This window comes from Lynx canadensis, chromosome B2 (genome assembly GCF_007474595.2).
Source record: "Lynx canadensis isolate LIC74 chromosome B2, mLynCan4.pri.v2, whole genome shotgun sequence".
Classification (NCBI taxonomy): Eukaryota; Metazoa; Chordata; class Mammalia; order Carnivora; family Felidae; genus Lynx; species Lynx canadensis.
In genome coordinates, this window is record NC_044307.1 from 56,737,440 (window position 1) to 56,809,528 (window position 72,089).

A 72,089-nucleotide genomic window follows, 5' to 3' on the forward strand; every position below is an offset into this window, starting at 1 on the left:
AAAGACAATTTATAGAATGAGAGGAAATATTTACAAATAATATCTAATAAAGGCCTTGTATCCAGAATATATAAAGAACTCTCACAACTCATCAACAAAAAGACAACCCAATTTAGAATATTGGCAAAGGACTTGAATAAACATTTCTCCAAAGAAGATACGCAAATGGCCAACAAGCATATGAAAAGATGCTCAACTGCATTGATCATCAGAAAAATGAAAATCAAAATTACAGTAAGTACAACATCATACCCACTACAATGATTACTATTTCAAAAAAAAAGGAAAATAATGTTTTTGCAATGATATGAAGAAACTGGAATTCTCATACATTGCTGATGGGAGCATAAAATGGTGCAGTAGTTTGATAACTTCTCAAAATTTAAGTGTAAAATTATCATATAACCCAACAATTCCACTCCTAAGGGTATATGCAAAGGAATAGAAAACTGGTACTCCAACAAATACATATACTCATACATTTATTGAAGCATCATTCACAAAAGTCATAAGATGGAAACAGCCCAAATTCATCATTCATTGGATGGATTAACAAAATGTGATATATTCATACAATGGAATACAATTCAGCCACAAGAGAAATGAGGTACTGATATGTGTTACAATGCAGACAAACTGTGAAAATGTTACACTAAATAAAGATAGATGCAAAAATTCATATATTATATGAATCCATTTACTTGAAATAGCCAGAACAAATAAATCCATAGATTCAGAATGCAGACTGAAAGAGATGTCAGTATTTGAGGGGAGGTGGAAATGGGAGTGACTGCTTAATGGGAATGGGTTTCCTTTTGGAATGAGAAAAATGTTTTTCAACTGGATGGAAGTGGTGTTTACAACACATTGTGAATCTACTAAATGTCACTGAATTGTTCACTTTAAAACAGTTAATTTTGTTATGTGAATTTCAGCTAAACAAAATAAAAATATAGAATATTTTTTAAATTTTTTTTAACATTTATTTATTTGGGGGGGAGGGGCCAAGAGAGAGGGAGACAGAAGAGCCAAAGCACTCCAAGCTGACAGCAGAGAGCCTGACATAGGGCTTGAACCCACAAACTGCAAGATTATGACCTGAGCCGATGTCAGAAGCTTAACTGACTAAGCCACCCAAGCACCCCTGGAATAAATTTGTAAAAATAAGTATAGAAGCAGAAAATGCTGCTGTAAGACCTCAAGTTTGGAAATATGTAGAATGCATCTTTATTTCACTTACTGATGGAGATTCCAGGGCTAATAAATCCCCCACGTTGTTCACTTTTTTTCTGGTTAAACACTGTTCTCTTTCATTCAATTCTTTTCTCAAAGTCACTACATAATGATATAGCAGAATTGGAGGTTTACTTAGTTGAAAGGAATTTATGCTTGTGTGTGTACATGTATAAAGAATAAAGAACTTAACTTCATTCATGACATCAAGCTACGCTTGCTAATTACATGAGAGGACTTGGAAAGTTTCAGGTATTTCTTAAAAAATATAATAGGAATGCAAATAGGACGGCAGCATAATCTGGTCAAATTGACCAGGGAGTTGAAATTTTAAAGGAGTGAAATCAATCTTGTGTTCATTGGGCACCAAATAACTTGAGACTTTTAGGAGCAAGCAGCATTATGGAAATGAAAAATAAATAAAATAAACAAGTCTATCAGTACTTTCCAATTTAATCCTAATTTGCTCTAAACCAAGAATAGACAAATACTTTAGGCCCATAATATTTATTAAATATTGGTTCCTTAGAAACCTAGCTCATCAAAAGCTACTTACACAGCAAATCAACCACGAAGAATTTTTTAAATAGATTTCACCTCAATTAGACATTCGGTAAATTTCGTTTGGATCTAAACTTGTTCTCCTATTTAATTAAAAGATTCTCAAAAATTTTTTGCCCTGAGTACCAATTAAGTAATCCAATTCTTCAACAAAATGTTGAAGCCTTACCGCATTCACTCACTATACACATGCGCGCATGTGTACAGACGCACACTTTATCCTTCTCGCTTGTTAATTGTAAGTTTCTTCATGCGGCTTTCTGTTGGCCTCATCTGTCCACTTTCTGGCGAGCTAAACCAAAACAAGCATAATCTAACTCTGCAGGCAGAGGTCTGGGACTAGGAGTGTGATCCTGACACTTCTAAGAAGCAGACAGGAGCAGAGCCCTAAGGAAATACCAGAGACATTAACGAGCAGGAAGGCTCACCATTCTAGAGTAACTTCATTTGACTATCCATCTCTCCTGATTTGGGGAATTCCCTTAAGAACAGGTAGATGAGATAAGACACATATATATTAATTTGCCCTTAAGAGAAGTATATCAATCGGGCACCTGGGTGTCTCAGTTGGTTAATCGGCCAACTTCGGTTCAGGTCATGATCTCATGGTTCATGAATTCAAGCCCCGGGTCAGGCTCTGTGCTGACAGCTCAGAGCCTGGAGCCTGCTTTGGATTCTGTGTCTCCCTCTCTCTCTGCCCCTCCCCTACTCGCACTCTGTGTTTCTCGAAAATAAGTAAACGTTTAAAAAAGAGAACTATATCAATACCAGTCATTTATGTAATTCTTACTATAAGCCAGACTTATATCAGTTTTTATATTACTTATCTACTATGCAATGAGTCAAGAATTTAGCGACTTATACGAATAAACATTGGTTATATTACACAATTTATGAGGTTCAGGAATCTGGGGTTAATTTAACTCGGTGGTTCTGGCTTAAGATCTAATGAGGGTGCAATCAAAATTTTGCCTAATGCTGGAGTCATCTGAAGGCGTGGCTAAGATACGGCACTCATCCAACATAGCTGTTGGCCAATGGCCTCATATTACCACAGATTTAGTATCTTAAGACAACAAAAAGTCATTATCTTATAGTTTTGTAGTTCAGAAGCTTCACATGGGTCTCACTGGGTTAAAATGTATGTATGCCATCAATGCTGTCTTTATACCATTTTTATGGGAGGTCTGTCTTTTCCATATTCTTTCTTTATCTTTAAAGACAGCAACAGCAGACTGCATCCTTCTCACATTGCATTACTCTGACCTCTCTACTTCCCTCTCTACTTTTGAGGACCCTGATAATTTCATTGAGCCTACTTATATTATCTAGAATGATCTCCCTATTTTAAGGTCAGTTGATTAACAATCTTAATTCCATCTGCAGTTGTGGGAGGCTGTATAACGCCCCCCTCAAATGCCCATGTCCTCATTCCCAGAGCTTGTGACTATGTTACCTTACATGGAAAAGGAAACTTTGCAAATGTAATTAAGTGAAGGACCTTGAAATGACAAGATTATTCTGGATTATACAGATGGGGACCTGGCATCATCACAAAATGGAGGCATGGGAGTCTGAGAAAAAAAGAGAAAGGGAGAGACAGAGACAGAGAGACAGACATGGAGAAAGATAGGAGGAGAGGGAAGGAAATTAATAGAGAGGGAGATAAAGGAAGGAAGAAAAAGAAGAGAAAGAGATAATGAGGAGAGCAAGAGAGAAATGTGAAGCTGTTTTTCTGAAAATGGAAGAAGCCACCAGCCAAAGAATGTGGCCTCTAGAAGACTAAAAAAGACAAGGAAACAGATTTTGTTCTAGAGCCTTCAGAAACAATGCAGCCCCACAGACCCATTTTATACCTCTGACCTCCAAAACTATAAAATAATAAAGTTGTATTGTTTTGAGCTACTAAATTTGTGGTATATTGTTACAATATACTAATTCAGTGCAATCCTGACATATTCACAGGGTCATGGGATTAGGTTGTAGACATAGATGGGAGGCCATTATTCTGCCTACCACAGCATCCATATTTTTAGGCACATGAATTTCTAAGTATACATTCCTGTAATTATAGTGGTCAATGAAGAATTGTCTTCTATTTAAATGAAAATAATTTTCATGCATGATTATGTCCATTATTTCAAAACTGTATTGACTTGCTGGTGGCAGGGTAATGGTTTTCAAAAGCTTTTTCCTTTCTTAAAATTCGCTGATAAATTCCCCATAAAAAGAAAAAAATTATTTCTACAAAGCAGCCAAATGGAAATGTGACTGAGCTCAAAATATATAATATTCTCCCATGAATACTAATACATCCTTTCATTAAAAATAAAATACAGCTCAGCTAAAAGTATTGGCAGTGCACTGTTTCACCAATGTTTATGGAGTGTTCTTTGGCATAAGTTAAAAAAAATGTACTAAAGTCTCAAAGATGGCTTGTAGAAAGTAAAATGAGAGGAAATTTTAATTTCCTACAAGGGAAACCAAAATAACAAGTAAAACCAGATCAATGATGAAAAAAAATAGAGAAAATCCAAATGGTACACCCACATCATGTGACAGAAAATCTTTAAATAAAACTAATCAAAGTACAGACTAGAATAGCTAAGAGCACTGAGAATAATCTAATGTTATTCAAGATAAACATTGATTTCAATTAGTTTTCTATATTCAACACTGAAGGCAAAAGTGTCATTCAGGGAAAGGCAAAACAAGATATTGCTATTGACAATTAAACACAAACCAAGTTTAAGAGATGTTTAGGATTGACAAACTTTCATAAGGTATTCAGGGACACTTAATCCAACTAGATTGATTTCTAGGGAAAATATGTGATTTTATATTCAGTAGAATCATATACATTATTGTACAGGCAAAAGGCTTTTAATGTATTTTTACATCCTTACAAACAATTACAGCAGCAGACAGGGCACTTTATAAGGCCTTCATGAATTTAATCCCTATATTTTTGTGCCTGGACTTGCAGAGAGGTCTTAAAGTCTTTATTCACCAACGTGATTGCAAAAGCTATTCAGACTATTTTCTTGGAAGGCAATGTCTAAACATGAATTAAAACTTTTGGATTCAACCTTTTTCATTTTCACCTGGAAAGTTGAATCTGATGAAGATAGATTTTAAAACATTATTTCAAATCAGAGCATTTTAAGAACAATTCTGATTGTTTGCATATTTGAGATAAAGTCTAGCTCAATGGGTATTTGTTGAACTGAATGTATTTCTTCTGAACTGTAACTGAGACAAGAAAAATGGAAAAATGACTAATAGAAAGATGAATGCCAAACCACCAATCATTCCATAAAAATATTGGCATCCCTGGGTATTCAAAAGAATTTATATTTCCATCTCCTTTCCTTAATCCTTCCCTTCTTTCCTTCTTTTTTTTCCCTTTCTAATGCTGATTGAGTGTCTACTATGTCCAGGCATTGTACACTGAGGTAAAAGAAATATGGTCCTCACTTTCATAAGACTTTCAGACTCGTGGATAAAGTAAGCAGATAGAAATCAAACAAGAAAAAATAGATAAATGTCATTGGTAGTTAGTGTTATGAAGGGAAAATCTGAGTCTTCTGAGAAAGAACAGGGGGTTGACGGAAGGAGGCAGATTTGTTTGGATTATCAGGAAGATGTATCAAAAAAAGTGATATTAGGGGCACTTGGGTGGTTCAGTCAGTTGAGTGTCAGACTGCAAAGCTCATTTCATGATCTCGCAGTTCGTGGGTTTGAGCCCTGCATCGGGCTCTGTGCTGACAGGAGCCGGCTTCCAATTCTGTGTCTCCCTCTCTCTCTCTTCCCCTACCCCATTCACACTCTGTCTATCTCTCTCCCTCAAAAATAAATAATTTTAAGTGATATTAAAGAAAATCTGAAAGATAAGGAGTTATCCAGGGGAGGAATGGAGTTAGGACCCTCTAGGCAGAGAACATGGTATGTGCTAAGACCAGGCAGTGGGAGAAAGTTTAGTGTAACCTTAGATAACTGAAGGCATACCAGAAGTATACTGCAATGTTACAGAGAGAGGCAGACAAGAACCAGATAAAAATTTTAGCTGGTCACACTGATTCAAAGATATTTTACAGGACCTCTTGTAAGTAGTAGGCCATGGGATTAATTTCTTCCCAAAGTTATACAAACTTATGTATCACATGCAATTTTTTCCCTCTTTCCTTTAAACAGAAGAAACATCCTTCTCCCTTCTTTACTCCATGTGCTCCTTGTGATGACTGGAGCTCTAGCAGTCATCATGGACCATGAGCTTGAGAATCATACCAAATGGTGAGTGGGAAGGACTTAGGTTCTCTAACAGCTTCATAGAAACATCACACCATCTCTGGATTACTTAATTCTACATTTCTTTTATTTTAGGAAAGGCACACAACAAACTTTTTGAAGCAATGATTTTTGGTCGGATTTCTGTTATTGCAGCCAATACCTAATGCAGGAGACTGATGTAATCAAATAAGAGATAGCAATAGCCTGTACTATCACGATAGTGGATATGGAGAGAAAAGGACATGTTCAAGATGTATTTTGAAGGTCAAGAACAAAGGAGTTAACAATAGACTGGATATGGCAGGGTGAGGGAAATAGAAATGTCAAAAATTAATCCAAGATAAGTGACCTGAACCACCACGAACAACCATTTGATAGATGGTGTCATCATTACTGAATGGGGACAAACTGAAGAGCAAGACTTGAGAAGAAATAAAGACTTCACTTTGGATGTATTTCAGAAATATGAAGTCCTTCCATCATATTTGTTTTAAATCTGTGCTAAATCTATGAAGCAATGTATATATACCTTCAGAAATGAAGGTATTCACTAAATTCATCATAACATTCATAATTAATCATAATTTCACCAGAAGATCTATAACCATGAGTTTAGGGATTTTCACTGAACCTGAGCTGTTTCTTTTTTTTATTTTTTTCCTTTATCTTACTCATAAGTAGATTAAGTTGCAGTGCAAACATGCCATTTCCTTTTGGTTGTTATGTATTCTAGAGGAAAAAAGAGAACACCCAAACAGGACCTATATTTAAACCAGAAGCTTCTCTCATTTTTCTCTAAAGGGAATACTAATGTTTTTGAAAGCTAGTGATTTACAATGTTATCTAATTCAAACCTTAGTCATAGGGCTTGTCATCATCATTTTCCAGATGGGTAACTTAGAGAAGTTAAGAAATGTCACCAAGGTTACAAAGCTGGAATAAAGCAGAACAAAAATTCAAAGCTAATCTGCCACATCCCGAGGTCTGTGTTCCTACTGCTAAAAATTGCTTCTCTCTTGCATGTTCATCCTATAAATAAAGCCAAACAGATTCCAAGATACTGTCTTCATGCTAATTAATTATAATAATGAAACTTCCTTTTGCAAATATATTTACATATTTATCCATACATATTTATGTATGTACACTCTGAACATTTTCTAATAAAGAACAATATATAAAGAGTTCAACCAGAGTAGAGCTTCTCATGAGAAACCCTATATCTCTTGGTCGCCCCTGGCATTGATTAAATTGAAGTTAAAAAAATTATAATTTAGTTCCATCTTCAGACAGTCCATTATCAAAGCATAATGCCTTTTAAATGAGTTGAAAGAAAAGCCCATAGGCAGTAAAAAGTAGTAAAATCAGGAATGATAGTCTAGTGTGTGATATTTAAATGAGAAGTAAGAGGAGTAAATAAAAGGGCACTGCCAATTCGAGCCAGGAGAAATTACAATACATCCACCGGGGAAAAGGGTGGAATACATTTTTATAGAAAAAATAATAATTTAGTGATATGGGCAATTCTTTCCCCTAGAAAATACCCTTCTTTTCCCTTAGGAAATGTCCTTCATTTTAAAATAAAATAAATAAAATTATAATAATTTTCTTTATCATAACAATTATTCAGTATCCAGGAGTTTAGTTATTTTACTATCCACATAGTGTAAACCATCATGCAAATTGTTTGTCCTAAGTATTAGAATCAAAGGGAAAGGGGTTATATAAAAACACAAACTATATAATGTTTACAGTCATTGGAAACTCATTATATGAAAGAATTTGCACTTGACTGATAAGTAGATACAAAAGAGAAATTAATAGTGTCTTACCTCAAGGAGTTATCTTCTCAGTGAAAGTAATATATATATATATATAAATGGGGGTGTATGTATATGTACATGTATATGCATATATATATGTGTGTATATATATATATATATATATATAAAATAGTATTTAAGTAAAGGCTCTCATTATAGGTATGCTATATTTATTTTTTTTAATTTTCTTAATGTTTATTTATTTTTGAGAGAGACAAAGCATGAGCAGCGGAAGGGCAGAGAGACAGGGAGATACAGAATCTGAAGCAGGCTCCAGGCTCTGAGCTGTCAGCACAGAGTCAGATGTGGGGCTTGAATTCATGAACCGTGAGATCCTGACCTGAGCTGAAGTCAGTTGCTTAGATGACTGAGCCACCCAGGCACCCCACGTATGCTGTATTTCTAAATCAGGAAGACAAGCTTCACTGCTTACGAACTTACTTGGTATATAGTTCACTACTAATGGTTTGTGAGAGGAATAAACAAATATTTAATATACATATAAATTATATTTCGTTATAAGTGGTCTTCAATTTGCACTCATTTGGCATGTTTGAACATAGTATATTGACTACCCAATCATTTTAAGCTTTAAATGAAGACTTTACAGCTGACTACTGAACAATTAGAGCAACACTTTACCCCCTGTCCTCATTCGGTACTTTTCCTTCTCAGTGATGTTTCCTAACTTATTTTCGGCTTCATCAGGCCACCCTCCTCCTAGTCTATGCCCCTTTTTAATCAGGAAACTGTACACTTTCAGGGACAGGCGATTTTTCTCTGGAGTCTTCTTTCTTTGCTGTCTCCAAATCACTTGGGCAAGTTCCTGTCTTGGTTCCCTCAGGTGTTGGAATAGATAAGACTGGACAATGGCTTGCCACCTGGGGGTTCCCAAGTTACCTGCTTGAACAAAGGTTAGTATCCCCAGCCCTCTTCCAAATTTAACCCCTGGTTTGTCCAATCTTGCCCCAAAACTTCCAGATAGGCACTTTTTTTTTTTGGTATATTAGAAGTTACATTACTATTTGATGTCAATTTTACATTTAAAACGTATAGTCCTCGTAATATCTTTTTCTTAATAAAGACTTTTCTCCAACTTTCCACTTTTTCTATTAATTTATCTTATTAATAACTTTTTTTTTCAACAGAAAGCATTTCTTTCTTAGTTCTGGAGGCCAGAAGTCTAAGATGAAGGTGCCGACAGATCTGGTATCTGATGAGATATACGTTTTTCCTAAAATAACTGTATCTTACAGAATATTATTTTGATCAAAACAGAAATTGCAATATTTTTTCAAATAAATAGTTAGAGCTTACTGCTATTTTAAGTGTATTTTAATGCATTGGGAAAAGAAATAAACTTTAAAAGACTTCTGTAAAAGTGAAATTAGTGTACATAAACACTACTTTTAAGTATGGTGGCAATTTAAGGCCAATAGCTATTTAAAAAATTTTTTGTACTTGTCTGGCATTTGGACATATTTTTCTTATAGTGCCAAAAAACCGCCTAATTGAAAATATAGACATACATTTTAAAACCTCAATGAAAAGTAATTTTTAATTTAAAATTAAGTTTGTTGGGGTTCTTCAGTGGTTCAGTCGGTTGAGCGTTCGACTTTGGCTCAGGTTATGATCTCACAGCTCATGAGTTCGAGCCCCACATCAGGCTCTCATTAGGAGCCAGCTCAGAGCCTGGAGCCTGCTTCGGATTCTGTGTGTCTGTCTCTCTCTGCCCCTCCTCTGCTCGTGCTCTGTCGCTCTCTCTCAAAAATAAATAAACAATTAAAAAATTTAAAAAATAATAAAATTAAGTTTGTTTTATACATAACATGTATAGCTTTAAAGTTAAAATTTAAAACAGTGGACTGATAGTAATATTTCCTTATGTGTTAATATAGAACACAAAGAGCAGATATTCTGGGAGGCTTCCATGTATAAACTATTTTTACTCTATGAAAGCAGAAGAAAGCTTTCTTGAAGCAGAACATTCTAGTCTTACACTGCATACCCATTCAAATAAGAAAAGATCAAATTACAGGTCAGATAAAAGTTATCATTTTTCCAGAGGAAAAGTTTCTGGCATATTGGCAAACAAATTCTACTTTTTCTAGTTATACGAATGTAGGTTCAGAATAATTCCATGCGAAAATGTATTTTACCAAATGTGACACAAGAAAATTTTACAATATAAAGAGATTATGATCAGGTGAAAGAATGAAAATGATTGAAAGAATTACCTCCTGAAATCTCCAATCTGAGAGTGTTGTACAGTTGAGTTCAATTCAAATTTCTTAGCGCAGCCTTATTCATATTCCATACCATATGTTTCAGAGTAGGGAATTAAGCATTGCCATCATTTTAAGAAGTTAACATAAGTGAGCCAAAACTTAATTTTTTAACATTCCTATTCCAATTATAGATAAAAATGTAAAAATCATAAGTTAAATATAAGCAAATATGCTCGTCAGTATATTAAAATAGTTTCTAGTCATCAAGTGTGATTAATTCTTGGGAATTCAAAGGTAATTTAGTAAAAGAATATAAATTTACATTTAAGGACAGGTTTGAAGACTAACTCAGCTACTTACTGGACATTTAACTCTGTCAAGTTAATGAAACTTGCCATCCCTCACTTTCCTTATTCATAACACAGGGCTAATGTTATGTATCTTAGACAGGTGTTGTGTAGGTTTAGGTTGGTTAATACTGTTAAACATTTAAGATAATGTCTGGAAAATTGTAAGAGTTCAATATTTGTTAGGTAGTAGTAGTAGTAGTAGTAGTAGTAGTAGTAATTAAGTTAATATATTGATTAGATAAAGGATTAATAACAATTTAACACAGTATATCAGTAGAAAGAAATAAACATAAATATAAACTGAAAAGGCACTCCATAAAAAATGCAACACCCATTACAGCAAACTAAAAAACAATAGGAAGATGAATTAATTTACTTAGGTTGGGAGAGTATATAAGGCTTAAACTCATGATTTATATAATATTATAATATTATAGACATTCTTATTTATTCCAACATCCTCACTCACCTACTTCCCCTGCTCATAGAACACTACATTCTAAATAGCTATGTACAGGTAGAAGAATGGAAGATTTTGAGGGAGAATTTAGAAATCAGGCACATCACTTTTGTGCACATTCCTTTGACCCCGGGACTCAGCCACCTGGTCCCACCTAATAATAGGCAGAATGATCAATGTAGTGTGACAAAGAGAAAAATAAGATAATATTGGTGAGCTCACATAATGTTGTGAGCACTGCCACACACCTACTAATGCAAATGTTGGGATGTTTTCAATATCTTAATAATACAAACAGGATAAGTTATATCATTTTTCATGTATATGAACCCATCTCTAAGATAACCTTTTTACAAGCAGAGCATAAATATTTAAAATATTGAGAGATATTTCCAAATTAGCCTCCTTTTTTTTCTTAATAAAGATTTTTTTTTTCACAGAGAAGTTCAGGTCACAGTAAAATTAAGAGGATAGTATAGAGATTTCCCATATGCCCCATGGCCCCACACATTCATAACCTATCCCATTACCATCATCCCACCAGAGTGGTACATAAATTAAAGGATAAACATACATTGATGCATCATTATTACCCAAAGCACATAGTTATCATTATGGGTTCACTCTTGGTGTTTCATATTCCATGGGTTTTGACAGATGTGCAATGACATGTATCCATTATTATGCTATCATAGAGAGTCATAGAGACTCCATTCTATTATAGAGAGTTTTTCACTGCCCTAAAAATCCTCTGTGCCCTGCTTATTCATCACCCTCACCCAACTCTTAGCAACCACTGATCTTTTTACTGTCTTCACAGTCTTGCCTTTTCCAGAATGCCATATAGTTGGAATACTACAGTATGGTGCCTTTTCAGACTGGCTTCTTTAACTTAATAATATGCACTTAAGCTTCCTTCATGTCTTTTCATAGCTTGATAGCTCATTTCTTTTTAGTGATGAATAATATTTCATCAGGTGAATGTACCACTGTTTACTTATCCATTCACCTACTGAAAGACATCTTGGTGGCTTTTAAGTTTCAGCAGTTATGAACAAAGCTGTTATAAACATCTGTGTGCAGGTTTTTGTATGGACATGTTTTCAACCCTTATGAGTAAATACCAAGGAGCATGACTGCTGGATCATATGGTAAGAGTGTGTTTAGTTTTCTAAGAAACCACTAAATTGTCTTCCAAAGTGGCTGTACCATTTTGCATTCCCACCAGCAATGAGTGAGAATTCCTGTTATTCCACATTCTCGCCAGCATTTGGTGTTGTCAGTGTTCTGGATTCGTGTCCTGATTTTGTTCTGGTAGGTGTCCCTCCATTCCTTTTTTACTGATTTATGCTGCCATCAGTAATGTATAAAGTCCCTGTTTCTTCAGACTTTCATAAAGATAGTGTGTTGTCAGACTTTTGGATTTTTGCTAATTTGATCATAGATGAAACATATTAGCAGTGTTATTTGAATTTGTGTTTATTAGGAAAGAGATTGAGTATCTCAATATTTATAAGACATTTTTATTTCCTTCTTTATGAACTCTGCTCACGTCATTGGTGATGACAAAAAGATTTTGGTGGTGTTTTTTTTAAATATTCATAGGTACAGTTTATGTATTTTAAAAATGCCCACTATATTAGGAAATGCAAACACATTCCCAGTTGTTAGTAGTTGCTTTATATCTTAACCATTTATTGGTGTCCAATCTATATAGAAAAAAGGTTACAAATCTTAGCATATAGGTAAATAAGTTTTCACAGACTTAACACACATGTAAAACCAATATATAGGGCAAGAAACAGAACTGTAGAGAAATCTCAAGAGAATCCCTTGTTATTCACCCTCCTGTTCTCTACTCAGTTTCCAAAGATAACCATTATTCCGTTTTCTAATATTATAGAGTAGTATGCAAGTTTTAAATATTTATGAAATTTAAGTCAAATTATATGTAATTTTTGTATTATATTTGTGATATTTATGTTTGTGATATTATATTTGTGATATTATTTATAATATTGTGTTTTTAAATTTCCTCCATGCTATTTGGGGTGGCAATTCATTATAATTGCATAATAATCATTATTATTACTATATAATATTGCATTATTTAAATTATACCACATTTACTTACCCATTTTGTTCTTGATGGACATTTGGGGAGTTCAGCTTGGGGCTGTTAAACATAGTCTTTTGGTGAACATATGTACCAGTCGACCCAGGGACCTGGGAATAGACACATCCATCCATGTGTCCAGAGTCGGGTCTACAGAATTCAGCCTTTTATTTTTAAAATTATTTTTGTTAATGTTTATTTTATTTTTGAGAAAGAGAGACAGGGTGTGAATGGGGAGGGACAGAGAGAGAGGGAGACACAGAACCTGAAGCATGCTCCAGGCTCTGAGCTGTCAGCACAGAGCCCAACGTGGGGCTTGAATCCAAAAATGCAAGATTATGACTGAGCTGAAGTCGGACGCTCAACCCACTGAGCCACCCAGGTGCCCCCAGAATTCAGTCTTGGCTGTGGAAACTGAAAGAGCCCTAGGGCTTTTTTCTAGCCCCTCTCATCCATGGCCCAGAGCCAGTTCTACATACCAAGGGAACAAAATATATAAGAAACTCATACAACTCAGTAGTAAAAACAAACAATCCAATTAAAAAACGGGCAGAGGATCCGAACAGACATTTTTCCAAAGAAGACATACATACAGCCAATAGGTACATGAAAAAAAAATGCTTAGCATCATTAATCATCAGGATAATTTAAATGAAAATCACAATTAGCTATCACTTCATACTTATGAGATTGGCTATCATCACAGAAACAAGAAATAACAAGTGTGGGCAAAGATGTGGAGAAAAGAGAACCCTCATGCAGTGGTAGTGGGATATAAATTTACACTGTTACAGTGGAAAACAATATGAAGTCTCCCCTCATATTAAAAGTAGAACTACCATATGATCCAGCAATCCTATTTCTGGGTATGTATCCAAAGGCAATAAAATCTCTATCTTGAAAAGATATTCTTCAAAATATTAGCAGTTCATTGCAGTATTAGCCAAGACATGGAAACGATGTCTTGTTAAATATAAAGTATATTTAAAATATAGATTTTAAAAATACATAATGGAATATTATTCAGCCATGAGAAATAAGGACATCCTGCCATTTGGAACAACATGGATGAGACTTGAGGACATTACGCCAAGTTAAATCAGTTAGAGAAAGACAAATATTGTATGATCGCACTTACGTGTAGAATCTAAAATAAGCCAAACTCATAGAAAAGGAGACTAGAGTGGTGCTTGCCAGGGGCTGGCAGAGGGGAAAATGGGAATGGGGAAATGGTGGCCAAAGAACAAACAACCAGTTATAAGATGAATAAGTTCTGGGGGGGTCTAATGTAAAACACGTGACTGTAATTAACAATACTGTATTATATACTACTTGAAAGTTACTAAAAGAGTAAATCTTAAGTGTTCTCACCACACACACAGAAAAGAAAGTAATTATGTGAGGTGATGGATGTGTGAACTAATGCTGTTGTGGAGTTTAAATAAAAACTTGGAACTATTGGTGTTGTGGTAATCATTTTGCATTATATACATGTATCAAATCATCACATTGTACGGCTTAAACTTACACAATGTCGTATGTCATTTATATCCCAATAAAGCTAGGAAAAATAAAAAAATGAAAGCACGGTCTGAATCAATCCAATTCTGTGAAATTTGTTTAAGCTTTCCTTATCGCTTAGCTTAAGATTTTTTGGTGAGAGTCTAGGTATTCTTACAAAATCTGTGAATTCTCATTGTTGCTTTCAGTGTTCTAAAGATACTAATTATATCAAATTTGTTCAAATCATTTGTATTTCTTACTTTTTTAAAATCAGTTTGTTATATTAGCTCTTGAGAGAATTCTCATTGATTGCAGATAACTACATTTATATTTCTAATTCTAGTTTGTTTTGCCTTTATATGTTTTGAATTTTATATTATGAAATTTATTGTAAGAATATAAATTTAGGATTATTACATCTTCCTGATTGATTGATGTTTTCATATCACACATTTCAATGTTTTTGTGTGGAGCAATTTTTTTTCTAACTGAAAAATTCCATTAGTTTCTTTTTTTTTTAATTTATTTATTTTGAGAGAGAAATAAAGAGCATGAGCAGGGGAGAGGCAGAAAGAGAGGGAGAGAAAGAGAATCCCAAGCAGGCTCCGCACTCTCAGCATGGGACCTGATGTGGGGCTTGAACTAATGAACAATGAGATCACGACCTGAGCTGACGAAGGGTCAGACACTTACTAAGCCAACCAGACACCCTCCATTAGTTTCTTTTAATGCAAATCTTCTGTATATGTTTATTTGAAACTATTCATTGTTTTTCTTCTTAAAAGATATTTCAGTGAATGTGGTACTAAACAGTGGCTGGGTTTCTTTTCCCCAGAACTTTAAATATGTCATTTCAATGTTTTTGTTGTTATTGCTTTAAATAAACATTATTGAAATAAAAATTATATGAAGAAAATTCACTCATTTTGAATATACAGTTTGATGAGTTTATTGTGTTTTCTAAAATGTTATATACATCAAATTATACATTACATAATTCATTATATTTGGTGAACAGATTTTTTGAGGTTCATTCATATGGTTGGAAATATCACTAGTTTATTCCTTTTCTTATTTATTTTTATTTTTTGAAAGACAGAGAAGCACATGTGAGTTGGGGAGGGGCGGAGAGAGAGGGGGAGAGAGGATGCAAAACGGGCTCTACACTGACAACAGAGAGCCCGATGCAGTCCTTGAACTCACAAACCGGGAGATCATGACCTGAGCCAAAGTCAGATGCTTAACTGAGCCACCCGGGCACCCCAACTTATTCCTTTTTTGTTCTTTTCCATTACCTGCAAGTTTATTACTCATCCACCTGTTGTTTGACACTTATGTTGTTTTCAATATTTTATTATGAATAAAGCTGGTATGAGATCCATGGAAAAGTCTTAATATTGGCATATATCTTGATTTCTATAGGGTATATTCCTATGAGAAGAATTTCGCAGAAATATGATAAGTATTTGATTTTGTAAGAAAATGGCAAAGTATTTTATAAAGTGGTTTGTACGATTTTACATTCCCTCCAGCTATGTGTATGAGCTCTAGCTGCTGTAATTTCTTGCCAACACTAGATAACTGCCACTTTTTACTATTAGCCATTCTAATGAAAGAGTAGCAGTATCTTATGCATTTAAATTTATATTAACTGATTACAAGTGATGTTGAACTTCTTTATAAATTTACTCACTATTTGTGTACTTTCATCTGTAAAGCGTATGTTCAAAGTTTTTGTTCATTTTTATTGATTTTGAAGCTTTATTTTTCTAAATGTTAAAAACTATAAATCCTACTAAACAATGCATTAGCTGAATCTTACTGAATAGTATCATGGCAAATTTTAAATGTTGTCATTTTCATTTCATTTCAATTATTTGTAATTTCCTTCAAAATTCTTCTATTCATGATTAAACAGAAGTGTGTTGTTTATGTTCCAAATATTTAAAGATTGTTAGGAATTTTTTTTGCTATTCATTTTTAATTTCAGTTCATTGTTATAGAGCACATAGTATAAAGTAAATCATGTTAAACTTACTGAAACACATTTTATTTCTAATTATGAGGTCTGTCTCTGTTAATGTTCCTGAGTTTTTGTGTGGAATATGATGTATGTATATGTGACATTGGAGATAGATGATAGGTAGGTAGGTAGGTAGGTAGGTAGATAGATAGATAGATAGATCATCACATCTATCATGTACATATGATATACATAAGATGTAGTAAGTGGTTATATACATGATAGGTAGATAATGTGAAGAAAAGTGTGGTACATAAATATTTTTAAGACACTTAACTGATACTTTTTAAGTTATATACTTTTTAAGATACTTTAAGATACTTTTTCTTCTATTAGTAGTTGATGGAATAGAGTTGAAATTCTATTATTTAATTTCTATAAATTTTCTTTGAAGCTCAGTTGTTAGATGCATACACATTTAGGATTTTTATAGTTTATTGATAAATTGATTCCTTTATAATCATGAAATAATTTTTTTATCTCCATAATATTTTTGATCTTCTATAATATTGCTATAGATTTAAAAAATTATTTTAATCTTTATTCATCTTTGAGAGACAGAGAGAGACAGAGCATAAGCAGGGGAGGGGCAGAGAGACAGGGAGACACAGAATCTGAAGAAGGCTCCAGGCTCTGAGAGCTCAGCACAGAGCCCCACGTGGGTCTCGAACCCATGAACTGTGAGTTCTGAGATCATGACCTGAGCAGAAGTTGGACGCTCAACCGACTGAGCCACCCAGGCGCCCCTAGATTTTTTATAATTGATGTTTTCATAGTTTATTTTTTAACAAACTTTCACTTTTAGCATTTTTTTTTTAATTTAAAGCTTGGTTACTTATAGACAGCATAAAGTTGGGTCTTATGACTTTGTGCTCTCTGAGAAACTCTTTCAATTGGAATAATTACACTAGATTTAATAAAATAATAAATATATATGGGTTTATATATATTTAGTTCTTTTTTGTTTTTCCATATTCTTTTTTTCCCCTGTTCCTGCCTTTTTTTTCTTCTATAATTTATTAGGCAGTTCTGGGACCATTGCTCAGTCTAGGAATACCTATTTTGAATTATTGGGGTGACAATTCCCGAGTAGTCTACTCTGTATCCTGTAAATTATTAGGTTGTGTTTTGTCTTGTTTTGTTTTTTTCAGTCCAGTTGGTTGAAACAGGTACTATTCCTGGCTCTCCCAGATGCTGGACACTGTTCCCTTTAACACTTCCAGATTGTTCTTTCCCCAGGCCCTGGGTAGTTTCCACGCACATATGAACGAATCAGTTTTTTGTTGAACACTTGAGGGAGATCCTTTGCAGGGAACTCTCTGGAGCTCTTTCTGTGTGCAGCTCTCTCCTTTTTGGTACTTTGTCCTGTGAAGTCAAGTTCCCTTGATGTCTCTTCACTGTCACCTCCATCTCCAGCTGGGTGCTTTCTCTGTACCTTGGCTTAGAGGTTTCCCCTCAGCAGTCAAAGCGATGGAGTAATCAGAGCTCACCTTTTTTGTTTTCTATTTCTCAGAGATCATTGTCCATTATTATCTGATGTCCACTATTTTTTTTATTTTTTCAGAAGATATATATATATATATATATATATATATAGCAAATTTCTACAATTACAATTTTAAAATAAAAGTGAAACATATCTGTTTCAGTCTGGATCCCAAACAGAAGTGAATATCCAACCAATTAGAAAAATGTAAAGAATGTTTATGTTTAGAAGGGTTATTTACGGAGATTTGGTTGTGCACAGGGAGGCCATAATAAATAGTATTACAATCCTAGGCTAATAGCAGCAAGATTATTGCTAACTCTGGTGCTTTTGGGCCTAGGACATAAGGTGTTTACTAGAACTCAGAAGCAGAGAATAAAGTAAAGAAGACTTCCTTGAGAAAATGCGTGACCTAAGGTAAAACTGAAGGGAGGAACCAGAGAGAGATACTGACCTCACTCTGTTCCATCCTTTCTTCTGTCTGTGAGCTTAATCTAAATCACAAGCCAAAAGGCAAGAGGAAATATAGAATAGTTTACATAGGTCAGCTTCTTAGAGCACAGAGAAAGTTGTATTTGCAAAGGAAATGGAAGAAATCCAGCACATATCCTTTTGGGCATACCTCTATCCATGCAGTTGTGTAAAGCCTGGGAATCATGTTTCATTCTCTCATGTGCCCCACCTCCGCATTCCAATAGGCCACCAATTGTGTAGATTCTACTTTTTAATATGTTACATATTTATTGCTTCCTCTCCAACTTACTATTGCCAATGTTTTAAGTAATGTTGTCACCATGTTTCCATGCACTTTGCCATAACCTCTTACTTGTCTGACCTCCCACTTTTAGTCCCTCCTCTTCAGTCTATCCATTCTTTAGAAATAATGGGATTGTCTTTTCTTTCTTTTTAATTCAAATAGAATCACACCATTTCACACCTTTATATTTTCCAGTTGTTCAAATGTTTCAGTGGGGATTTCAAAATAATCCATTTTCTGGCTTCTACCATTGTTGCCATCTTAAGCAAGAGTAAGTCATGATAAAATACAAAATGTAAAACTGGTTGTTTTTCATAAATTTCTCTTGACAACTCCTATTGTCCGAATCCTTCAAATGTCATCACTCTCTCATTATAGCTGTTACTAGGTAATCTTTTTTCCACAGTGCTGACCTAGCTTCCTATCTCAACTAATTGATGCCTCTTTAGCACTCATTAAACTAAGAATTACTTCTATTAATCTTTGTATTATTTCTCGTAATAAAAGACTGGTTTTTATGTAGCGCATACCTTGTATCAACTTCAGATGTGAATTAGTTACTCATTCTTAAAGTATTCAGGATCAATACTTAATTCACTTTATCGCTTAGTGAGCTATCAATTAATTCAGTTTTTAATCCAGTTTTTATTTTATGTGCTCAATGAAACACTTTATATAGTGTGTTAACATTTTAAAATCTTGGTCACAGAGAATCTATTTGAGCCATTTTTTATTTCAAATAAATACACGGAAATATTGTTCAAATGACACTTCATTTATCTAAATCAGTCTACAATTGTAGAAGTTGTTTGCTGTGTTTAGAAGGGAATGTATAATTTGGTGAACAATAATGATAAAATTTGATGTGCACTTACAAGTCTCAGCTTCTCATTATAGTTCCTTCTTCACTAAAATTTTATCCCTTACAACATTACTCTTCTCTTTATATTACATTCCCTCAAAAGTTTCATCATTTCTGAAAGGTCTGCATCTTCATCTGATTCCACCACTTATTAGCTTGTGACCTTGGACATGCTTCTTTTGGGATGTTTCCTCATCTGTGAAATGTGAATAATCACTTCTACTTTAGGGCAATTTTGTGAGGAATAACTAAGTTAATGCATTAAAAAGCTTAGAGCAGTGTTTGGAGTATTGGAAGAAATCTACAAGTGTTATTGTTGTTGTGAAATCAGATAGAAATGCTTAGTCTGTCTCCTCCTCTCTAAGGCCAATCAGTTAACCTGATTTGCACTATTGCTCCCCATCAATTCACATCTCATTGAAGACTTCACTCTCTCAATTATCTTATTTTTCCTGGATCTTCCATTTCTCCCTGTCATTTGCTCTTTCTTATCAGCATTTAGACATCTTTAAATATTTGTTTGACTGTAAACATGCCACTCAAACATGTTCCGTGAGGACAAGTTCTTGTGCTCATTTCTTTTTTTATCACACTATCTCAGTGCCTGATATGTAGTTGCACTCAATAAATATTAAATAAATAAAGGAATTGAAAAATCACAAATTAATAATTTGAGGGCCTGAATGCTTTAGCTATTGACCTATGTCTCACCCATGCTTCACAGACCAACATCTATGAACACCTACATCTATTTTCATTTCCCACTCATTTCTTATTCCTCAGCAAGCTGATCTCCACTTCCTGCATTTTACTTAAGTGGTTCTTATCAATTAAGTTAAAATATATGTTGTATCAGGGGCACCTGGCTGGCTGAGTCAATAGAGCATGTGACTCTTGATCTTGGGGTAATGAGTTTTAACTCCACATTGGATGTGTAGAGATTACTTGGACGTATTTGCACCTAACATATGCCATGGAAACATTGGTTATTCATTTTGCTCTTAGCTTCCAAATCAAGTAAGACAAGTTCATCTTTTCTAGGAAGTTAAGTTTTAAAAATTATTTTGAGCTGTTTGAATTATCTTCCTAACAAATATACTTACTTCATTTTAAGTAGCTGCATTTGAATATTCACATGTATGTTCTTAGAAAAAAGTGTCATTTTATTACTTTATCCTCCCATCTGTAATTTGGCATTTAATATGCATATGTATATGCATATCTTATGTTTAATTAATATATATAATTTAACTATATTATATATTTAATTAATGTATCTATAAATATATATATACCTTACTTCTATAAAATATATTTCATAGAAGTAACATATACATAGTACTACAACTGACTCTTTGTAATGCACACACACAAAAATTACATTACTTATTCAAAATTTGTATTCAAAATTAACTGTCTGTATATATTTTTTTATGGTGTTGTATGATGACTTAATGTTTTTTAATTATTCCAACATCTAAGCATTATGGATAAAGTAAAATCATGCTCACTATGTTCACTAGCTGGGTCTCATTGCTGCAGATGAGAAATTTCATCCATTTTTGTTGGATTCTTATCTCCTTCCCTGTAGTAGATGATATGGTAAGCCTATTCCTTTCTTTTTCAGTCATCAATTTGCTCTTTCTTCTTTAACCCTAGAAGACGATGGCTTTGTTGGCAATTTATTTATAAAATTGAGCTATCCAGTGTGAATCTCACATATTTCTGTTTTTCCCTCAAAATATCTTGGCCCTACACTCTTTGTACTGCTATACAACATCTTGGTAAATTCACCCATTAATTCAACTTTTCCTCAGTCTATAACTGACATTGCCCCAAACTCTACTGGGATATGACTGCATTCTTGACCTATTCCTCTCTGCTTTGGAGTTCATATGTTACTAATGACTTCATCATCCTTTAAATATTCCTATTTCCCTTGGCCCTGATGTTCTTCACTGCTTCTCAGTTATTTCTCACATCAAACACCTTTCCTTTACCCTTCTGTCAGCTCAGTTTAATTCAGTATACAATTAATTAATCAATGTGTAAAATAAAAAATGGAAATGACTAGTGAGGCCAAGTTCCAATGCTAGGTAAATGTACTCTAATAAAATTGAATAGTACTCACACAGGTGCTTATCATGAAAGTGAATTAAGGGATTTTAGTGATGTACAGACCAAGTACAATAGGAGCCCAAAAGACATAATGCCCTCTACAAGGTTATTTCAAAAACATATTAGGGAGGGCCCAAGACAGCAAGCAGCATGGATGTTCTCTGCTTCTCTCATCCCTAAAATGTAGCTATATCAGTACCAAACCATTTTTGCACACCAAGAAAATTGATCTGAAGATTAACACAACAATCTGCATGACTTGAGCCCCAGAACTCAGCAGGTACGTGGGGTGGAGAGGTGAACTGGGGGAGAGAGAAATCTCAGAGGGTAGGGAACTGTTTTGTGGAGAGAGGACAGAGAAAAGCACTCCCCCTGAAAATAGCTGGAGAGAAAGAAAAAGAGTGGAAACACCCACAAGTGACTGAGCAAGAAAGGGAGAAAGGAGAAAGAAAAGGGTTTCAATATCATTAAGACTCTATAAATAGGAGCAGAGTCAGAAATACCACAGCTCAATACCTGGTGGTCCTCTGGTGGGAAGGGTGAATCCCCAGGAGCAGGCAGTGAGGTCCAAGGGGCCCACAGGCCACACAGGGAGAAGTCGTTCTCCTGCTAGGAGGGCATTTGGTAGAGGCCAGATGACCTTCCCACAGGCAAAGGTTCCAGCGGACCCCAGAGAACAGCCATTGTTGGTGGTATTGAAACAAAGACGTCAGGGGGCAGTAAAACCTGGTGCCGGTTGTGTGTTGTGATTTACTATAACCCCTGAACCACTGCTTCTACCATCACACTAACTTTTTCTAGGGCAAGCCAGCACCTGGCCACAATCTCTGAGCCTCTGTAGCAACATGATCACATGAACGTCCCTGGGGTCAAGCCAGTACCAGGCCATTGCTCTACAACTGTCCACCAGAGAGACTGTGCGGGTTCAAGCTGCAGGTTCCTCAGAAGTGAGGGGTTTGGAAACACAGCCCCATCTGAGATAAAATTCAGGAGGGAGGTGATGCCTGGCAGGCTGATGGCTTGGACATGGACAGTGTAGAATCGAGGAGCGAACAGAAGACTGAGACAAAAGAGGGGTACTTGATTGCTGGTTGGTGAGACCGCAGAGCTCTGGTGCTAAAGACTAGGAAGCTGGGTGACGTCATTTTCACCTCTCCCGCGCATGTGCACACAAACACACAGGTGCCACACCAATCCACCACCGTAAGTTAAGCAGTGTCACCTAGTGGAGAAAAGAGTTGTTACACCAAACCCCCTCCAACTGTTCCAACCAAACCCTAGAGGACCACTACTGGTCTCTCCACCTGCTTAGTGTATGGATTATAAAATGCTTTATAGTTAGAATTCTAAGGGAAACTGATGTGATTTCGTTCGGATTTCATTCTGTTTGCTGGTCCATCCTTTTGTTTTGTTTTGTTTTGTTTCGTTTCTTTTCTTACTCTTGGATACAGAAAGAGAAAACATTATTTTTATTTTCTGTTTTTATAATTTTTAAATTTTTTTTACTATATTTTTATTTTGTAAATGTTTTTATTCTATTTTACTCTTTTTCATTTTATTCTATTTTATTGTATACATTTTAATTTTTAAACGTTTTCTTACTTTTTTTCTTTTCTTTTCTTTCCCTTTTTTCTCTATCAAGCTTCTTTAATCAACAATACCAAAACACACCCAGGATCTAGATTCCTTTACTTGATTTTTTATGTTGCTTTTAATTTTTTAATTTAAAATTTTTATTTTATTAATTATTTTTTTCTTCCCAAACGACAAGGTGAAGGAATTCACCCCAAATGAAAGAACACAAGATGACAGCCAGGGACTTAATCGACAGATACAAGCAAGAACTAGAATTTAGAATCATAATAATTACAGTACTAGCTGGGGTTGAAAAAGCATAGAATTCCTTTCTGCAGAGATAAAAGAAGTAAAATCTAGTCTGGATGAAATTACAAACAATAAATCTAGATGCAAACTCAAATGGATGCCATGACTGCAAGAGATGGATGAAGTGGAGCAGCAAATCAGCAGTATAGAAGACAAGATTATAGGGGCGCCTGGGTGGCGCAGTCGGTTAAGCGTCCAACTTCAGCCAGGTCACGATCTCGCGGTCCGGGAGTTCGAGCCCCGCGTCGGGCTCTGGGCTGATGGCTCAGAGCCTGGAGCCGGTTTCCGATTCTGTGTCTCCCTCTCTCTCTGCCCCTCGCCCGTTCATGCTCTGTCTCTCTCTGTCCCAAAAATAAATAAACGTTGAAAAAAAAATTAAGAAGAGAAGATTATAGAGAATAATGAAACAGAGGGAAAAAAAGAGAGAAACTAAGGAAAAAGAGCACGATTTAAGAATGAGAGAACTCAGTGACTCATTCATAAGGTCCCAAAAGATGAAGAGAGAGAAAAAGGGATAGAAGCTTTATATGAGCAAATCATAGTGGAAAACTTTCCTAACCTGGGGGAAGACACAGACATCAAAATCCAGAAAGCACAGAGAACTCCAATTAGATTCAACAAAACCAACCATCAACAAGGCATATCATAGTCAAATTCACAAAATACACAAGGAAAGAATTATGAAAGTAACAAGGAAAACAAGTCCTTAACCTATAAAGGAAGATAGATCAGGTTTGCAGCAGACCTATCCAGAGAAACTTGGCAGTCCAGAAAGGAGTGACAGGATATGTTCAAAGTGCTGAATCAGAAAAATTATGCAGCCAAGAATTCTTTATCCAGCAAGGCTACCATTCGAAATAGATAAAGAATTTCCCAGATAAAAAAATACTGAAAAGGTTCATGACCACAAGCCAGCCCTGCAAGAGATTTTCAGGGGGACTTTCTGAGGGGAGAAAAGACAAAGCAAAACAAAAAAGACCAAAAGCAACAATAACTAGAAAGGACCAGAGAACACCACCAGAAACTCCAAATCTACAGACAACACAATGGCAATAAATTCATATTTTTCAGTACTCACTCTAAATGTCAATGGACTAAACACTCCAATCAAAAGGTAAGAGAATGGATAAGAAACAACAGAATGGATAAGAAAACAAGATCCATCTATATGCTGGTTATAAGAGACCCAGTTTAGATCTAAAGACACCTGCAGATTGAAAGTAAGGGATGGAGAACCATCTATCATGCTAATGGTCACCAAAAGAAAGCTGGAGTAGCCATACTTATATCAGACAAGCTAGATTTTGAAATAAAGACTAACAAGAGTTGAAGAAGGGCATTATATCATAATTAAGCGATCTACCCACCAAGAAGATCTAATAATTGTAAACATTTATGTCCTCAATGTGGAAAATCCAAATATATAAATCAATTAATTACAAACATAAAAAAACCTCATTGATAATAATGCCATAATAGTAGGGGAATTCAACACTCCACTTACAGCAATGGACAGATCATCTCAGCAGATCATCAACAAGAAAACAATGGCTTTGAATGACACACTGGACCGGATGGACCTAATAGATCTATTCAGAACATTTCATCCTAAAGTAGCAGTATACACATTCTTCTCGACTGCACATGGAACATTCTCCAGAATAGATCACATTCTGGTACACAAATCAGCCTTCAACAAGTACAAAAAGATCGAGACCATACTGTGCATATTTTCAGACCACAATGCTATGAAACTCGAAATCAACCACAAGAAAAAATTTGGAAAGGTAACAAATACTTACAGTCTAAACAACATCCTACTAAAGAATGAATGGGTTAACCAAAAAGTTAAAAAGGAAATTTAAAAAGTATATGGAAACCAATGAAAATGATAACACGGCAGCCAAAAACCTCTGGGATGCAGCAAAGGTGGTCATAAGAGGGAAGTATATAGCAATCCAGGCCTTCCTAAAGAAGGAAGAAAGGTCTCAGATACACAATATAACCTTACACCTTAAAGAACTGGAAAAAGAACAGCAAATAACTCCAAAATGAGCCGAAAATGGGAAATAATAAAGATTAGAGCAGAAATCAATGTTATTGAAGTAAATTTTTAAAATAGTAGTAGAACAGATCAATGAAACCAGGAGCTGGTTCTTTGAAATAATTAACAAAATTGATAAACCCCTAGCCAGTTTGACCAAAAAGAAAATAACCCAAATAAATGAAATCAAGAATGAAAGAGGACAGATCACAAACAACACAACAGAAATAAAAACAATAATAAGAGATATTATGAGCAATTATATGCCAATAAATTGGGCAATCTGGAAGAAATGGACAAATCCCTAGAAACATATAAATTACCAAAACTGAAACAGGAAGAAATAGAAAATTTGAACAGACCCATAAACCAGTAAAGATATTGAATCAGTAATCAAAAATCTCCCAAAAAACAAGATTCCAGGGCTGGATGGCTTTCCAGGGGAATTCTACCAAACATTTAAGGAAGAGTTAACATTTATTTTTTTGAAGCTATTCCAAAAAATAGAAATGGAAGGAAAACTGCCAAACTCATATTATGAGGTCAGCATTACCTTGATTGCCAAACCAGACAAAGCCTCCACTAAGAAGGAGAACTGTAGACCAATTTCCCTGAGGAACATAGATGCAAAAATTCTCGACAAGATACTAGCCACTGGATCCAACAAAACATTAAAAGAATTATTCATCATGATCAAGTGGGATTTATACCTGGGATGCAGGGCTGGCTCAATATCTGTAAATCAATCAATGTGATACATCACATTAATAAAAGAAAGAACAAGAACCACATGATCTTCTCAATAGATGCAGAGAAAGCATTTGACAAAATACAGCATCCTTTCTTGATAAAAAACCCTCAAAAATGTAGGGATAGAAGGATCATACCTCAAGATCATAAAAACCATATATGAAAGACCCACTGCTAATATCATCCTCAATGGGGAAAAGCTGAAAGCTTTTTCCCTAAGGTCAGGAACAAAAGAGGGATGTCCATTCTCGCCAACGTTATTCAACATAGTATTGGAAGTCCTAGCCTCAGCAATCAGACAACACAAAGAAATAAAAGGCATCCAAATCAGCAAGGAGGAAGTCAAATTTTCACTCTTCACAGATGACATGATACTCTATATGGAAAACCCAAAAGATTCCATCAAAAAACTGCTAAAACTGATCCATGAATTCAGAAAGGTTGTAGAATATAAAATCAATGCACAGAAATAGTTTGCATTTCTATACACCAATAATGAAGCATCAGAAAGAGAAATCAAGGAATCGATCCCATTTACAATTGCACCAAAAACCATTACATACCTAGAAATAAACTCAACCAATGAGATGAATAATCTATACGCTGAAAACTATAGAAAGCTTATGAAAGAAATTGGAGACACCAAATACTGGAAAAATATTCCATGCTCATGGATTGGAAGAACAAATATTATTAAAATGCCGATACTACCCAGCACAATCTACATATTCAATGCATTCCCTATCAAAATAACACTAGCATTATTTGCAGAGCTAGAACAAACAATCCTAAAATTTGTGTGGAACCAGAAAAGACCCTGAATAGCCAAAGCAATCCTGAAGAAGAAAACCAAAGCTGGAGGAATCACGGTTCCAGACTTCAAGCTGTAAGCTGTATTACAAAGCTGTAATCATCAAGACAGTATGGTACTGGCACAAAAACAGATACTCATATCAATGGAACAGAATAGTGAACCCAGAAATGGACCCACAAATGTATGGCCCACTAATCTTTGACAAAACAGGAAAGAATATCCAATGAAATAAAGATAGTCTCTTCAGCAAATGGTGTTGGGAAAACTGGACAGAGACATGTAGAAGAATGAACATGGACTATTTTTTTACACCATACACAAAAATAAACTAAAAATGGATGAAAGACCTAAATGTAAGACAGGAAACTATCAAAATCCTAGAGGAGAAATCATGCAAAAACCTATTTGACCTCAGCCACAGCAACTTCTTACTCAACACATCTCCAGAGGCAAGGGAAACAAAAGCAAAAATGAACTATTGAGATCTCATCAGGATAAAAACTTCTGCACAGAAAGGAAACAATCAGCAAAACTAAAAGGCAACCGATGGAATGAGAGAAGATTTTTGCAAATGACATGTCACATAAAGGGTTAATATCCAAAATCTATAAAGAACTTATCAAACTCAACACACAAAAAACAAATAATCCAGTGAAGAAATGGGCAAAAGACATGAATGACACTTTTTCAAAGAAGACATTCAGGTAGCTAACAGACACATGAAAAAATGTTCAATGTCATTTATCATCGGGGAAATACAAATCAAAGTCACAATAAGATGCCAAGTCACACAAGATGACAAGTCACACAAGTCACACAAGAATGGCTAAAATTAACAACTCAGGCAACAACAGATGTTGGCAAGGATGTGGAGAAAGAGGAACTCTTTCGTACTGCTGGTGGGAATGCAAACTGCTGCAGCCACTCTGGAAAAAAATATGGAGGTTCCTCAAAAAATTAAAAATAGAACTACCCTACGACCCAACAATTACACTAGTAGGTATTTATCCAAAACATACAGGTATGCTGTTTCAAAGCTGCACACGCACCCTGATGTTTACAGCAGCGCTATCGACAATAGCATAAGTTTGGAAAGAGCCCAAATGTCCATCGACAGATGAATGGATAAAGAAGATATGGTATATATAGAGAGAGAATGGAGTATTACTTGGCAATCAAAAAGAATGAACTCTTGCCATTTGCAACAATGTGGATGGAACTAGAGTGTATTATGCTAAGCAAAATTAGTCAGTCAGAGAAAGACATATTATATGACTTCACTCATATGTGGAAAACAAATGAACATAAGGGAAGGGAAGCTAAAATAATATAAAAACAGGGAGGGGAACAAAACATAAGAGACTCTTAAATATAGAGAAAAAACAGTGTTGCTGGAGGGATTGTGGGTGGGGGATGGGCTAAATGGGCAAGGGGTATTAAGGAAGACACTTGTTGGGATAAGCACTGGGTGTTATATGAGGGGATGCATCACTGGTTTCGACTCCTGAAATCATTATACTATATGCTAACTAACTTGGATGTAACTTTAAAAAAAAATTTTTAAAAATACTAATCATTAAAACTTTATTTCAAAATATCTCTGAAGACCAAGTAGAAAAGTGTTAAGGTGGCAACAAGGAACTTTAGGCACTGATCTATAATATCAGAAAAATTACAGAGATTGCATAGGAATTATGATGTAGTAAAACAGAAAGTAATAAGGAGAAAACTATAGATTATGCTAAAACATAAAAATTCTGAGGGGCGCCTGGGTGGCGCAGTCGGTTAAGCGTCCGACTTCAGCCAGGTCACGATCTCGCGGTCCGTGAGTTCGAGCCCCAAGTCAGGCTCTGGGCTGATGGCTCAGAGCCTGGAGCCTGTTTCCGATTCTGTGTCTCCCTCTCTCTCTGCCCCTCGCCCGTTCATGCTCTGTCTCTCTCTGTCCCAAAAATAAATAAACGTTGAAAAAAAAATTCTGGAATTGCAGGGAGGAACTTTTTACCAACTTGTATGGGTAACGAACAGCCATTGAAGATTTTATGTGACACATAAGTGAAGTTTCACATTATTACATAATTTTTCTGACATAATTTAGGATAAATTAGTGTTGAGGGCACCTGTGTTGGAGGATGAGATTCAGGCAGGAGTCTGTTTGAATTGTGCTTTAGAAAGTAACACATCTCCAATGGAAGTCAGATGAGCACATGTGTAACATTTTGGAATCTGGAGCCAGACTGTTGCTCAACTCCTGACTCTGTTGATAATTAGTTCAGTGATTTAAAGCAATACTTAAATCTCTTTGGGGATCATTATCCCCATCCAGAAATCAGAAATGACAATAGTGCCTCCTTTTTAGATTTGTTGAGGACTATATAAGGTAAATCGTGAAAGGCCCTGGTGCACTGGTTACAACTAGTAAGTGTTTACTAAATAATCACAGCTCTTGTTATCATCAATGGTATTAACTAAAAAAGGTGGTTGGAGAAGTGAAAACAGAAAGCAGAGTATGGAAGTAAAATGCATTTGGGAGGTAGATGAGGACTTTTTAACTTATCAAGGAGATGGAGGAAAGAGTCAAAGATGTCTCAGAGGTTTCATTCTGGATAAGTTGGAGGCTGTGTGTGCCATTAATCAAAACATGCAGGTCACCAGGAGTTGCTGCTTTTGGAGCTGAAGTAATAAATTTGGGTTTGCTCATGCTGATTTCAAGGTACAAGTAGGTCATAGAGGTAGAGCAGTTATTATGCCGTTGAACATGCATTTTACAAATCAGGGATAGAAATATAAATCCTGGAACTGCACAGACAGGCCTGAAATCTTGAAAAGAAAGAAAATCCCTAACAGAATTAATCATCGTTTCTAGAATGGAAGTATCGCCACGCCTCAACCATTCCCTGAGGCTTCCTTCCAAAGGTATTTCTCACACAGGTATCAAAAATGAATCTTCTTGGTTTCCCTGTAGTGGTGCCACCACTGTCCGCCACATCTGCTTTAGTTTGCTCACTCATGACTCATCTTTCTCTTTTTTTAAAAATTTTTTAATGTTTATTTATTTTTGAGAGAGAGACAAAGCACGAGAGGGGGAGGGGCAGAGAGAGAGGGAGACACAGAATCTGAAGCAGGCTCCAAGCTCTGAGCTGTCAGCAGAGAGCCCCACGCGGGGCTTGAACTCACAAACCGTGAGATCATGACCTGAGCTGAAGTCAGACGCTTAACCGATTGAGCCACCCAGGCGCCCCACTCATCTTTCTCTTAATGCCAAAAACACCCACCCACCTGCATCATCTGTACGACTGTTTGCACAAAGCCACGGAAGGAACTGAGGACATCTTTCCTCTTTGTGACTGCTGCTGTCAGTGAAACAACTCTGAGGATTTGCTTCCCTTCACCCTGACGCTCACACCAAATCCTAAGGAGTTACACTGGACAATAATTCACATAATATTCACTCATTCAGCATACTCAGAACCTCCTCTCTTATAATAAATATTTTCCCAGGGGTTTCTGTAGTCCACACTATAATTTTTATCTATTCAAATAGACCCACTGGGCCAAGTGGAATTTTCCGTGTTTTTTTTTTTTTTTTTCTGTTTCCCATTTCTTATTCTTTCTAGGAATGAGCTCCCAGATCACTTCCACACTCTCTGAAAAAGAATGCATTTCTAAATTTTCATCTGTCCAGGCCTAAGGATTGTTATTTTTCTGTTCCCAAAGATGTTTCCTCAGGACTTCAGTCTGTCCAACAGTGTCTTTTGTCTCCTCTACTCATCTAGTCTATTACCCTTGAAGCAGCCTCTGGAATAAATATAGTTTCTTAAATTGAATGTCAAAGAAAACTATTATACAAGTTGTGTTTGGGACACTCTATAATTGAGGAGTAGCAGTATGGAGACTGGCTGCAAACTATCTTGGTAACTTGGGTGAGTAGCAAAAGCAGTGCTAGGAGACTGAAAGCATTAAAGCAGAACAAACAAACAAACAAAAAACAACACAAGAAAATTAAGACTATTTTGAGATCTTACATTTCTAAGAGATATACTAAGTTGTTTTTAAATAAAATTGATTTTATAAGAGATTTTATAAGTCCCCTTGGTGTCTACTTGAGAAATTAAACAGTCATCGTGAATAATTTTCCTTCTTTTTAATAAATTTGTAACTTTTGTTCATTACAATTCCAGCCAGCATTCATGTGTTATGGTGACATTGGTGTATTAATAACCATAATTTTATTTTTCTATTTCTAAATATAAATTTGATTCGTTTTCCTTCTATCCCTAAAGTTAGGTATTTAATCAAAGGGCAGCATGGGGTCAACCCCTGCATTGGACATTGTTGATATGCTGAGGTCAGGGTCATCACCAATGTAATGACTCCTTATAGATTTATGAAGCTCTGGTCCAGCTTCAACCAAAGAATGAAAACACAAAAGGAGAGACACGAGTAACCATTGCCAGTATTTTGTTTAGTTCACTTTGAAAAAGTAGATACATTTCAAAGTTGTGCATGCTGTGTTCTTGTCTTGAGATTTGAGGGGCAGGAAAAAAATTTAAAAACAAGGGAGAAGTATTTCCAGATTCCAAAGAATGCCCCAAAAGTAACAGAGTGAATCACGGCATGCCACTGGGTACAAAGGCACATACAGTCCTAGAATCCCAAAGCAGTTAATTTGGGCCTTTTAAAATTTTTTCCTTGCCAGTGCTATTGAAAGTGGGTAAAAGAAAAATAATCATTATGCTTAGCGAATGCCAAAACACCTGGTCAATAAAACTTTTAAGTAATTCATATGCTTTATTTTAGCTTCACTGTAAAATACTTCTTTTGCTTTGTCTCAAGTGTATAATTCAATTTTCTGCACAGAATGATGGCTCAATAAATGTCATAATGTGGTGATTTACATCTGATACATAGTATTATAACAGATGATATACACTGCACAATTATCTGTACTAGTATTTTTATAATTTTGATGTTCTGCAAATATTTATTCAGTGCCTATTATATGCCAATGGTATACAAGGCCTTGAGTATACAATAATGACAAATATCAATCCCTCACTACTTGGAATTTTGTAGTCTAGTATGCCATTCATACGTGCATCTATACTATAGAATGATCTGTGGAGTAAAGTACATTTTGGTATCAGAGAGTAGCCCAGAGAAGCATAATCTGCACTCACAGATCAATCATAGTTCTCAGTATTAAGAAATACACTTCCCACTGGGGAAGATGATACATAATAAAAGTTGAATGAAACCTAGCTTTTCAGTAGGATTTTACATTTACAAGGCAATTTTCAAATTATGACTTTTAAAGGAAAGGAAGAGATTTTCACAGACATGTAGCTCTATACTGCTAATCGTTAATGATTACTTATTCTCTGATTTTGTTTCTGGATTTATTTTTAGTTGGGATACTGTAGTGTTTATAATCTAATATTATACCTCAAATATTCTGAATGTGGTAATTTATTGCCTTTAATGCAACTTACTAAATGTTTAATCCTATGTGCCAAGTGCATGTGCTCAGTGCTGAGACTACAAATATATCAAAGGCAACAGTCCAGTTTAGAGGGATCAATCTAATATGCACGTGGCCTTCTAAATGTCTCTAACGGTCCTTGGTTCCAGTAATAAATATTTAACCAATCCTAAATATAATGTTAAAATAAGATTTTAATTTATAATATCTAATGACCCAGTGAAAATAGTAAATTCATATTGTTTGTCATCTTTAGATTTATAGGAAAAGAAAAAAAAGACCTATAGTGGTATATTATGGAAATTTAATTAATTTAGTTTATTCATTTCTATAACAGATTTGGAAATTACCTATAGATTGCTATCTACTTATTGATTATAAGCTACTTATTTTTTAAATGTTTATGTATTTATTTTTGACAGAGAGAGAGAGAGTGCACATGGGAGCAGGGGAGAAGTAGAGAGAGAGAGGGAGAGAGAGAATCCCAAGCAGTCTCTGCACTGTTAGCTCGGAGCCCGCTAAAGGATTGAACACACGAACCATGAAATCATGACCTGAGCCAAAATCAAGAGTAGGACTCTTAACCAACTGAGCCACCCAGGTGCCCTGATTATAAGCTAATTATTAATAAAACTTAGAGTTGAAAGCTGACATTTTTGCTTATTTAGATTCAACTGTGAAAGATAACAAAGGTTTAAGGAAACACAGACACACTAATTAACTAATTACTTGAAGACTACCTTCTGAAGCTTTCCCTAAACTTCAATATATCATTGACAGTTCTGTAATCTCAGTCTTTTTAAATTACAGAAAGCCTAATATCAATGCTGGATTTTGGTATTAGAACTCTATTCTTGTTGTTTAAAGATAACTGTATCTGTGGACTTTAAAAAATTAAGCAAGAAATTAGGGAATTCCATTGCCTTGATAAGATTCTGGTTCTTTATTTTGCACTTCCAAGGGTTGCCCTAGGGCATTCTTCCTTAGGTTATTGCCTTAATAGAATGTTGAGATATAAAAACAGAAAATGCCAGTTGTGGTGAGGGTATGGGGCTCTTACTTGCCCTGTAATGGATACAGCACACATCTCCCTCCATCCCTGTGGTATGGATGGACAAACTGTGGTAGGGATGGACAAAGCACCAGATGTGTACTCAATATGTTCTTGGTTATTTACTTAGTAAACCTCAACACATGTATTATCCTGACTTGCCAAAATGTTAAAATAGTGTAATAGCTATTTTTCCTAGATTACAGGCTATGGTGAAGATTAACTAAGTTTGGTTATGTGATTGTATGTGGTAAGCTCTCAAACGTAATACAAATACAAGGCATTATTATTATTTCTTTTCTCATGGAAATCTTATCTTTGCTTTGTAGCTAATGCTGATTTAATATTACATCACCCTTAGTCTCAGTGCATGCCTCACAAAAATTAGTGCAGACCTGTTACTGACAAATGTTTATATTACACTTATTTCCACTCCTAATACTATGCATCATATATATTGATAATACGAGTCTGGCAATGCAGTAAAATCTGTCGACCTATATGCTGAGCCATCCTTCACATCCAAGATGTATGCCAGAATCTCTAGGACTGACACGGGGAGGTAAGGAATGTACCTTTAAAAAGTCTTACCCCTGTTGCCATCACCACACCCCTCCCCAGGACCAGCCACTGCGGAAATGGCTGTGATGATTTGCATTTGGTCCCTTGTATTCTCTTGGTGTGAGCTATTATCAGCCCACAAATATATATTGAAAGCAGATTCACGTCAGGTATGCCTTTGAATCATTCCTGTCTTGCAAGACAATTGTGTCTTGTTAGTCTAGTTGACATATATAATATTACTTAAATTACCTTTCTCTTTCTTAACTTGGGAAAAAGAAGGGCTATCTCACATTCCTTCTCCTTTCATCCACTTGGCAGTTGCTCCTCACCAACTATGTGCTTCCTTCCTCCCCAAGATGAGCCAGGGAGTTAGTGCTCATCACCTGGTTCTCTCTGTCTGTCTGTCTCTCTCCTTTCTTTTCTTTAGTCCATTTCTCCCTCTGAATAAAAGCTTGTGAGATATCTTCAAACCTTTATTCTCCACATCAGCAAGCAACATCAAGGGAACCTATCATATTTTACCTAAGAGATGAGGTTGCTGTGGATAATTTCATGGTAAAGGGGGTGGAAAACTTTCACACTAGTCTAAATACTACTTTTTCCCAAAGTACAAGAGAAGAGCATCCCCAAGTTAAACTCCATATAGATATCCCATTTTCTCTTCTTCCTACCCTGCTCTCAAAATGCAACTCTCTAGCACTTTGTTTTTCTGATCTCTTTGAGAGGAAACTTTATCTATTATCATTGGGGTGAGCTCACTGTGAAATCCATCCCTCTTTCTTTTTAGTACATGTATCAGTCAGCTTGGGCTGCCCTGGCAAAATATCTTAGATTGAGTGGCTTAAACAACAGAAACTTGTTTTCTCACACTTCTGGAGGCTAGAATAAGAGATCAAGGTACCAGGATAGTTGGGCTCTGGTGAAGGCTCTTTTCCTGGCTTACAGATGGCTGCCTGCTTGCTGGGCCCTCACATGACCTTCCCTCAGTGTATGCACTTGAAGAGAGATTTCTCTCTCCCTCTTCTTATAAGGCCAGTGATCCCATCATATTAGGACCACACCTTTTTGACCTCATTTAATTTTAATTACCTTTTAAAAGCTTTATTTCCAAATGTAGTCACATTAGGGTCAGGGCCTCAACATATGAATTTGGGGGACACGATTCAATCCACAGCAGTATGTTTCTCCTTAGGTGTCTTATTCATTTTTTTAAATGTTTATTTATTTTTGAGAGAGAGAGAGAGCATGAGAATGGTAGGGGCAGAAGGGGGTGGACAGAGTATCTGAAGTGACTTCTGCACTGACATCAATGAGCCCAATGCGGGGCTTGAACTCACGAACCACAAGATCATGACCTGAGCCAAAGTCAGCTGCTCAACTGACTGAGCCACCCAGGCACCCCCCTTATTCAGTTTTAATATGGGTCCCAATCTCCTAGAGATTCTACGGAGAGTAGGCACTCTGTATCAGGGCCATTATGAAGTCTCCATACCATTGAATACTAGTTAATGACTGCACAGATTTCCCTGTATTTTTCTGCTCAGACTCTGCCTTCTGACATTGTCTCTCCTCAGTGTCTGCCCCTCTCTTTATCTTTCCCAAACTCTCTCTCTCTCCACCTATCTCTACATCTCCCTTTAACATGCATATGCAGATACACACACACAAACTCTCATCTCCCAAGAACAAATATTAATTTCCAGAGACAACACATTTTAATCCAGAGGCTACAAATTCAAGTTCTGCCAGGGCCAGCTAGGTAATGTAAATATGGAATACAAGAGACAATATATACAATTTGGGAACATGGAGAACTGGAGAATGTATGCTTAACTAAATGCATCATATTCAAATGCACTGTGTGTAGAAAGCAAAATGTCACCAAGCTGAATTCAATCTGTGAATTGCTGCTTTGTGACCCTTGGTGTGAAAACATTTTTAAAATGAGAAATATCTGTGCAGCCAACACACAAGCAATCAGTCTACCTATCTGCAGTGGGTTTGCACCTAACACCATAATGGATAGCAGTGTTCTTTTCTTCCTTTATCTTCCCTTACACTCCTTTCAGTGGTGGCCCTTCAGGCCTGTGACAATAAAAACATGAGTTCCTGCTTCACTGGATTCATCCTGACATCCTCAAAGTGGATGAACACTTGCATGTGTCCTGTTATATTCTCGACCAAGGACATTTCTCTACCCAGTCTAAGTCTCAGTGGTGGTTGGGTTGGTTTTTTCCCCCAAGGAATTCTTATCTGCTCACGGAAACACACAGGAAGTCAGCCACAATCTTGCTCTGTTGAGAACTGCTTCAGAAGGCAAGGGTGGAGAGGTCACTGTGGAGTCCCTTATTCTGGTCAGCAGCAAATACCCTCTAATCCACTACCCTGACTCCCAGCTAGATGTGGCTCCATAAGGGCTCTGATCTTTGGACTGGGGAGCAAGTCTATTCTTTTTTCCTTTCTAAAGAGGAACTTATTAGAGAAATGTCCTCCATACAGCAGAATAATTTCTCCCAGACTCTATGCATAATATTTTAACCTCTAGTCTTCATGTAATGTATTTCCTAGATATGATTTCAGTTCCCTAGCCTACTACCCACCATCCCTCAGGCCTTCACTGCCACCCCTGCACACTCATATCCACAGACATGAATCTGCCCCAACATTAAGGATCGAAAACAAGAGGAGAGAGGAGGCTACAGACTGAATGTCTCAATACATACTTATAAATTAAACTAACAATATGAAATAAGTGTATTCTATCCTCCTACTTTCATAGCAGCCTGGAAGTCCATATTCAAATTCGCGATTTTTGGACATTTTAGAATTGACTGTGGAAGTGTGGGGAGTACCCCCCTCTACATTGTATCCTAGTCCCTGTTCTTGCTACTTCCAGCTCTGTAGTGAATGTGAAAGGCCCTATATACATGTGTGTAGCCATTTTGACAGGTAATAATACAAATGAGCCTCAGTTTTTCTAGTATAAAATCAGACCTATAATACTTAAGGGATAGGATTGTTCAGAGGCTTAAATTATGTTTGTGCTTTAAGTATTGAGTGTTGTACATAATAAGCTCTCAATAAATGGTCTTTTTCCTCATTTTCCCTTTCTTACAAACAATGTATTTACTATTTCCAGTAAACTTATGGTTATATAATTTTCACTTCTCATTCATTACTATTCCATGTCACATTGGACAAAATGGAAACAAGGATGATTAGTGGGTTTCAGCCCACATGGGGAGCCCTGCTCCTTCTCTGTTAGGCATAATGTTTGTGTGCAGCTGTAATGAAAATGCTCTATGTCCAAGTAAAGACAGTCTTGTTGCATTAATTAAAAGCTAGAAGTACAGACCTGTAGGGAAACCTATACCTTTTTTTTTTCCTAATCCTGTAGACACTAAACTGTTTTTCCATGAAATGTAGAAGAGGACAAGAGAAGAGATTGAACAGTAAGCAGGGATGATGAGAACCCAGTACCAAGGTGTGTATGTGGAGAACTTGCTATAAGAAGGAAACAGCCACATTCAGCCTTAGGTATGAGACTTATCTTTACCATTCATTTTTCTAGGAAAGCTGAGGTTTGGTATTGCCAATAGAGAAAAGTCACATATCATGGAGAAAGCTGTGAAGGTAACTTCCAACAGCCATTCAGGACCTGCTGGTAATCCCAGCTGTCAGGCAGGCAGCTGCTGAGGTGAGAGTTAGTGGGAAGGGAGGGGAATCCCACAGGTTAACTTCCACAGGGCCTACTGGACCTTCTGAGTTCTGGCCTTGCCAACCCCTTCATCTGCAATTTATGTCACTCTAATTCAGCCATGATGCATTCCTTCTATTCTTTCCCAAAGATTCTTTAATTTCTTTAAAAAAATATAGGTCTGTTGAGATATAATTCACATACTACATAATTCACCCCTTTAAAGTATACAATTCCATGGTTTTTAGTATATTCACAGATATGTGAAATCACAACTGCAGGCAATTTTAGACACTTTTATCACTTCACAAACACCCTTGTACCCTTTAGCTATCACTCCACTGTCCTCTTGTCCCCCATCCCCAGCCCTCAGCAACCACTAATCCACTTTTATGTCTCTATATTTTCTTATTCTGGATTCTCATATGAGTGGAATCATATGTTGTCTTTTGTGACTGGCTTCTTTCACCATAACACTTTCAAATTTAATCTATGTTATAGCATGTATCAATTATTCATCCCTTTTTCTGGACAAATAATATTCTCTTTTATAGATATACCATATTTTGTTAATGCATTTGTCAAGTTAATGGATATTTGGGTTGTCTCTACTTTTTGGCTATTATGAATAATGCTGCTATAAACATTTGTGTGTAATTTTTGTGTGGACATATGTCTTCATTTCCCTTGGGTATGTATCTAGGAATGGAATTTCTGGGCCATATGGCAACTATATGCTTAATCGTTTGAGAAACTGTCAATCCATTTTTCAAGGTGGCTGCACCATTTTGCATTCCTATAAGCAGTATGTGAGTTCTAATCTCACATCCTTGCCAACTATTGTTATTATCTGACTTTTTAAAATGTCTATTTATTTATTTTGAGAGGCGATAGAGAGAGAATGTGAGTGGGGGAAGGGAAGAGAGAGGGAGAGAGAGAACCCCAAAAGGGCTCCACATTGTCAGCGCAGAATTTGACATGGGGTTTACTCCCGCAATCTATGAGATCATGACCTTAACTAAAGTCAAGAGTTGGATGCTTAACCAACTGAGCCACCCAGGTGCCCCTGACTTTTTTTTTTTTTTTTTATAGCTATCCTACTGGATAAGAAGCAGCATCTTATAATGGCTTTGATTTACATTTCTTTAATGGCCAATGATGTCAAGCATCTTTGCATGTGCTTTTTACCTTTTGTATATTATCTTTGAAGAAATGCCTGTTCAAATCCTTTAATTATTTTGTCTTTCGACTACTGAATGAGAGTTCTTTACATATTCTATACAAGCCCTTTATCAGATATATGATTTGCAAATATTTTTTTCCATTTCTGTATGTTGTATTTTTGACAGTCTTGATGGTGCTGTTTGAAGCAAAGGAGCTTTAATTTTGATGACTGCCAATTTATCTATTTCTTTTCATTTGTTGCCTGTACTTTTGATGTTATGTTTAGGAATCCTTTGTCAATTCCAAGGTCATGCAGATTTATTCCTATCCTTTCTTCTAAGAGTTTTATAGTTTTAACTTTTAATTCTTATTACCTTTGCCTGGGATACTCTCACTTGGCTTGTAGAGAGGTTGGCTTTTTTATTCTTTAGTTCTTGTCTCAAAAGTCAAATCTTCAGAAAGGTCTTGGCTGCCCACTTTATCTAATGTTGACTTTCCTCTCCACATACCATAATTATTTTCTTCATAGCAACTTCCATAATTGGAAATCACACCATTCATTCACTTATTAATTCATTCATTTGCTTGCTTATCATCAGTTTCTACCCACTGGAATATGGTCTCCCAAAGTGTTGTGTTACAGCTGGGTTAATAGTGCTAGCACTTTTTAGGTGCTAAATAAATAACACACTAATGAATGGCAAGTGATAAAAAGAAAATTCCTACAGTGTTCCAGATCAGAAACAGCAGAAAAATCTTGGCAAGTCTAAAAATGAGTAGGTGAGTCCATGTTGATATATTTATCTATTAATCATATAGTAAAAATTGAATTCTACCTGTATTCACAGGTCAAGGTAAGACATTAGGGTCAGTATCAAAATCCAAGTTGAGGGGGAAAAATGTAAATAGCAGAAATCAAGATACAACCTGTTTTCATTTTCTAAGATTAATTTTCTAATAGTTAAAAAAATAAGTTGATTAGAAAGCTAAAGCTTAATATTCAAAAAGTGAGGCTGATATTTAAAGATCACCTTGAGACTATTGATCTAGTCACAAAAGGTCAACGATTTGAATACACAAGTGATTTACACAAATTAAGGGCATTTAAATGCATCACAACCTGAAATAATTTCCACGTTTTAATGTGTATGTCCCTAGAATTTTAATTTAAAAAATAAGCTACTATGAAATTTATCTTTGAATACCATTTTATTTTCTGAGAACTTAAGAAGTTTTCCAGCTTTCAGGATTGTGACTGTGAGTACTAATTTTTGATCTTCTCCCACAAAACCTACCATTCCATAAGGCCTGTCAATCTCCATATCCATCATCCTCAAACTTTTGGAAGTATTTTTGATTATATTTTATTGCGTCCTGACAGTACATCTTTCCATCCAATATCTATTTAGGTATTATGTTTTCCTGTTGTTTCCACAACAATATTTTCAGAATAATTTTTAGCTTTACTTTGACAATTACCAGCCTAGGCCGATATCAGTTGTATTGTTATATATTTCAGGCAGTATTTCTGCCTCTAGGTTTTCTCCACTATGGTCTCTCTTCACTTTCACCTGAAACGTCTTTCAGAAACACCATTTCATTCCTTTATTCCCTTATCAAGACCATACATATCTCTTCCAGGTGTTCGAATTTAATCCTACCACCTTGGATAGAATTTGAAGCTGTCTCATGAATTAAGTCCACATTCTCTCTCTCTCTGCTAATGAAAGTAAATGACTTTACTATCTATTGAACCTGCCAGGATCAGTTCTTCTCTGCCCATTCTAACTCTTCATTCTAAAATAGCCCTCTCCTAAGGCACTTGGTTGGTTCAGTCAGTAGAGCATGAGATTTTGATCTTGGGATCATGAGTTCAAGTCCCATGTTGTGCATAAAGCTTACTTAACAATGAAATAGCCCTCTCCTTTCCTCTATTAATCTCACCTCCACTTTGTTTTTATGGCCTTTGCCATTTCAGGTCTTCTCCAGCCTCAGCCACAGTTGAGATCACAAATATCTTAATCTAAAGGTTCCTCAAAAAATTGAAAGTAAAGCTACCACAAAATCCATCAACTCAATTTCTGTGTGTTCTTTGGGAAAAACAAAAACACTAATTTGAAAAGATGTATGCACTCCCATGTTCATTGCAGCGTTATTTATAATAGCCAAGATATGGAAGTAACCTAAGTGTCCACTGATAGATGAACGGAAAAGAAGATGTGGTATGTATGTGTGTGTATATATTTGTATATATGTTTCTACACACATATATACGTATACATACAGATATGTGAAATTATGTGAAATCACAACCACAAGCATATTATATACATACATATATGTGTGTGTGTGTGTATATATATATATATATATATATATATATATTACTCAGCCATAAAAAATAAAACCTTGCCAATTGCCACAACATGGATGGAACTAGAGGGTGTCTTGTTAAGTGAAATAAGTCAGACTGAGAAAGATAGCTATCATATGATTTTACTTACATGTGGAATCTAAAAAACAAAACAAATTAACAAACAAAATAGGAACAGATACATACATAAAGAGTACAAACCAGTGGTTGCCAGATGGGGAATGAATGAAATAGGTGAAGGGTATTAGAGGTGCAAACTTCTAGTTATAAAGTAAGTAAGCCACAGGGATATCTCCTGTGACAGTCACAGGGAAATACAGTCACTAACATTTTAGTAACCTTGTATGGTGACAGATGGTAACTAGACCTATGGTGGTGATCATTTTGTAATGTATAAAAATATTGACTCACTATGTTGTACACCTGAAACTTATATAATATTATATGTCGATTATAATTCAGTAAAAAAAGGCTCAGTCTCATTCTCACCACCAATTCGATCCTACAAAGAGTCAAAAAGTTTTAAAGGAATATCATCAGTTTCAAAATAGCATAAAAAAGAGAATAGGAGACATTTAAGCATGTTTTTATGTGGAAGAGAAGGAACCAGAAAAGAAAGCAATTAAGCTTACAAGCAAGAAAGAAAAGGATTCAACATAATGTGTATTAAAGGAGACAGAAACCATAAAGAATTGGTGGGTGGTAGTATTTAGCAGCAACAGGGTAGTAAGATGCATTTTTTCACTGCAGTAAAAAGAAGCCTCCGTATTTTTAAATCAAGAAAGACACTGAGGTTGTGAGAAAGCTACAGACATTCTTGTCAAAGTTGTAAAGCTTAGAAGCCCGGTGTAAGAAATGCACCAAGAATTAAAATTGAGAAGATAATGCGTGTCAGGCCCAAATGAAAAACATTGCCAGAGTGGTGCCAGCTCTGAAAGGTTGCCGAAATTAGGTTTGTCACATTGATTATGGAGATGGACAAACTTGCATTTTACTCGACTCTGTGGTCTTAGACGAGCTAGGCCCCTGTGCAAGCCTCAGTGTCCTCAGCTGTTGATTGGGTGATTGTGAGGACTGAGTTAGGAAATGTATGTGAAGTTCTTAGCACAATATTTGGCACATGGTAGGTACACAATGGATTTCTCTGTCATTATTAATCATGATCTGAAATGCTGACAAGTCTCTGAAAAAATTGCAGTTATTTTGATGAGATCCAAAGAAATCCAGCAAATGTAATTAAAATGTAAAATTAAATGTAATTAAATTTAAGTGTAATTTAAAATGTAATTAAATGTAATTATCAAGGAAAAATATCCCATTTGACAAGAGGTGGACAAATAAGAAAAATATACGTTTCAGTTTAAATTTTTCCAGTATGTTTAAAATTGACTAATCTCTTTATTTCTTGGTAATTATATATATATATATATATATATATATATATATATATAACACTTTCATATATAGTATTATCTGTTATAGGAATGTTTGTGAAATTCAGAGAAAATGTTTGGTGAAATTCTAAATTTCCTGAATTAAAAACAAAACAAAACAAAACATATGCAGGATATATTCATGACCAACAGCTCATGGACAAAATGTTACGCCAAGAAAGAGGACTTAATTTTTAAAGCAGATGGTTTTGAAATTTTATCATATTGAGACTGTGATTCAATAGACCATGAGAATTACCAACAATGATATCAGGAAGACAGAATTAATAGTTTACTTCTTAGAGAGAGGAACACTACAAGTTGACAAATAAGTTCTGGGAATTATCCAAATGCTGAAAGCACTGTGTTAAGGCTCAAAATTAGCTAAGGCTGCAGTACGATGTATCAATTTGTTCAAAAGGAACAGAATAAACAGACATATCTGACAGAAGAATACCATAGGTATCAGAAGAGAGAGACCCTGCAGTCAGGAGCCTCAATGGGGAAACCATACTCTAGGCTGAAATAATGAATCCTCAGATGTTTAAGGGAGAAAATGAGGTCATTTGAATAATATGTCTTTCCAGCCATTTAGTGTCTGTTTGGTCCTGATAGTCTACCAAAGCTAATAAGGAAGTGTTTGCATTTGTTTGTGAGATACTAAAGATAATATTTTTAATGATACAGGTTTTCTACTGACAGTAGATAGACTGAGAACGACTTTACTGAACATGATCACAAAACCTAGGAGCATGTCTGTACATCTCTGCATCTCTTATGTACCTCTTCATGACCTGCCCACCCACTTCTCAACTCCAGCCATTGCCCTAGCTGACAGCTCCCATGGGCACCTCACCTGAGCCTGCACAAGACCTCTCACTTCCTGCACCAGTCTCTTAGAAAACCATCTGACACCAACAGGGTGGCCACTCTAGACCAATGGGCAATCTAAATTAATTCTGAGGCACATTTTTGGAGATCCCTCAGAAGGATTGAGTACCCATCTCATAAGGTAGACCTCAGCAGACATATGCTTGTATTTTAACTTCTATGTTTATTCACCCATCCCTCGCTCTACATCTTAAAATTACATTCGTCAATCAACAGTCTAGAGCTTTGCTTTGGGGGAACCTAGGCTAAGGGACAGCAGTTATTTCTGCCTTTGATGCACTAGTTTTTCTATTTATTTATTTATTATTTATTTATTTATTTATTTATTTTTACTTTAATTTTAATTTATTTTAATTTTAATTTAATTTAATTTATTTATTTTTTTTGATGGAACTGGAGAGTGTTATGCTAAGTGAAATAAGCCATACAGAGAAGGACAGATATCATATGTTTTCACTCTTATGTGGATCCTAGTTTTTGTTTGTAATTCTTTTTCTTTCTTGGAAAATGACCAAAGCTCTTTTACCCATGTAGTTGTACAGCTCTAATATTTTATTCGATTGGTGTATTTGTTTGCTTGTTTAAAAGGCAAATAAGGGGCACCTGGGTGGCTCAGTCAGTGAGTGTCTGGCTTTTGCTCAGGTCATGAGCTCACTCACAGTTCATGGGTTCAAGCTCCACATAGGGCTCTATGCTGACAGCTCAGAGCCTGGAGCCTGCTTCAGATTCTGTGTCTCCCTCTCTCTCTCCCTCTACCCCATTCACGCTCTGTCTCTCTGTCTCTGTCTCTCAAGAATAAATAAACAAAAAAAAGAATTCAAATCATACATATAAATATACCCCCCCCCTTCAGAAGGGTGGGCTGGGCTTAATGACTCTCTTTCAAAGAATTGAATAGGGGGGCGCCTGGGTGGCGCAGTCGGTTAAGCGTCCGACTTCAACCAGGTCACGATCTCGCGGTCCGTGAGTTCGAGCCCCGCATCAGGCTCTAGGCTGATGGCTCAGAGCCTGGAGCCTGTTTCCGATTCTGTGTCTCCCTCTCTCTCTGCTCCTCCCCCGTTCACGCTCTGTCTCTCTCTGTCCCAAAAATAAATAAACGTTGAAAAAAAAAATTAAAAAAAAAAAAAAAGAATTGAATAGGGAAAGGGAAAAACAGTAGCTTTACAGTGGAGAAACCTACCAAATACTACGTTAACCAAGCTTAGCGTTATCAGTGATGTTATCAGTGATATCATGTGGATAGAATGTACCCTCAATGTGATATGACAAAGAAAATACTTCCTCTCTTCCCCCAAAACCTAACCATAAGGAAAACATCAAACAAATCCAGATTAGGGGTAATTCCACAGGACACATGGATGGGGTTCCTCAAAACTGCTAAAACCTTGAAAAACAAGATAAAACTGAGAAAACATCACAGACCAGAGGAGAGTAGGGAGACCTACCAGTTAAATGCAGGGTGGTGCCTTGAATTGAATCCTGGAAAAGAGAAGGGACATTAATGGAAAAATTGGTGAAATTCAAATAAAGCCTAGAGTTTACTTAATAATAATATACCAGTATTCTTTCTTTGTTCTGAAAAATATACCACAGTAATGTAACATGTTAAAATAAAGGATATGGATGTGAGGTATATAAGAACTATTTTTATTCTCTTTGCAAATTTCTATATGTCTAAAATTATCTGAAAATAAATATTTGCTTTAAAAAGAGAAAATAGGGGCGCCTGGGTGGCGCAGTCGGTTAAGCGTCCGACTTCAGCCAGGTCACGATCTCGCGGTCTGTGGGTTCGAGCCCCGCGTCGGGCTCTGTGCTGCCTGCTCGGAGCCTGGAGCCTGTTTCCGATTCTGTGTCTCCCTCTCTCTCTGACCCTCCCCTGTTCATGCTCTGTCTCTCTCTGTCTCAAAAATAAATAAACATTAAAAAAAAAAAATTTAAAAAAAAAAAAATAAATAAAAAGAGAAAATATTTACTTACACTCACTGTTTACGTAGTTTACTTAGTCATGACAATATATGATAAATTTGAGAAGCATTTCTGACATAATTTTTATTTCAATGGTAAAAATATTTTATTTAGTAAGAAAAACACTAGTAATTTAATAATAATGATAGTTACATTATGAAAAGAGAAAAACCTTCATATAAAAGTGAAATTTTACAGTAATTGAGTCAGTATTCCTCAACTTTTAGTAGAAAAACTTTAAACATGTTAAAATCAGAGACAAGAATATCATATAACATATATTATGACTTTTTTCCTCTCATTTCATCTTAGTTTACTCTGAAAAGTAAGTTCTAAATTGAAATGTTATGGATGGTCATGTAAATTCTGTTATATTATTCACAATTTTCAAAGATGATCTATAAACAAACTTGGTATTTTTGACATATCTGTGCTAAGTTTTGGTTGCAAATATTGGAAATAAATATCTATTTTGATACCACAAGCAGGTTCCTTGAAATAAAATAACACAAGCTAAAATTTAATAAAATGGTAGTTATGTTTGCATCATTGATAATTCAACACACATTGCCAGAGGATTATGTTCCACAAGGGAACTAAAAGTGTTTTTTGAAACATTTTCCTTTTTCTTTTATATCTTTATAAGATAGTAAGAACAATAATACATTTTTGGTTAAATAATATTTACTTAGCTTGGTTTATTTCACATTTTAATCATAATATTCCTTAAAAATGTGTAGAAATAGTATAGAAATAAATCACATCATGAAAAATCATTTCCATTTTACTATTTTCTAAATTCACTGAGACCAGATTCTACATCCCACCCCTCCCACCCCTGTTCTTTCTTGACAGATCTTAACTTGTTTTTTAATTAATATCTTTGCTGTTTTTGTTTAGGGCAATATGCCCAGTTAAAATGCTTATATCGCTTTTCTCCTTGCAGTTAGGGGCGGATTTGAGACTTCACTATGTGCAACAAGATGTAAACAGATGTTTACTGAGAAGGGGCTTCTAAGAATACGGTATCTCTAATAAGGAAGAAAGTCTCGGCTAGCATGTAACTTCTGCTTTTTGCATTTTTCCCTTTTTATTCTGCCAGGGACATAGAACTCAAGTTCTGGAGGTAGATCAGTCATCTGGGAACCATTGCGACAATGTAACTAGGAAAGCAGAACAAAAATCTTGAATAAATCAGGATCCTTGCTTATTTACTTAAGCAATTTAATCAGCTCTGGACGGCCTACTTTAAGATGTCATATAACTGATACATATAAACTACTATTTTTTCAAAATGCTATTGTTAAATTCCTGTTGTGTGCCAGTTCTATCATACTGTATACTGACTTCTGTGTCAGAAATTTATTATGAATCTGTACGCTCATTCTTAGTTTGAAATTATACTCCGTTTGGATATCAAATCTCTTGATCATCCAAAAGGTGGAGAAAAGTTTTGTAGCATCTTTCATTGTAGTTGGTAATTTGAGAATTATAGTAATAATCCTCTAACACATGTACGATCCATAAGCGCCATTTCAGTGCTTTCTCAGTTAAAGGATGATTTCATTTCTCATGGAGAAATTTTTCAACATTATCATCTACATTAAAACGTTTTTAAATATTTGAGAGAGAGAGAGAGAGAGAGAGAGAGAGAATGTGTGAGTGGGGGAGGGGCAGAGAGAGAGACACACAGAATCCAAAGCAGGCTTCAGGCTCTGAGCTGTCAGCACAGAGCCTGATGCGGGGTTCAAACCCACAAACTGTGAGATCATGACCTGAGCCAAATTAGGACGCTTAACTGACTGAGCTACTCAGGCACCCCCATCTACCTGTTAACAATGTTTAATATTGGCGTATATGACTGCATTTTACTCCCTCTTCCAAAATGTTGTTACCCATTCCTCATTTAGTTGTATCTTTACATGATATTCTTACATTTGGATAGTTATACTATAGTTATATAAGTTCATGTAGTCACAACAATTGCATATATTTTGATAAAAGTTTTTTTTTTTTTTTTTAAAGAAACTATCTTTCTTTCTTCTTAGGTCTTTCATATATTGTTAGGGCAAAGTTATAGAGTGCATTCTATTCTATGGGTTATCTGTTACATAACCCATGTTGGTTGTTTAGGATGATGTTTGGCTGAATATGGCAAAAAGCCTATTCTACAAAAGTGACATAAATAAGATAAAAATCCCTCACATTAAGAAAGTCTAGAGATAGGAAGTCCAAATACATTATTTTGGCTTCATGTTGTCATTAGAGAGTATAGTAAATTCTCTTAGTAGACAGTCTCTGTAATAAAGAATTTAACCTTATTCAAGGGGAAGTCTGGCCTTTGGCTCCTAGGAGGTAATTTCTAATCCCTTAGGATATCTTGTCTGTTAAAAATATTTTTGTGTACACCTCAGGGCCTTAGGTCAGTCATATGAAACAATGTGATTTGGGATGAGAACTTTGTGTCACAGCAAGAATGTGATCTAGGTTGGGGGCCTTGGGACGGACAAGAGGGTAACAAAGTGATTTAGGATGGGAGCTTTGGGTCACATGGCATCAGTGGAATTCGAGTAAAGTCAGGCTTATGGGTGTAGGAGACCCTACAGGGTTTCCATTATTGAGTCTCTATAAAGACTCTGGACACTAAGGCTCTGGTGAGCATCCTGGCTGACAATAGTCAGTGCATATTGTCACACATCATTGCTGGGAAATTAATGCTGTCTACAACTCTGTCAGAAGACAAAAAACTGGAAGCTAGAAGCTAGATGCTCTGTGTTTAGAACTTTCCTGGGCTCTGCCCTATGTGCCTCTTTCCTTGGCTAATTTTAATCTGTATCTTTAACTGTAATATACCATAATCATGATCTTTCCGTGAGGTCTATGAGTCCTCTAGCAAATTATTGAAACTAAGGGTGGTCTTGGGGACTTTTCAATTTGCAGTTGGTATCAGAAGTGAGGGTGAGCTTTTGGACCGTTCCAACTTAGTAAATTTTTTGTTCTATTTTTTGTTCTACCCAAGGATATGGCTTCTATCTTCTAGGTTAATTTATGGCCCCCAGTGGCTGTTGGAATCCCAGATATGACATCATCATTGAACACTGAAAGAAGTATAAAAGGTATAAGTACAAGTGACAGTCCCTCCAAGCATGCATGAGGAGGGGGAAGGGGAAGGGAGAAGGAGAGAGAGAGAATCTTAAGTAGGCTCCATGACCAGTGCTGAGTCCAACACACAGATTGTGACCTGAGCTGAGATCAGGAGTCGGATGCTTAACTGACTGAGCCACCCAAGCACCCCTGACACCTGGTGATAAAAACCACTTACATGAAAATAAAAATTAAGAAAAATAAAAATGTTAAAAATGTCCACATAGATTGATACATAAATTACCACAGCATTATTCATAAAAGCCAAAAACTTGAAACAAGTCAAATTATCTGTGTACTGAAGAATAGATGTTTTTTTTTTAATTTTTTTTTTAACGTTTATTTATTTTTGAGACAGAGAGAGACAGAGCATGAACAGGAGAGGGTCAGAGAGACGGAGACACAGAATCTGAAACAGGCTCCAGGCTCTGAGCTGTCAGCACAGAGCCCGACGTGGGGCTCGAACTCACGGACCGTAAGATCATGACCTGAGCCGAAGTCGGACGCTTAACCGACCAAGCCACCCGGCGCCCCAAGAATAGATGTTTTTAAAACATGGTAAGTCCATACAATGGAATACTTTTCATCAATGAAAAGGAACAAATCACTGATAGATACATACTGTAACATGGATAGATCTCAAATCCATATACTTAATAAACGAGAGCAGACAAAAAAAGACCACAGAGTGAATGACTGAAATGTCCAGAAAAGGTAAATATGTAGAGACAGAAAGCAAACACCAGACTGCAAAGGGGCATAAGGAAACTTTTGAAGCTACAGGACATATTTTAAAGTTGGGTTGTGATAGTGATTATACAATTTAATAAGTTTACTAAAAATCCTTGAATTGTATTCTTACAGCAAATGCATTTTACTGAACATAAATTTTTACCTCAATAAAATTATTAAAAAAAAATAAGAGATATGAGCTTCCACGGAAGGCATGTCAAGGAGCTTCCCTAGCAAAAGCAGAGCTCTGAGAAAATGAGTGTTTTGTAGCAGGTCTCATGCAGTGATTCTGAAGTATGTCCTGAGGACGCACACACTGCATTAGTATCGTATAATGAAGCTTGTGACTGATGTCCTTGTACCCCACCCTGGCATCCTAGTTTGGAGCCAGATAATTTTCATTTTAACAAGTTCTTCAAGTGATTATTTTTCACACTAACATCTGAGAGCCACTGGTCAAAAGAGTAGGCGATTCACATTAAGGATATAGTGCATTAAGACTTTGAGTTGGGGCAAATGGAGAGCTGGATGTTTTTAATCTCCACTGAAGTGCTATTTTTACAGGACGATGCTATGATTTGTTCAAACATTGAAAGAAAATCACAAATTCTATTATGATAGAAATACATTTTTTTAAGTTTTAAATCCACAATATTTTAGGAAGTAAAAACCTACAGCATAAGGTAAAAGCCTCACACATAACTATTTTTTTAGTTGAGAAATATTGAGGAAAAAAAAGGAATTTGGGGTGAGACTGGTCAGGATTTAATTATAACAAATCAAAAGAAAGTTGCCTAAATTGCCGCAATAGTTCTCTCTTTAAGTGTCAGAAATATAATTCAAGGTTTCTAAAGGTACAAAAACAAGAACAATACAAATTCATACTAATTTTGTCTGAGCTCAAGGGAGAAATATGATATGGGGTAGATTCAGAATAGAAAGTTAATTTAATCAAGGTTAAGAAGTCACAGTATAGATGTTGTCTTAGCATTAGGTACATCATCTCCTTCAAAAAGCAGAAAAAGTACATCCACTTTTTGAGAGAAACTTGCCAGTTCAAAGACAGAAGAGAGAACAGATTTAAAAATGTAATAACCATGATCTAATCCTGAATGACTGAATGGATAATTATAATTTAGAAAGTGACAAAAAGTGGGGTAGAGACTTAAAGAGCTTTGGGGAGCAAAAATAATTATTTCTCAAAGAAAACCAGTGACAAATGGGATCCTGTTTTTTTCCAGAGAAAATTCCACATCATTCTGGAGAACAGAGAAAATGACAAGCAATGACTTAGAACAAAAACTTGTCACTTGAAAAGTTCTTTGCTTGAAAACGCAATTAGTGAAAGGTTAATTACTACCTCAAAAAGAGACAGAGAAATAAGTGTTCAGTGAGGGAACCTAAGATTATCTGGATTCCAATACTGGTAACAGTAAAATTTGGACAAGTAAGTTTATTTCTTTATTCTGTAAATTGGGGCTGATAACCCTACATACCTCAGATGATTTGGGGAGGATAAAATTGGATGATAGATGCAAAGGACTTGGCGCAATGTCTGGCACATAAGTCTTTAAGAAATTTTATTATATAATATATATATAACATAATATGTGTCATAATTGTATATATAGTACATACATATTATACATATAATATACATATAATACATTCATACTATTATACCTAATACATATTTATCTACAATATCTAATTATATATTGTATGATATATGTCATTATCATTTTACCTATTATGACTGTTGTCCTAAAAGGTCAGAATTTTTTTTCTGTTTATTTATTTTTGAGAGACAAAGAGAGATAGATCACGAGCAGAGGAGGGGCAGAGAGAGAGGGAGACACAGAATCTGATGCAGGTTCCAGGCTCTGATCTGTCAGCACAGAGCCCGACGTGGGGCTCAAACTCATGGACCTCGAGATCATGACCTGAGCCAAAGTTGGACGCATAACCGACTGAGACACACAGTCACCCCTAAAAGGTCAGAATTTTTTTTCTAAATGTGTAACACAAAAGAGAAAGCAACCATAGTTTTACTTATAAAATTCTAAGATATTAGAAATACTGGTCACTCCTTTTATTCCACTTTGAGAATGGTTTATGTTTCAGCAACCCTGAACTGTCAGTAGTTTCCAGTTTTGCTGATTCATGCTTCTCCCTGCTTTAATCACACTTTCTCCTCTGCTTGAAATTTCCATTTCTTCTTCCATCTTCCCTCTCTTCCAACTGCTTAACTTTGCCTTAAGTTTTCATACAGTCTTCAATTTTTCCTGAAAGCCAACTCCACCCCTACTAGTACAGTTTAAGAGCTTCTCTTCAGGGTTCTTGTAATACTTGCGTCAAATTACCACTGGCTGTTTCATCATGCTCTTTTATAACAGTGTTTATGTCAGCCAACATTCTTAAAACAGAGTCTGCTGTTATGCCTTTGAATAACATTGATCAGAATAGAAGCTGGTTTATCACAGGCACTTGGTAAATATTATTTGGTTTGACTGGCTTGAGTCAGTAGGTAGAATCTGTTAAAGCTGTGATACAACTCGAAACTATTAATAGATTCAAGGAATTTTTGGAAATACATAGATGAATGATATAATGGCTTATAAAAATAAATAAAGTGCATGGATACATTTAAATATTTTCATGAAGAACATTGCCCTCCAGGCAAATGTCCCTGCCATCAAATGTATCTGGAACCAGCACACATGGTTTAATTAGATAAGCCATGGGTGTTTCTCATTCTAGTATTTCTTTATTTTTTTTTAATGTTTATTTATTTTGAGAGAGCAAGAGACAGAGCGTGAGCAGGGAAGGGGCAGAGAGAGAGAGAGAGGGAGGCACAGAATCTGAAACAGGCTCCACGTTCTGAGCTATCAGCACAGAGTCCGACGTGGGGCTCGAACTCACAAACCATGAGATCATGACCTGAACCGAAGTCGGATGCTCAACCAACTGAGCCACCCAGGTGCCCCTCATTCTAGTATTTCTTAAGTCTGGTATACACTTGTACTCTTTTATTTTTCTTCTATTAATTTCTCATTCATTAGCCAGAACCAGTAATATTCAAACAAAAGTTTCTAGGGTTAAATAACCCCATTGGTTCTTTATAAAATAAACATTTGCTTTGATAATAACTTAACATATCAGAAATTGCTCTTACTCTTACAACTTTCAATCCCTCCATAATTTGAAATATAAACTGTGTCTGATAAGACACGAAACTTACAAAGTGATTTATGACTTAAAGGATTTTCATTTTAGTATGAATTTGCATAGCAAACCTCAGGTCCCCTCTTTATTTATAAAAATTCTTTTTGAAGCATTTACCATCTCATTGGTGTTGAAAACAATTCAATTTATATTACCTTCAATCAATATCAGCATATATTTATTGATTAAGGCAAGAGCAACCACAATATGGTCCTGCCTTTATCTAATGGGCAACCTAGAGGAAAAGACATTTTTATTCACTGACATAATTTTTTCACCCCTAAAAAAAACATTTGAAGTACAACATCCATTCATGATAAAAACCCTCAAAAAAATCAACAAAGTAGGATTAGAGGGAACATACCTCAATATAATACAAGCCATATATAAAAAAACCCACAGCTAATGTCATCCACAGTGGGAAAAACCTGACAGCTTTTTCTCTACAGTCAGGAACAAGAAAAGGATGTCCATTCTCACCACTGTTATTTAACATAGTACTGGAAGTTCTAGCCATAGCAATCAGAAAACAAACAGAAAAAAAATAATCAGCCATCAAAATTGGCGAGAAAGAAGCAAAACTTTCACTATTTACAGATGACATGATCCTCTCTATATAGAGTTCTGTAAAGAAAATCTAAAAGATGCCACCAAAAAATTGCTAGAATGGATAAATTAATTCAGTGAAGTTGCAGGATACAAAATCAATGTACAGAACCCTGTTGAATTTCTAATGATGAAGCAGCAGGAAGAGAAATTAAGGAATCAATCCCATTTACAATTGCCCCCCAAACCATAAGATACCTAGGAATTAACCTAACCAAAAAGGTGAAAGACCATACTCTGAAAACCATAAAACACTGATAAAAAAAAAAATCAAAAATGGCATTAAGAAATGGGAAGACAGGGGCGCCTGGGTGGCGCAGTCGGTTAAGCGTCCGACTTCAGCCAGGTCACGATCTCACGGTCCGTGAGTTCGAGCCCCGCGTCAGGCTCTGGGCTGATGGCTCGGAGCCTGGAGCCTGTTTCCGATTCTGTGTCTCCCTCTCTCTCTGCCCCTTCCCCGTTCATGCTCTGTCTCTGTCTGTCCCAAAAATAAATAAAAAAAAAATAAAAAAAAAAAAGAAATGGGAAGACATTCTTGGGGCGCCTGGGTGGCGCAGTCGGTTAAGCGTCCGACTTCAGCCAGGTCACGATCTCGCGGTCCGGGAGTTCGAGCCCCGCGTCAGGCTCTGGGCTGATGGCTCAGAGCCTGGAGCCTGTTTCCGATTCTGTGTCTCCCTCTCTCTCTGCCCCTCCCCCGTTCATGCTCTGTCTCTCTCTGTCCCAAAAATAAATAAACGTTGAAAAAAAAAATTAAAAAAAAAAAAAAAAGAAATGGGAAGACATTCTATGCTCAAGGATTGAAAGACCAAATGTTGTTAAAATGTCTATAGTACCCAAAGAGGGGTTCTGGGTGGCTCAATTTGTTAAGCAACCAACTCTTGGTTTTGACTCAGGTCATGATCTCATGGTTTGTGGGTTTAAGCCCTGCATCTGGCTCTGCACTGACAGGGCAGAGACTGCTTAGGATTCTCTGTCTCCTTCTCTCTCTGCCCCTCCCCCAGCTGCATGTGGATGCTCTCTCTCTCTGTCTCAAAAATAAACAAATAAACTTTAAAAAAATGTCTATACCACCCAAAGCAATCTACACATTTAATGCAATCCCTATCAAAATACTGCCATCATTTTTCACAGAACTAGAACAAACAATCCTAAAATGTGTACAGAACCACAAAAAAAAAGTCCTAATAGCCAGAACAATCTTGAAAAGGAAAAGCAAAGCAGAGGCATCACAATTCTGAATTTCAAGTTATAATGCAAAGCTGTAGTGATCAAAACAGTATGGTACTGGCACAAAAACAGACACATAGATTAATAGAACAGAATAGAAAACCCAGAAATGAACCCTTAACTATATGGTCAAATAATCTTTGACAAAGCTGGAAAGAATATCCAATGTGAAAAAGGCAGTCTCTTTAACAAATGATGGGAAAACTGGACAGCCACATGCAAAAGAATGAAACTGGACCTCTTTCTTACATCAAACACAAAAATAAATTCAAAATGGATTAAAGACTTAAATGTGAGACAGGAAACCATCAAAATCTTAGAAGAGAACACAGGCAGTAACCTCTTTGACATCATCTGTAGCAACTTCTTTCCAGATATGTCTCTGGAGGTGAGGGAAACAAAAGCAAAAATAAATTATTAGAAATTCATCAAAATAAAAAACTTCTGCATAGAGTAGAAAACAATAAACAAAACTAAAAGTCAATGTACAGAATGGGAGAAGATATTTGCAAATGACATATCTGATAAAGGGTTAGTATCCAAAATCTATAAAGAACTTGTCAAACTCAACACCCAAAAAACAAATAGTATAGTTAAAAAATGGGTAGATGACATGAATAGATACTTTTCCAGAGAAGATATACAATGACCAAAGACATACACATGAAAAGATGCTCAACATCACATCATCAGGGATAGATAAATCACAACTATAGTGAGATTATCACCTCACACCTACCAGAATGGCTAAAGTCAACAACACAAGAAACAACAGGTGTTGGTGAGAATGTGGAGAAAGGGAAACACTCTTACATTGTTGGTGGGTGTGCAAACTGGTACAGCCACTCTGGAAAACAATGTGGAGTTTCCTTAGAAAGTTAAAAATAGATCTACCTTATGAGCCAGCAATTGCGCTAGGTATTTACCTGAAGAATATAAAAATATTAATTCAAAGAGATACATGCACCCCGATGTTTATAGCAGCATTATCTGCAATAGCCAAATTGTGGAAACAGCCCACGTGTCCACTGACTGATTAATGGAGGCAGAAGAAGTGGTATATATATATATATATATATATATATACACAAATGGCTAGATTTCATTCTTTTTTATGGGTGAATAATATTCCATTGTCTGTATACACACACACACACATATACAGACAATGGAATATTATTCACCCATAAAAAAGAATGAAATCTAGCCATTTGCAAATACATGGATGGAGCTAGAGAATATTATGCTAAGTGAAATAAGTCAGACAGAGAAAGACAAATACCATATGATTTTACTCATTTGTGGAATTTAAGAAAAAACAAACAAGCAAAGGGAAAAAAGAGAGAGATGGAAGCAAACAAAGAAACACACTTTTCACTATAAAGAACAAACTGATGGTTACCAGAGGGGAGGTGGGTAGCAGTATGGGTTAAATAGGTGATGAGGATTGAAGAGTGCACTTGTTGTGATGAGCAGCAGGTTTCATATGGAAGTGTTGAATCATGATATGGTACACATGAAACTAGTTTTATTACTCTATATGTTAACCGAAATTTAAATAAAAAAATTTTAAAAAGGATTTGAAGAGTTCCTCAATAAAAGACACTGAAATAGTTTCAAGACAAAGGGGAGACAAACAAGCAATTAAATGTGATGCAAAAGAAGAATGAAATAACACCATAATATACTAGGTGGTGTTGGAACACAGAACAGGAGATATTTCTTTCAAGGTAGAAAAAGATAAGGGAAGACTTCTTGGAATAGGTGGAATTTGAATATGAATTTGATGAACAAGAAATGAATATAAATAGATAAAGGCATGTCAATTCAAGGGAAAAGCTGCAAAATCACAAAATTCTTGCAGAATGAGTATTTTGGTGATGTGGGTATATAGTGTACATGGGAGGGATGTTGGTAAAGGTAACACTAGAGAAATCGACTGGAATCGCATATTGGAAAATCTTGGACTGTATATTAAGCAATTTAGGGCAAGGGAAAAAATAGGAAAATTTTGAGAAGGGTGTGACAGGAGAATTCATGCAGCTTTGAAGGAGAAGGAAATGGATGAGGAAAGAACAATTACATAATTATTTTAACAATAAAGGTAAGAAAAGATGGCAATCAGAACAAGGTCAGTGGCAATATTCTTTAAGAATATTGGAGCTGCTGTTTCTTATACTTCATAGAACCTAGCAAACTGCTTTGCATAAAATCAGTGCTTAAAGATTATTTGTTGATAGGGTAAAATTTTAAAGAATGCCTTCCTGACCCAAGTCTTTTGGTTTTTTTTTCGGCATATGATAGAACTCACTTCATGATGTTATGAATTAACCTTTTTAAAAATGTTTATTTATTTATTTTGAGAGAGAGAGAGAGAGAGAGAAAGCATGCATGTGGGAGGGTCAGAGAGACACAGAGGAGACAGAATTCCAAGCAGGCTCTGCTCTGTCAGCACAGAGCCCAATGTGGGGCTCGATCTCACTAACTGTGAGATCATGATCTGAACCGAAATCAAGAGCCAGATGCTTAACCAACTGATCCACATAGGAGTCCTGATGAAATAACTTGTAATCTCTTAATATTTTTAGGAATAAGGATTGATTCCTGGAAAATATGAATATATTAACTTGTATAAATTATTGGAAGAATTGCCAGTATGAATTTGAATACAAAATTTAAACTGTTAACTCAAAAAACTAAATATATCATAGAGAAGCAATTTATTCTAGTTGATTGATTTTTTTAGAAAGACAAATTATCCAAGGGACTAATGTCAATAATACAAAATATTTCAATAAATGGAGATTATTGGCCTCATTTGTTGCTAGACATAAGAAATATAGGAATCATATTACTGAAAAAATTGATTATAAGAAATTTTTCTGAGTGTAACATATAATACTATTACCTTTTCTATTTTCATTTTATCTGTTTCTCCCTTATTCTATTCATTATTAAACAAACTTTATAGTCCAGAATATCCACATATTTATTTTGAGCTCTATTCTCAAGGCTGTGTTATCTTACTGTTAGATGTTTGAGTTAAAAGATTATTCTTCGGAATTCCAAAAATTACCTCGGAACAGCCATCCAGACATACCTCATAGTTTGGATGGTTTCCTTTATCTGCCTCCTTACTGCCAATATCTCCCATTTGTCCATTGTAGATAAGAGCAAGTGGGATTTTAGTTTGGATATTGGTGAATAGGAGCTGTCACAAAGAATTTGAACAGTTGAGTACTCCTGAAATGTAGTATTTCCCCCCTTTTCCTAGTCCTCATTATCTGTACTTCCCACACACACCCAGTGGCATATGTGGCCCAATTCTGAAGTAGGTTGTCTCCGTTTCCTACGAAGTGTGTAAACTGCAGGAATATCATCTACAATTCTTCCAGTACTCCCAGCATAATCTGTTTGGCCACGAACTCCTGAGAGCTTCTTATTTAAGAAAAGTATGTAATTCTACTTTTATTTATTTTTACCTTTTATCATCTTTTCTAATTTCATTTTTCTTCCTGATTTTTGTCAAGATTGTGGCTCTAAATTATTAAGCTTCTGCTACCAGGAGCTCTTTAAGATAAAGATCAAAGGCAAATACGAAAAAGCCTAACACTGAACTGTCTCTTCAGTTGGGAACACAGCATGCTGTAATATTAACATCATATACATGGAAATAATTAATTACATTTAAAATGAAAAGTGGGAAATCCCTTGTCAATGAAAACCTGAAGTTGCATATTAAGTTCCTAGGAGGCTCTTGGAAATTATTAATCAAAGCAATGTGTTTTCAGCATTTCTTAAAAAATAAACAGAACACTTAAACTGAAGTATTCTTCTATAAAAAATAAGGCTCAATTGCTTTGTTATCATTCTCTGAAAGCCACCATTAATATCTAGGTTTGTTTGGAATAAAAGATGAATGCTACATTTCTTTTTGAGAAATATCATTTCTCAATTGAATGGTCCTTGGGAACTCTAGAAGTTAAGACTGACTCTAGAAGGTCTACAATTTATCTATCTGTCCTGAAGAAAGCTGCAGCCACAGAGAGGGGGTGGACTACGACATTTTAAAATTCCTACATCATCGAAATTGTAAAAGACCAAAAGTAGAGTTATTTTACATTCAAGACCTTGAAATAAAGACACACTCAAGAATACATGTAGTATATTTTATTTTCAAACATAAAATTATAAAAAGGAAAAAGAGTTAATATACTGGGTATGCCAATATTACTTCTTTTCTCATGGTTTCTTTCAAGGGATTCATAAACTATAGCAAGACCACGTGGTCTCTCAAAATGGAGACTTTATATTCATCTGTGGAGAATTGAAAACAATAGCAATTTTAATTCAGGAAATAGCTTAATGTTATGGCAAATTGTCAAATGCAAGGGATAATGCTACCAAGTTCCTCATTGTCTGGTTTTCTTCCTTATCTAATTGAATGCCAGTCAGGTTTTGGGAAAAATAATTCTTAAAATATAGTGACCATTTGTCTTGCTAAATTCCCCTCTTAGATTGACTTTTCCTTTGTATTTAAGTACAAATAAGATTGTTTAAATTATTACAGCACAGGGAGAGACTAATAAGATGTGTTTGTTCGGTTAGACCATGAAAATTACCTTGAAATGTTCAAGAAATACAGCAATAAAGTCAGTTTTCAATCTAATCAAAGTAAAATAAATATAACCTAATATAGATTATGGAGAAATTTAAATTATTTATCCCAATACTGCAAAAAAAAGAGAAATATCTATTTAAAATTGCTTTGCCATGATTACGTGAAAGCCACCATTAATTTTAAGTTTAGTCTGGATAAAATATAAATGCTACATAATTTTTGGAAAATGCACTTTCCAAAAGACCTTTTTGGGACATATTTATGATGGATTTTTATCTGCTGATACATATACATATTATGTATGTGTGTATATATATATATGTATATTTGTAAATATGTGTGTGTGTATATATATGTGTATGTACATACACACACACACACACACACACACACACATACACATTAAGAGGAAATAAAGCCCACTGGTGCTCACAAAGAATACAGAAATATTCTGACAGGTACAGGTGAATATATTTACTAATAAAAGGAATTTTGTTAAAATCTATGATTTATCAGCCTAAGACAGATACCTAACAGATAATAAACCCAATGCTCTTATTATTTATAATTTTGTGTTTTAGAAATTTCAGTTCTCAGGAAGAATTTCATATGACATCAGTTTAGGTTAATTGGCACTGTCTTCTGAGTTACTGGAGCATCTGTATGTTTAAATTTTGCCCTTAATTTTGCCTAAATCCCCATTTGCAACACTTCAAGTGTTTTCTCTTAACTTTGTGTTATCTTTTCAATGAAAGTTATGGATATTACTAAGCAATACAGATATTTTTGGATACTGTTAGAATATTTCTTTACATTCATATTTGAATAGCTTAGATGTCATTCAGCTAATTTTCACATTAGTTGTTTTGGGGTTTCCCAAATGCCTAGCCTAACCCTATGGAATAATACATATTTTAGTTTGGCATTCTATCCTTAGCTTGCCCCAAACTTTCTCACTCACCCACTGCCTCTAATGACTTCTCTTTTGCCTTTAAAATTTCACAAATCTCAAATTCAGGTTAAAAACATCTTTACTTGATTTAAAGAGTTTCCACTGTTTCTCTCTTTTCTTTTCATCTCAAAATTCTAGAAAGAATAATCTACAAACTCAGACATTTTTTTTTTCTTCAACGTTTATTTTTATTTTTGGGACAGAGAGAGACAGAGCATGAACGGGGGAGGGGCAGAGAGAGAGGGAGACACAGAATCGGAAACAGGCTCCAGGCTCTGAGCCATCAGCCCAGAGCCTGACGCGGGCTCGAACTCACGGACTGTGAGATCGTGACCTGGCTGAAGTCGGACGCTTAACCGACTGCGCCACCCAGGCGCCCCAAACTCAGACATTTTTACTCATACTATACCTTCCTTGATCTCTAATGTTAATTTTTTGCATATAAATGAGTCCAAATTGCTTTTTTCACCAGGTTTAGTGTTTTTTTTAAGTTCTCTGACTTATGCAACAGTATTCCCTCATGTTCCTCTTCCAATTCCTCTGAGAGAAACTTCTACTTTACTTATTTTTCTTACCCTTTCCAACATTAAATGTAAAATGATATTTGATATTCTCCAAAGGTTAACCTTTAGACCCATACCTTTTATAAAGTTTCCCCTCTAGATAATTCAATAATTATTATCATGGAATTAACACTTTTTTTAACTCTTAACTTAAAAAATTTTTTTTCAAGTTTATTTATTTATTTTGAGAAAGAGAAAGTGAGAGAGAGCATGTGTACTCATGCACAAGGGGCAGAGACAGAGAGAGAGAGAGAGAGACAGAGAGAGAGAATCCCAAGCTGGTGCCTCACTTAGCACAGAGCCCGACATGGGGCTTGAACTCACAAATTGTGAGATCATGACTTGAGCCACAAAAATCAGAGTCAGATGTTTAGCAGACTGAGCCACCAGGCCCCCCTAAACTTTTTTTTAGTTCAGGCAAAATTATCTCTTTACTTGGAAAATCCAAGATTATTAAGTTTAAAAATGTACATAAAATAATGAGAAAATTTGGTGAGGTGCATGCTAAAAAGACTGATGGGTCATTTCAATAGTGACAACAGATTTTTTGGAAAGAAATATAAAGCTAAATATCATCTTCACTTCTATATTAAAATAAATTCCAGATGGAGCAAGGATTGAAGTAAAAATGAACCCAAGATTTCTAAAAACAAAAGCTGAATAAATTTATTTGTGACTTTAGAAAATAAAATCAGGGGTGCCTAGGTCACTCAGTCGTGAAGCACTGGACTCTTGATTTCAGCTCAGGTTATGATCTCACGGGTTTGTGAGTTCGAGACCCCCACTGGGCTCCACGTTGACAGCCTGGAGCCTGCTTGGGATTCTGTCTCTCTCCCTCGCTCTCTGCTCCTCCCCCACTTGTTTTCTCACTCTCTCTCAAAATAAATAAAAACTTTAAAAAGTAATCAAAAAAGAAAACAAAATCAGAAAAATTACAAGATATATGACAAAGCACCATCTTTTAAAAAAATTTTTAATGTTTATTTATTTTTGAAGAGAGAGTGATGGGGAAGGGACAGAGAGAGAGGGAAAGACAGAATCTGAAGCAGGCTCCAGGCTCTGAGCTGTCAGCACAGAGCCTGACAAGGGGCTCAAACTCACTAACTGTGAGATCATGACGTGAGCCGAAGTCAGCCACTTAACCGACTGAGCCACCCAGGCACCTCTAAAGCACCAGTTGTCTTATAAAGAGTTTACAAGGAATATGAATATCACTGTTTTACAAATCAATAAAATTAAAAGGAACAAAGTATATGTATAGCCAATATACTGAAAGGGAAATAGAAACACAAAGATAAATGAATACATATGAAAAAATGTTCAACTCACTTGTAGCTAAATAAATGAGACACTAATTTTATCAACCGTAAGTAATACCTGGTTCTGACAAAGTTGTGTGTGTGCTATGGGGGGGAGCAATCGTGATGAGTAATTTAAGTATATGTACAAAAATTTTTAATGTGTATCATTTGGATACAATAGTTTCATTATTAGGTGTTTATAAATATATATGTGTACATATATAAAGATACATCTATAAAGTTTGCAATAGCAAAAAGATCCATAAATTTTCATCAAAAGAGCATCAGTCAAATTAAATCTATTTATATCTGCATAATAATATTTAATCTAAATAAAGTATATTTTCTAATATAGTAAGTATACAAATATATTATTAGATCAAAAAAATAAGATATAGAATCATATGGATTATTAGTTTGAGTCATAAAATTGCTGGTTAACAATTAGTAATCTTATATGGTTCAAATTAATACATTTCTATGTATAATGAAATGTAAGATAACATAAATTCTTAAAATGGCTACAGTTGGAAGAGAAAATATTTGCAGATTTGGAAGTTTTACTTGCTACTTGTTAAATTTTCTAACTTTATGGATATTTTATTTTCATTTTAACAAGTCAATATAGATTGCTTATGAATAATTTTGTTGTTTTCATTTATGTTTGTATGTATATTTACATATGTAAATTGTATAAATATGTATATTTACATATGTATGTATGTATATGTACTTACGTATTTTAAAAATAATTTTTGTCACTAGAATACTCCATGGCCACTGGAATTGTAAACCAGGTACTCTGTAGAATATTCACTTTGAATACAAAAAGATTTGTTAGTAAGCTTTACTAGTGCATTTAAATATCATTTTATTGTCATTAAACATACTTAAAAGAAATTTGTGTCTATGCAATACCTGTTAAAATAAATATTTTCTAGCTTGCTTATTTGTAAATGCTTTAATTATCTGGTTTATTGGGAAATGAATAGCCTTATGAAAAAGTAAATGCTAAAATATCTATTAAAATTATAGAATAATTTGAATTGGCATATTAATATAGAAAATTTTCCTCTACACAATACTTCTTAAAGGGATACAGTTAAACACTAATCTCTAGTACGTGAAGAATGCATTATCCATATTAGGAAAGTATAACTCCATATCATGGACTTTTCTTTTTTTTTTTTAATTTTTTTTAAGTTTATTTATTTTTGGGACAGAGAGAGACAGAGCATGAATGGGGGAGGGTCAGAGAGAGAAGGAGACACAGAATCTGAAACAGGCTCCAGGCTCCGAGCTGTCAGCACAGAGCCTGACGCGGGGCTCGAACTCATGGACCGTGAGATCATGACCTGAGCCGAAGTCGGACGCTCAACCGACTGAGCCACCCAGGCGCCCCTCATGGACTTTTCTTAACTCACTGTTTAGCTAGAGACTCAATTATAAATATTTGATAGTTAACTACCACTATCCCACTTAACACATAATTACTATTTAAGTATATAGAATCTATTATTGCTGTTATCAGGATTGATACAAATCAATAAATTTGTCTGTTTGACTAAAGATGAATTAGGCATGGTGACAGTCTGCCTAAAGCAACAGGATATTTTTATAAATATATTTTAATTGGGAGTAAGATTTTCTTTTATCCAAAGTTTTTACTTAACGAGTCATGTAGAAGAAGACTGATTAATTTTGGAAATGTCTCATTTTTTTGTCAGAAAGAGGTTCTAGATTAGTTGGATCCCATTTGTTAAGAACTGAATTGTGTCCTCCATAATTCATATGTAGAAACTCTAACTGCCAATATGACCTTATTTGGAGATAGGGCCTTTAGGGAGGTAATTAAGGTTAAATAAACTCAGAAAGATGGGGCCCTAATGTGATAGGATTTATAAGAAGAGGAAGAGACACCAGACATCTCTCTATTCCAATGCACAGAGGGAAGGCCATGTGAAGACACCATGAGAAAAGCAGCAGTCTACAAGACATGAAGAGAGATTTTACCAGAAACCAGTCCTGCTGGCATCTTGATTTTGGCACCTTGATTTTAAACTTCAAGATCCTCAAAAGTGTGAAAAAATAAATGTCTGTTGTTTATTCCAACTACTATGTAGTATTTTGTTATGGCAGCCTGGGCTGACAGACGTTCCACAATTTTTTATTTTTTAAATTAATTTTTTTTTATTTTAGAGAGAGAGAGAGAGAGAAAGCAAGTGGGGGAGAGGGGCAGGGGGAGAGAGAGAAAGAGAGAGACAGAGAGACAGAGAGAGAGAGAGAGAGAGAGAGAATCTTAGGCAGGCTCCATGCTCAGCACAGGGCCCAAGATGGGGCTTGATCCCATGACCCTGGGATCATGACCTGAGCCAAAATCAAGAGTCAGATGTTCTCTCGACAGGAAGATGGCGGCGTAGGAGGACGCTGGGCTCACCGCGTGTCCTGCTGATCACTTAGATTCCACCTACACCTGCCTAAATAACCCAGAAAACCGCCAGAGGATTAGCAGAACGGAGTCACCGGACCCAAGTGCAGACGAGAGGCCCACGGAAGAGGGTAGGAAGGGCGGCGAGGTGGTGCGCGCTCCACGGACTGGCGGGAGGGAGCCGGGGCGGAGGGGCGGCTCGCCAGCCAAGCAGAGCCCCCGAGCCCGGCTTGCAAAAGCGGAGGGGCCTGACGGACTGTGTTCCGACAGCAAGCGCGACTTAGCGTCTGGGAGGTCATAAGTTAACAGCTCTGCTCGGAAAGCGGGAAGGCTGCAGGACAAAGGAAGGGTGAGCTGCGGAGCCCCCGGACGACAGAGCTCAGTTTGGCGGGGAACAAAGGCGCTCGCCAGCGCCATCTCCCCCGCCCATCCCCCAGCCAAAATCCCAAAGGGAACCGGTTCCGGCCAGGGAAATTGCTCGCTCCGCGCAAACACCCAACGCTGTGCTTCTGCGGAGCCAAACCTCCGGCAGCGGATCTGACTCCCTCCGGCTGCCACAGGGCCCCTCCTGAAGTGGATCACCTAAGGAGAAGCGAGCTAAGCCTGCCCCCCCTGCCGCGGTGCACCTTGCCTTCCCACCCCAGCTAATACGCCAGATCCCCAGCATCACAAGCCTGGCAGTGTGCAAGTAGCCCAGACGGGCCACGCCACCCCACAGTGAATCCCGCCCCTAGGAGAGGGGAAGAGAAGGCACACACCAGTCTGACTGTGGCCCCAGCGGTGGGCTGGGGGCAGACATCAGGACCGACTGCGGCCCCGCCCACCAACTCCAGTTATACACCACAGCACAGGGGAAGTGCCCTGCAGGTCCTCACCACACCAGGGACTATCCAAAATGACCAAGCGGAAGAATTCCCCTCAGAAGAATCTCCAGGAAATAACAACAGCTAATGAGCTGATCAAAAAGGATTTAAATAATATAACAGAAAGTGAGTTTAGAATAATAGTCATAAAATTAATCGCTGGGCTGGAAAACAGTATACAGGACAGCAGAGAATCTCTTGCTACAGAGATCAAGGGACTAAGGAACAGTCACGAGGAGCTGAAAAACGCTTTAAAGGAAATGCAAAACAAAATGCAAACCACCACGGCTCGGATGGAAGAGACAGAGGAGAGAATAGGTGAACTAGAAGATAAAGTTATGGAAAAAGAGGAAGCTGAGAAAAAGAGAGATAAAAAAATCCAGGAGTATGAGGGGAAAATTAGAGAACTAAGTGATACACTAAAGAGAAATAATATACACATAATTGGTATCCCAGAGGAGGAAGAGAGAGGGAAAGGTGCTGAAGGGGTACTTGAAGAAATAATAGCTGAGAACTTCCCTGAACTGGGGAAGGAAAAAGGCATTGAAATCCAAGAGGCACAGAGAACTCCCTTCAGACGTAACTTGAATCGATCTTCTGCACGACATATCATAGTGAAACTGGCAAAATACAAGGATAAAGAGAAAATTCTGAAAGCAGCAAGGGGTAAACGTGCCCTCACATATAAAGGGAGACCTATAAGACTCTTGACTGATCTCTCTTTTGAAACTTGGCAGGCCAGAAAGAATTGGCACGAGATTTTCAGTGTGCTAGACAGAAAAAATATGCAGCCGAGAATCCTTTATCCAGCAAGTCTGTCATTTAGAATAGAAGGAGAGATAAAGGTCTTCCCAAACAAACAAAAACTGAAGGAATTTGTCACCACTAAACCAGCCCTACAAGAGATCCTAAGGGGGACCCTGTGAGACAAAGTACCAGAGACATCACTACAAGCATAAAACATGCAGACATCACAATGACTCTAAACCCGTATCTTTCTATAATAACACTGAATGTAAACGGATTAAATGCGCCAACCAAAAGACATAGGGTATCAGAATGGATAAAAAAACAAGACCCATCTATTTGCTGTCTACAAGAGACTCATTTTAGACCTGAGGACACCTTTAGATTCAGAGTGAGGGGATGGAGAACTATTTATCATGCTACTGGAAGCCAAAAGAAAGCTGGAGCAGCCATACTTATATCAGACAAACTAGACTTTAAATTAAAGGCTGTAACAAGAGATGAAGAAGGACATTATATAATAGTTACAGGGTCTATCCATCAGGAAGAGCTAACAATTTTAAATGTCTATGCGCCGAATACTGGAGCCCCCAAATATATAAAACAATTACTCATAAACAGAAGCAACCTTATTGATAAGAATGTGGTAATTGCTGGGGACTTTAACACCCCACTTACAGAAATGGATAGATCATCTAGACACACGGTCAATAAAGAAACAAGGGCCCTGAATGAGACACTGGATCAGATGGACTTGACAGATATATTTAGAACTCTGCATCCCAAAGCAACAGAATATACTTTCTTCTCGAATGCACATGGAACATTCTCCAAGATAGATCATATACTGGGTCACAAAACAGCCCTTCATAAGTTTACAAGAATTGAAATTATACCATGCATACTTTCAGACCACAACGCTATGAAGCTTGAAATCAACCACAGGAAAAAGTCTGGAAAACCTCCAAAAGCATGGAGGTTAAAGAACTCCCTACTAACGAATGAGTGGGTCAACCAGGCAATTAGAGAAGAAATCAAAAAATATATGGAAACAAACGAAAATGAAAATACAACAATCCAAACGCTTTGGGACGCAGCGAAGGCAGTCCTGAGAGGAAAATACTTTGCAATCCAGGCCTATCTCAAGAAACAAGAAAAATCCCAAATACAAAATCTAACAGCACACCTAAAGGAAATAGAAGCAGAACAGCAAAGGCAGCCTAAACCCAGCAGAAGAAGAGAAATAATAAAGATCAGAGCAGAAATAAACAATATAGAATCTAAAAAAACTGTAGAGCAGATCAACGAAACCAACAGTTGGTTTTTTGAAAAAATAAACAAAATTGACAAACCTCTAGCCAGGCTTCTCAAAAAGAAAAGGGAGATGACCCAAATAGATAAAATCATGAATGAAAATGGAATTATTACAACCAGTCCCTCAGAGATACAAACAATTATCAGGGAATACTATGAAAAATTATATGCCAACAAATTGGACAACCTGGAAGAAATGGACACATTCCTGAACACCCACACTCTTCCAAAACTCAATCAGGAGGAAATAGAAAGCTTGAACAGACCCATAACCAGCGAAGAAATTGAATCGGTTATCAAAAATCTCCCAACAAATAAGAGTCCAGGACCAGATGGCTTCCCAGGGGAGTTCTACCAGACATTTAAAGCAGAGATAATACCTATCCTTCTCAAGCTATTCCAAGAAATAGAAAGGGAAGGAAAACTTCCAGACTCATTCTATGAAGCCAGTATTACTTTGATTCCTAAACCAGACAGAGACCCAGTAAAAAAAGAGAACTACAGGCCAATATCCCTGATGAATATGGATGCAAAAATTCTCAATAAGATACTAGCAAATCGAATTCAACAGCATATAAAAAGAATTATTCACCATGATCAAGTGGGATTCATTCCTGGGATGCAGGGCTGGTTCAACATTCGCAAATCAATCAACGTGATACATCACATTAACAAAAAAAAAGAGAAGAACCATATGATCCTGTCAATCGATGCAGAAAAGGCCTTTGACAAAATCCAGCACCCTTTCTTAATAAAAACCCTTGAGAAAGTCGGGATAGAAGGAACATACTTAAAGATCATAAAAGCCATTTATGAAAAGCCCACAGCTAACATCATCCTCAACGGGGAAAAACTGAGAGCTTTTTCCCTGATATCAGGAACACTACAGGGATGCCCACTCTCACCGCTGTTGTTTAACATAGTGCTGGAAGTTCTAGCATCAGCAATCAGACAACAAAAGGAAATCAAAGGCATCCAAATTGGCAAAGATGAAGTCAAGCTTTCGCTTTTTGCAGATGACATGATATTATACATGGAAAATCCGATAGACTCCACCAAAAGTCTGCTAGAACTGATACATGAATTCAGCAAAGTTGCAGGATACAAAATCAATGTCCAGAAATCAGTTGCATTCTTATACACTAACAATGAAGCAACAGAAAGACAAATAAAGAAACTGATCCCATTCACAATTGCACCAAGAAGCATAAAATACCTAGGAATAAATCTAACCAAAGATGTAAAGGATCTGTATGCTGAAAACTATAGAAAGCTTATGAAGGTAATTGAAGAAGATTTAAATAAATGGAAAGACATTCCCTGCTCATGGATTGGAAAAATAAATATTGTCAAAATGTCAATACTACCCAAAGCTATCTACACATTCAATGCAATCCCAATCAAAATTGCACCAGCATTCTTCTCGAAATTAGAACAAGCAATCCTAAAATTCATATGGAACCACAAAAGGCCCCGAATAGCCAAAGGAATTTTGAAGAAGAAGACCAAAGCAGGAGGCATCACAATCCCAGACTTTAGCCTCTACTACAAAGCTGTCATCATCAAGACAGCATGGTATTGGCACAAAAACAGACACACAGACCAATGGAATAGAATAGAAACCCCAGAACTAGACCCACAAACGTATGGCCAACTCATCTTTGACAAAGCAGGAAAGAACATCCAATGGAAAAAAGACAGCCTCTTTAACAAATGGTGCTGGGAGAACTGGACAGCAACATGCAGAAGGTTGAAACTAGACCACTTTCTCACACCATTTACAAAAATAAACTCAAAATGGATAAAGGACCTAAATGTGAGACAGGAAACCATCAAAACCTTAGAGGAGAAAGCAGGAAAAGACCTCTCTGACCTCAGCCGTAGCAATCTCTTACTCGACACATCCCCAAAGGCAAGGGAATTAAAAGCAAAAGTGAATTACTGGGACCTTATGAAGATAAAAAGCTTCTGCACGGCAAAGGAAACAACCAACAAAACTAAAAGGCAACCAACGGAATGGGAAAAGATATTTGCAAATGACATATCGGACAAAGGGCTAGTATCTAAAATCTATAAAGAGCTCACCAAACTCCACACCCGAAAAACAAATAACCCAGTGAAGAAATGGGCAGAAAACATGAATAGACACTTCTCTAAAGAAGACATCCAGATGGCCAACAGGCACATGAAAAGATGTTCAGCGTCGCTCCTTATCAGGGAAATACAAATCAAAACCACACTCAGGTATCACCTCACGCCAGTCAGAGTGGCCAAAATGAACAAATCAGGAGACTATAGATGCTGGAGAGGATGTGGAGAAACGGGAACCCTCTTGCACTGTTGGTGGGAATGCAAATTGGTGCAGCCGCTCTGGAAAGCAGTGTGGAGGTTCCTCAGAAAATTAAAAATAGACCTACCCTATGACCCAGCAATAGTACTGCTAGGAATTTATCCAAGGGATACAGGAGTACTGATGCATAGGGGCACTTGTACCCCAATGTTCATAGCAGCACTCTCAACAATAGCCAAATTATGGAAAGAGCCTAAATGTCCATCAACTGATGAATGGATAAAGAAATTGTGGTATATATACACAATGGAATACTATGTGGCAATGAGAAAAAATGAAATATGGCCTTTTGTAGCAACGTGGATGGAACTGGAGAGTGTGATGCTAAGTGAAATAAGCCATACAGAGAAAGACAGATACCATATGGTTTCACTCTTATGTGGATCCTGAGAACCTTAACAGGAACCCATGGGGGAGGGGAAGGAAAAAAAAAAAAAGAGGTTAGAGTGGAAGAGAGCCAAAGCATAAGAGACTCTTAAAAACTGAGAACAAACTGAGGGTTGATGGGGGGTGGGAGTGAGGAGAGGGTGGGTGATGGGTATTGAGGAGGGCACCTTTTGGGATGAGCACTGGGTGTTGTATGGAAACCAATTTGTCAATAAATTTCATATATAAAATAAAAAAAAAAAAAGAGTCAGATGTTCAACCAACTAAGCCACCCAGGAGTCCCAATTCCACAATTCTTTAAAAAGTTAATTAGTCGTGGATATTGTTACTTAAAATATAAGCCAATTTTGATAACTTTATATTTGATTTTAGTATTTTTGTGAGTTTTCCATGAAGAAGTTGGGCCTACAGAAGTCCATTGTTATCCAAGAACTAGCAGATACTCACTTCAGAACTGATTAGGTCCAAAGCCACATAACAGTTGATCCTTAACATACAAACTAAAGTGCAGGTCACACCTAAGCTAGAGCCTGCAACATGGTCCTGTTTCCAGGTCGTCATGGTCCTGGATAATGTGGCAAGGGATACAGATGATCTGAGAGTAATGATCTGAGATGATCTGGGTTGATAATATAACAACTGATATTTGTTCCCTAAAACTCCTAAATTTGCACTGAATCTGCATGGAGCGTCTCAGAATAATCTTGCCCTCCATGTGTTCCTAAAAGTCCAGAACTTTGTCAATTGTTTATACTTAAAGCACCTGCCTATCATTCTTCACACTTACGGCACTACCATCTCCTTTCTATGCTCGATAGTATCTGAGATTTTGCCAAGTTTACTTTCTGTGCTTTTATTATAATTGGCTATTTTGGAAAAAGAAGAGCCCAATATACAACAAGTGTATAGCTATTGTGTTAGTGTGTATGTATATTTCACACATTATTAAATATTATTGTTACTTAATAAATAGAAAAATTCCCAGTAAAATCTCTTATACCGTAATAATTTGGGCATCAATTTGCCTTAAAATAATGAAGTAGTTAATCCACATTTTCCCTACTCATGGCAAATAGATCCTACGTATGTGGACTTTCATCTAAAGGATTATTTTTGTTTCCTGAAGCAATGTAATTTTGAAATGTGTCTAATGTTATCTATGGCACAGATTATTTGGAATAATCCCCAAAACAACAATAAAGGTTACTTGAAGTGGGATATATAAAACTTGAGACACTTTGAAATTCCATGCATTTTGGCTTCTGTCTCTACTGAACTATGCTGAGTTTTGGTTACTGATTTTAACGATCTTTTATTAATCTTCATTTCATGTCTTTCAGAATTTTATATCATTGCCTTTTCTCCCACTTCTGCCTTGAAACTCTCTTCTCTCTTGTCTTACATGACAGTGCTTCTTCCTCCTGCCTCTTAGACCTCTCTCTCAACTGTTCTTATTGTTTCCAGTTTCTCCTCTTTATCCCTAAATTTATTACAGGCATATCTCTGCTTGGCTTGTCTTTTGCTTTTTTTTGTATTTATTTTTACTACATTTCATGCACATCACAGCTTCAACTCTTATGCCTGTCAAATCTACTTTCTGGCCCCTACATTTCCCCCAGATACTAGATTGTGCACCCCTCTTTCCAGAAATTGTTTTATCACTTCAAACTCAGTGAAGGTGAAATTGGTGCACTTCCATCCGTCCCAAA